A 69,900-nucleotide genomic window follows, 5' to 3' on the forward strand; every position below is an offset into this window, starting at 1 on the left:
CCGTGTGGCCTTAAGGGGTTGTTTCTTCTTGTGTTCTCCTGTACTGTATCCTGGACTCTAAGATGGGTGGGCTGATCACCCCTGCACTTGTTTTGTGCTACAAGAAAGCATGCAAAACTCAACAGGACTCACAGTTACTCTCAATAATCAACTCTGTATCTTTAGCAATGATCATACCTGTGAATTATGACTTGTGATAACTGGCAAAACGTTTCCTTCAGTTACTTCTGGAGAGAATATGTTATTTCCTGGTGGTTTCCCATCAAATCCCAGAGGAGGGAATTAGAAGAGGTAGAGGCCAAGGAGAGAGCTGTGGAAAGACCATCTGTTATCAGATGCCTTTCAACCTTCATCTACTATCAGGTTCTAAGCGATAAATCAATTCTCCCAATAAAGGAGTTAGCACTCTAAAATGCAGAAGTCAAGGTGGACTATAGGGTAGTGGTGAACTCCAAGGGATTTAGCCACAGCCCTCTTGCCTAACCTTTAGTGTCTCTGAGGAAGGCAATTAACCTCTATGAGGCAATTAACCTCTTCAAAGTTCCTTTACAAACCCACAAATATCGGCCAATAAAAGCAGCTGCTTTATTGGGTTGCTGTGTAAACCTCTTATCAGAATTGATAAAAAGACCTTAGCAATCAGTAAATATAAGCTAATATGAATACACTGCATATATTATATACTTTGAGAATGTTACCTGGCTTACCGTAAGTTTCAAATTATCACAATTTCTGTGAAGTCACACAAAGCTGTCCAAACTCTACAGTAAATGAAAATTAAGCATTCTCTCTATACATAAGAAGCTGTTGAGTTCAACAGCATTTAAATGTTTTATCCAATAGTTAATGACTCATTTTGTTAAACTAACGATGGGGAATCATATTTTCTACTTTTAAACACCTCAAGGACTTTATGGCATTAATAATATTATTGTTAAGGAGTGATTACATGAAATAAGCAGTTCTCCAAGTTAAGAGTAAAAGAGGATATGTACAAGTTCAGAGGAGTGAGGCATCAAGTCTCACCTGAGGATGAGTGAGACCTGGATAAGCTGAGAAGTGATGAATGTTGATGGCAGGAAGAAGAAAAAGAGAATAATGTGCAGATGTCTCTGACCAGAAGACTATGATGTTAGGAGTGTCGATGGAAAGTGAGTTGTGATTCAGACTAGGCTGAGGAATATCTTCATGCTTGGGCTTAGGAACCAATGAAGCCTAGTGAAATTTTAATTATGAAGTCAACACAAGGCTTCTGATACCTGCCCTGGTTTACACACATTTGCTTGCTCTCTATAGGGAGTCCAGAGTGACAGTCAGAAGCCATAGCATGGGCCTGCCACAGAGTTCCCTGGTATGAGCCAGGAAATGTGTGTGGTCCATTGGAAATTTCAATGATCAGTGGGACATTTTTTTAAGATCTTGTCCATGTAGAGAGTGGTTTTTCTTTTTTCTTTTTATCCACTATGCAACCATCAGTTTCTCCTTGAAATTTCTTCAGAGGTTCATTGTCTTGATGAGTGATGGCATCTGGCTCTGTTGGTGGGACATGTTGACCAAGCCATGTTGCTGGAGAAGATGTGATTTCAATAGGAACATGTCTTCTGAGCATCACAAACCACAATGACTCTCAGTTAGTCCACCAACTGGCAGTTCCTCAACCTTTGTCCAAGGCCAAATGAAATTAAGTGTTTGAGATACTTTGGGTCAGGCTAAACTAGGAGAGCTTTCTGTGAGACATGAAGCATGCTGTCTGTAACTAAGCCCGGGGAGCCTGTCTCATGAAAGTTATAATCTTCTCCAAATTTGTTTTACATACACATACTTACTGCATTTGTAGGGAGATCTCACATGCCTCTGAATTCATGTGGAGGTCAGAGGACTGCCAGCATCAGTCTGTTTGCTCCTTCCACTATGTGGATCCTGAAAATTGAAACTCAAGCTTTCAGGCATGGTGCTAGCATCTCTCCCATCAACCCATCTTCTTGCTCCTCATCAGTTTCATTTCAGTTATCAAGTGGCTTTCATTGTGCACAATTTTTTTCTTCACATTTTATCCTTTGAATTGTCTTTCTCTTTGTTTTCACTCTAGTTCTCACTACAGGAATTCACTGATAGTCCTTCTTGAATTGTCTTGTCATTCTCTCTGAATGAGGTTGTTGCAGAACACTAGAGAAGCCTGTATGTTCCATGAAAGATTCCTTTGTGGCTGTGTGCAATGTACATTAAAGCAAAAGTAAGAAAATAAAGGTATGTAGTGGGGATAGCACCATCATTTGAGCTATTTCCCCCCCCCCCCACCTTTTTTCTGTGCTCATTTCACTTAGAATCTGTGCTCATTTTTACCATTGCTACTTTCTGGAGTCAGGGATTTATTTAAAATAGATTCATTGCAGAGTCTGACACTTGCATTCCAAAGATTCTTGACTAAGCCTCACAGCATCATGTGTAAATGTCATGTAATTTCAAAGTGAGCAGTAATTTAATTTCTCTTTCTTCTTGGTACACAGAATGAACAGCTTGTATCACCTCTTATATATCCAAAAGACTCAGATTCTGTCAAGTAGGACTGTCAACTATAGGACTGCTCCCACAAAGGCTGGACAAGTCTCGGTTAGGCCTATAGATGCAGAAAGAGCATAACACACTGATCAACAAAATCACTAATGAGTGGCATACAGCCTTGGAAAAGCAGCTGAGCTATTGAGTTTGCTTGTCATAATTGCTTCCTGAAGGCCAGCATCATGATCAATCATAAGTGTGCTATGCAGGGAAATAGTGGAGCATGGATGATTTTGCATGTAGGGTACTGCAGTAACACACTCAGCATTTCTGCTTCCAGAAATGTATTCAAAATTACCATTGCTTTTCAGCTATATAGTACAGTTGTATGTAATTTATGCATGTATCCTTCTAATGATATACATTGGTGTCTTCCTACTTATTAGAAAAGTTCAAAATAACTAAATTCTCCCAAGTGGAAGAGGATCTCAACTTCTAGAAATAAACTCAGAGATAGCATATATAAGGAATAATTTAAGGTAAGAGAAAACCTGATATGGTTGTTTATTGTTCCTTAACTCATATCGCCTCAAAAGAAAAAGTACAAGATCATGTACATGAGTTATGGCACATCACTTCATGTTTCCCAAGTATGAAGAGGAAGCTAGGATGAGGCAGCATTCCTGACATGTGTTCAGTCACTCTGGATTTTTCAACACAACCTGCTCCAGCCTCACTCTGACCAACTCTGTCCCTCATCTCCTCTTAGCTCAATTCCCTAGAGGCATGATGAGGACATCTTACTCTCTTCATAATGGCCGCAGAGGAAGGGATTCACAAAGTCTTCCTTCATGAGGGTGATCATACCCCGAACCAAAGAAAGAACTGACTGTCCAATCCACTGGCATTCAGTCTAGTCCAGGTTGTACATTATCTGAGGACAGAGGGCTCCAACTTCAGAACACAAAACCCCTTGTCTCATGAGCTTATTAAATTAGGAAATACCCGCCTCATTTCTTTCCCGACCACTGAAAGGTAAATATTGAAGCAGATGGGAAACAGGAGAAGAGAGCAAGGCCCCTTCATCATTATCAGTGGGAAGGGAGGGCTGTCTCTGAACACACAGACCAACATCATGAGGGAAGCTTTGAGGACAGAGGAACATCAAAGGGATCCTGAGGACAACAGTCTGTCCCAGTTCCCATCAATGAGAGACTTCTCTAACTGTGGGGATTGTCCCCACACCTTCTCGTGACAGTCCTATATATGCAGGCTGCCTCCTCATCTCTACACACTGAGCTACTGCTCACCAATACTCCAAGTGACCCTCAGCCATGAAGACACTTGTCCTTCTCTCTGCTGTTGTCCTGCTGGCCTTCCTGGCCCAGGCTGATCCTCTCCCAGAACCAACTGAGGAGACTAAAACTGAGGAGCAGCCAGGGGTAGAGGACCAGGATGTGACCATCTCCTTTGGAGGCCCAGCAGGGCTTTCTCTTCAGGATGCAGGTGAGTGGTGGTGCCCAGTATGATGCAGGCTTGGAGTCTCCTGAGAGAGGGTTGCAGGTGTGCCCTGGAATCCCACCAAGATTAGGCTGGCTCCCTTAATAACTCTATTTTTACTTTTTATTTATTGCAGTAAACAGTAAGAGTAAAGTAAGTTTAATTGAATTTCTTTTTCATAAGGTTTTTGCTACAAAATTTCACTTGTGAATTTTACTAAAATAAGGAGTAAAATACTGAGTAGATCCTTGTAGAAAAAATAAGTAGTCTTAAGTACAAGGAGAAAGTTTTCTTTGCCTGCAGGAACTTGAAATCAGTGTAAGGGTGTACTCACATGTATGGTGGGAGAAAAGGAGACCAACATTAAAGTCACACGAGCGTGGGTCTCAAGTGCTTTAGCAGCACTCCTTAAGTATGTTATTTGTTGAGTTGACCGAGCTGATGGCTGTAATGCGGCCAAGGCATCACACTCATGCTGTCTCACACATCTTCATAGGATCATAGGCAGTCCCATACACCCTCAAAACTTAATGCCTGCTTCTCTTTGTGTGTCTCCAGCCTCAAGAGCTCTCTGGACGACATGCCACTGTAGACCAAGAGCCTGCAAATTCCTGGAACGCATCAGTGGGATCTGCACCCGGGGTGGCAAAAGCTATGTGTTCTGCTGCCGCTGAGCTTAAGGCAGAGACACCAAGATGACTGTGTACTCTGAGGCCCAAGGGAGACCTCTGATGACCACTGCGCTTGTGTTTCTTCTTGGTCTCCAATAAATTGCTTGCCTAGGCTCCCTGTGTGTTCATATTCTTTCCATGTTGGCTACAAGGCTCAGTTCATAATCTGGATATCAAATATCAAAACCTTCAGGAAAACTTTTTGCAAATGAATAAATAATTCCATTTTTACTTACAAAATACTGGCTCCAAATACTAGCAATTTAAGGATGATCCCAGGGTTTGAGCACAAAGTGTAAGGAAAGTTCAGAGCACTGATGATCTTGTTACATACCTCTCTTGACTTTCGGCTCTGCCTTCATGTAGATTCAACTCGCTCTCAAAGACTTTGCTTTGTATTAAGAACTTTGACTTTGGGCTTCGAGTTGATAGAGGTCTCATATATATAATTTCTCAGAGAGCTACTATATACTTAAATAGCATTGAATTTCAATAAACAGGTCTGGATAATGTCTCTGCCTTCTAAGCATTGGGTTGCTGTTGGCTGCAAGGAGACAACTTTTACCAATATTAGAAAAAGTTAGTACAGGACAGAATGGGTAGGAAGAAGAGCAGGGCATCTCACTCTGTGGTGATCTTGTTGTATAAACCAGCTAAGGAGGCAACATTAGGCCTCCAAGCTATTTTGGAATAGGATGAAAATCACATGATGATTTTTTGTCCAGAGTGTTAGTTCACAAGCCAATGCACTAGCCTGCTCCTAGGTTGCCTAGCAACCTGACATCATCATCTGCCATCGCCAAGTGTGTGCTACGTGCTTCTCAGCGGCACACCAGATATAGAAGACTGACCAGTCACTGTGTGCTCTCTCTCCACCTCGGTTTCTCTCCTCTTTCCTGTGTCAGGGAGCCCCCCACCTCCATCTATCTTTGTTTCTTCCCACCTCCATACAATCAAACTTTTATACCAGATGTGGTGTGTGGAATATGTCAACATACGATAACATCGATGCCGGTGACTTGGATGAGAACCAAGGCTGGAGGAGGCAGAGACCCCACTGCAGCACCTGCTCCAGTGGGCTAGAAAGGACAAATACCCGCCTGCTCCCTCTGCGAGCCTGACCGCTCCTAGACCTTTGTGAAACATTTGTCTGTAAATGACATCCTAAATTCTCCTTAGAGAGTCTCCCTGCCTTTCTGCCTCTCCCTGTAGATCCACTCTTTTCCTTGCCCCCTGCTTTCCCCACCCTCCCCCATCCTACAGCAGCCCTGCCGGGTTCCAAAAGCTTGTGTGCTTCCCCTCTCCTCATTAAGTAGCTCCCTTTCCCAAAAGTCTAAACACATGGTATAAAAACAATTTTAAAACTTCTTAGTTACAACTAACTCTCTATTTATTATTTCATCTTCTTTTTAGACTAAGAAATCTCATCTTAAATTTTGGTATGGGTTTTTACAATATACTGTATGTTGTGTCCTGGTCCAAAATGTTCTTAGTATGATGGTAAACTTTCAAGGTTACAAAGGTCTATTCAGATTAACAAGCTAATTTAAAATATATGTCTAACCGACTATGCGTTTACTAGCTCTTGGACGTGTGAATGAATATTGTTTTTCCTGCCACCAGCTGCCTGTGCTCTGGGTTCAGCATTAGACTTTCCAGCCAACGGATTTGGTATAATAAATTAAAATGTTATTTTTAAATTGTTTTATATTATTCTGCTGTTTCGCTGACTCTAGAAATAGGTTACTGTTCACCCAGTAATTTTTTTTCACCCAGTAATATTTTTACAATACAGAGTCAACAATTAAACCACATAACATAATTCCAAAGATACTTCTAATTTGGGGTTTATTAATTTTAGAGATACTCGTTTGTTTACGATGTTAAAATTTGGTCATTATGCTCTATCTTCACTCTCAAAAAGGTTAAAAATCACTGCCTTGGAAATGTGTTGTTTTCTGAATATGGTAATGTTATTAATGTATAATATAGCCTTAGGCTTTCATCAGCTATGGACTTTTTATAAACTAACACACAAAAAGCTGTTATGCTCTTTCTCTATGGACTATGTTCATGTTTTCTGAGGCTCTAACTTAAGGATGAAACCTAAAATCTTAGTCTCTAATGATTAAGATAAGCTGTAGACCTTATATTGATTGCAGTGTAAGCTATATTTAATATTTAGATGTACTTGAGATAGACATGGTCCTCAAACACTCACCTACAGAATAAGACATAACTCCAGATCATAGCATTCTGTTTAATGTTTGCAAGGTGTAGTTTACAGCAGATGACTAAATACAGACATAGCCGGCATAACTCAAATACGCTAGACTTCAAACCTATTAGAGACTTGCTGAATATGGCATTTTGACATGTCTAAGTGCATGGGGACAGACAGAGAGTCCCAAATTCTAGCAGTAGCTCCCCAAGGTCTCCAAGAAGATTTGGACATGACAGACTACTTCAGCTCTGGATTGTGGTATGCTAACTAGGGCAACAAGACTGCCCCCCAATGCCTTGCCCTTTGCTAGGCCTTAGCCTGAACTTGTCAACAAACTGGACACCTGGATAGCTACTGTCTCATCTTGCAGAAAAAGAGGTGAGGCCACTCTCTCGCATGTTCTCCTTCTACAGAAAAAGCCCAGGTCTTAGTGCTTGATGAACAGACTGTCTGCTCATGTTGCCATGGGGACCTGGGACAACTGTCCAGGTAAAGGACTATGACTGACTAGTCATCTCTGTCATTTTGATGAATACAAAGAATCATTTAGATTTAACCTTCTCTGGTCTCCGATGTTGTTGACATCTAAGCTAATGGTAGTTTAATAGTTAGAGAACAGGCGATTAGGTCCTTACTCCAAGGTAATCTACCACGTTATTCTATTAATCAATTCATTAACTAGTTAAAACTACTAGATACTAGATCTCTTATTTCAAAAGGCAAACAGGTTTGCCTTACTCACAGACCTCATGTTAAAGATAAACAGGCTTCAGATGCCTTTTCAGTCCCCTTCATAAGCAGGGGACCAGGCCTTAAGCCTCACTCCTAGAGCTGTTACTGTCAGGTCTAGATACAGTCTGCTTTGTTACCAGACTCAAAAACAGGTCTCATATTTACTATTCCTTACGCCAAATTTACATTCACTGCTCCCCGAAATTTCACCCATGTCTCGTAGAAAATAATTGAATACAATGATACAGAAGTTTAAGTTATGAGGATCCAAGAAAATATTTGAGGGTCTTAAAAAGATGTTTCAAGGTTGGCAAATGAGAGTTATGAGAGAAAGCTCCTAAGAAGTATTTGAGGGTCTAAGGAGATGTTTTCAGGTGGGTAAATGAAAGTTATGAATGTTTGAGGGTCTAAGAAGAGGTTTCAATGTTAGTAAACGAAAGTTATGAAGAAAAGCTTTTAAGAAAGTGTTTTGAGGGTCTAAAATGGTGTTTTAAGATTGGCAAATGCCAGGTATGATGGTTGGGGGGGGGTCTAAAAAGGTAAGTTAAGGTATTCAAAATAGGAAAATAAAAAAAAAATGCTTCAGATTTCTTCCTGCTGCTATGCTGGCTTTGGATTAAGACTGTCCAACGCTTTGACACTAATCGCTGAAACTCTGATGTATGACTCAAATCCTGATAGAAACATTCCACTACATGAGCCACTACCACAGTTCCAAGCTCAATCCTTTAAATTTTCTTTGCTTTGTCTTTTAAGTACTTAACATGTTTGCCATTGTGTTGGATGTATATACATCCAGATAGAGGGATGTTTATAGAGGGAGGGAGGGAAGAAGCCTTTCGTCCATGGTGTGTAATCATACTAAAAGTCAAGATCAAGTGAGCTTCTGCCCCTTCTATTTCACAGAAGGCTGCTGCCTTCCCAGAGCCACCTTAAAGGGTGTTTAAGCTGTTAACACAAAGGTGTATATCTTCTGTCCTTTTCTACATGTATATTTTACTACAGATTACAATGATGATGCTAACATGTCTAAAGTTTATCTCTTCTGTAAATTTAAAAGATATTCTTGTACGGTTCTGGAAATCTACCTGAATCCATGTTTCAGGTCAAATGGATTCCAGATAAGTACTGCCAATCAGCAACCTAACTTTCTCACCCATTGCCTATTTTAGAGTGTGGGATTCCTCCCCCTTTCCCTGGCTTTGGGACTCCCTTCTCCCAACTTTCTGGCTACCTGATTTCTACATTCCTGCACCCGACTCTGCCTTTTTGGTGAGTCTTCCCTTCTGGTTGACTTAAAGGATTCCTACCATTCTCACCTACCTACATCCAAACCCTACATCTAGGACCTTCTCCCTTGGGTGAGCTTTTCTCTATACCAGCATGACTTCATCTATCCCTCCTCCTCTAACACACTGCTGAAAATCCTAGCACTAGGTAATCCAAGGACTGGCTATGTCCTTGTTCTGTCTCTGACCTGTGCTCATGCTGTGACAGCTTGCCCCAATTTCTCCTAGTCAGACCTTGCTCTGGGGACTCCTCTGAAAAGTCACTGACTTCTATTCTCCTCATGGGAAGTCCATTTGCCCATCCCTCCAGGTTCCCCTCTGGGATGCCTTCTGGAGAAGTTCAGATCCCTGTGCCTTCCACCTGCTTTAAGAGCTTCTAAGCTTACACGTCTCTGCAACCAAAATTGGCCTCAATATCCCTTAGATGACAGACCCAAACAGGACCTTCTTCAATTACTGCCACCGACTGGGTTCCCTGTGTTGAAGCGTTTTCTCTCCTTTGCTCCAAACCAACTTAGAAGAATTTTCTCTCTAACCTATTCAACTTTGTCTTCTGGAATATATATTCTGACCTATTTAACTTTGTCTTCTGGAATATGTATTCTAGTATCCTGCGGGAATTTCTATACCCAAGACAGTGCCAGTCTAACCTTGCAGATGTGTCAAGCTGGACCTGTACTTTCCCTCTTTGCCATAGATGTTCTCACAGATCCTGACATCAACAAGATAGCCTCCTCTTCCATAAACTGGTCAATATTTCAGCCTTTTGCTCCCCCCTTCAATGTCCTCATGTCAGCCAGAAGTAGCCAGTGACAATTTGATTCCTTTGCCCCTTATCCATTTACTATCAAGAAAAGGATGGAATGGTGTGCTTCAGACCTGGGATAAAGAGCTCCAGGTTCTCCCAGGATTCCTCAGTCCCTACATGCTGCTGGGCATCAGCTGGCATGCCCTGAGTCCTATCCTGAACTTTTCCGGACAGGGACTTTTCCTTCACTATATAATCCAGATATTTTGGTGCTCTTACTTTTTTTCTCTGTTTCTTACTCCTGTGCATGGTGTCCAAGCGCTGCTTCCAATGAACCCACATTTATATCCTTTAATTTGCCCTGCCTGAGTAGCAGTCCAACTTCCTCATTCCCACCTTACCATCCCTCTCTAGCTCTGCACTTTTTTAATTATAGGAAAAGGGAGGAATGTTGGCTCACAAGCTGATGCACTAGCCCACTCCTAGGTTGCCTAGCAACATGACATCATCACGTGCTGCTACCATGTGTGTTTCAGACTTGCTCTAGCTGCACACCAGATCTAAAGAAACAACCCTTCACTACATGCTCTCTCTCTCTGCTTTAGTTTCTCTCCTCTTCCCTTTGTCTGTGAGCCCCTCCCTCATCTCTCTCTTTCTCTCTGTCTCTCTTCACCTCTGTTCAATAAAACTCTTCATACCAGATCTGTTATGTGGCATATTTTAATATATTAAAACACTGAGAGTAAATTTTTATATTTTAAAAAAACAACAAACATCTAATAAATAGAATATGACTAATGAAGACTTATTAATTCTTAAGGTTATAAAGTTCTACTTAGATTAACAGTAATTAACTTAGAGAAATATGTCTACCCACTTATGACTTAGCTAACTTTATTCATCACCAGGCTTCTAGAAATTTTTAAACAAGTAATGATATATATTGACTAATAAGATTAGTTGGAATACAGGCTCAGTGGCACACACCTGTAATCCCAGCACCCAGGAAGGCAAGAGACAGGTGGATCTCTGTGAGTTTTAGGGCCAGCCTGGTCTACAAAGTGAGTCCGAGACAGCTAAAGCTACACAGAGAAACCCTGCCTCAAAAACACTAAACACCAAATAAACAAAAAACCAAAACCAAAAAAGATTTTCTAAAAGCTATTCAGGTTGGCAGAAACTGACTAAAAAATGGATGTCTATTTTCTTTCTCTTTTCTAACTTTTTGTTTAAGGATTGGCTATTTGGATAAACTAAGTCATATATAATATGTGATATTCTGTAATCGTGTTCTATGAAAGAATCAAGAAAATAAAGTTTCTAATCTCTCTGGGAACTGTATTTATGGTTTCATAAAACTCCCAATCTCTCTATCGGCTGCATTTAAATTTTGAAGTTTGGATATTTAAAGATCTTTGATTCAAAAATTGTAGTTCTTAAGGCTTGCAATGGAGGTATTGCACTTATTAACTGTTGAAAGCAGGATCAATTCTTTCTTTGTGTGTCCCTTGGTAAACTGACCAAGTCCAGGGAAAACCTAAGGATGGCCATAAAAACATATGGGCAGCACGAATTGGTCTAAATAGATTTTAAAAAAGATTTATTTTATTTATTATGTAAACAGTGTTCTGCTTGCATGCCAGAAGAGGACTCCAGATCTCATTCTAGATGGTTATGAGACACAATGTGGTTGCTGGGAATTGAACTCAGGAACCTTGGAAGAACAGCCAGTGCTCTTATCCTCTGAGCCATCTCTCAAGCTCCTAGATAGATTTTTAAAGATTTTTATGTTAAATTTATTCCTTTATTCATTATTCATTTAACATCCTGATCACAGGCACCTCCATCCTCCCTTCCTAGTCCCACCTTCCCACAATTTTCTTTCTTTCCCCCTCCCCTTCTCCTCAGAAAAGGGGAAAGCCCCTCTCCCTCCCTTTACAAGCCCACCCCAGGTCTTCAAGTTGTATCAGGACTTAGTACATCCTCTTCTATTGAGGCCAGGAAAGGCAGCCCAGCTAGGGGAAAGTGATCCAAAAGCAGGCTACTGAGTCCATGTCAGATATGACTCCCCCTTCTCTTGTTGCGAGGGGAACCACGTGATGACCAAGCTGTCCATCAGTAACATATGTGTTTTGGATCTAGGTCCAATCCATGAATGCTCTTTGTCTGGGTCTCTGGGAACAGGTTATTTGATTCTGTTGGTCTTCTTTCGGAGTTTTCTTTCCCTCCTGGACCTTCTATCTTTCCCCTCATTTCTCCACAAAACACCCCAAGCACCACCTAATGTTTGGATCTGGGTTACACCCAAGTTCTCAATAGACAGATTGTTTTTTAAAGGAAAAAAATAATAACCTTGGGTAGGAAAGTTGGGCATAGATCTGAGAAGAGTCTGATAATTATATTCCAAATGGGTTTACAGGTTTTAGCAAACTTCAGAGAACTATTAGAAATACCTAAGAAGTAAATTTTAAAGTGTTCAACATTCTTTTTTTAAAATTAAATTAAAAAATTTTATATGTTAATTACAGTTAATTCACTTCGTATCCCAGCTGTAGCCCCCTTCCTCATTCCCTCCCAATCCCACCCTCCCTCCCTTATCTCCTCCCAAGCTCCTCTCCAAGTCCACTGATAGAGGAGGTCCTCTTCCTCCCCTTCCATCTGACCCTAGCTTTTCAGGTCTCATCAGGACTGGCTGCATTGTCCTCCTCTGTGGCTTGGCAAGGCTGCTCCCCCCCTCAGGGGGAAGTGGTCAAAGAGTCAGCCACTGAGTTCATGGCAGAGACAGTCCCTGTTCCCCTTACTATGGAACCCGGTTGGATACTGAGCTGCCATGGGCCACATCTGAGCAGGGGTTCTAGGTTATATCCATGAATGGTCCTTGGTTGGAGTTTCAGTCTCAGAAAAGACTCCTGTGCCAAGATATTTTGGTATTGTTCCTCTTCTGGAGATCCTGTCCTCTCCAGGTCTTGCTATCTCCCACTTCTTTCATAACATTCCCTGCATTCTGCGCAAAGTTTGGTTCTAAGTCTCAGCATCTGCTTTGATACACTACTGGGTGGAGTCTTTCAGACGTACGCTGTGGTAGAATCCTGTCCTGTTTTCTCCTTCTTCCAATGTCCATTCCATTTGTCTTTCTGAGAGAGGATTGATTGCTTAGCTTTTTTTAGGTGTACCTCTTTTTGTAGGTTTATCCTATATTACATGTCTAGTAACCACTTATAAGTGGATATATACACAGTGAGTATATACTGTGTGTGTCTTTCTGCTTCTGAGATACCTCCCTCAGGATGATCTTTTCTAGATCCCATCATTTGTCTACAAATTTCATGATTTCCTTTTTTTTTTAATTGCTGAGTAGTAGTCCATTATGTAAATGTACCACAATTCCTGTATCCATTCCTCTGTTGAGGGGCACCTGGGTTGTTTCCAGGTTCTGGCTATTACAAATAAAGCTGCTACAAACATGGTTGAACAAATGTCCTTATGTGTACTTGAGCATATTTTGATATATGTCTAGGAGTGGTATAGCTGTTCTTGAGGAAGCTCCATTCCTAATTGTCTGAAAAAGCACCAGACTGATTTCCAAAGTGGTTGTACCAGTTTACATTCCCACCAGCAATGGAGGAGTTTGCCTTTCTCCACATCCTCTCCAGAATATGTTGTCACTTGTGTTTTTAATCTTAGCCATTCTGATGGGTGTAAGGTGAAATCTCAGGGTCATTTTGATTTGCATCTTCTTGATTACTAAGGGCACTGAGCATTTCTTTTAGTGTTTCTCTGCCATTCTCTATTCATCTACAGAGAATTCTCTCTTTAGCTCTGTACCCCATTTTTTAATTGGATCACCTGATTTGTTGCTTTTTTAATTTCTTTAATTCTTTATATATTCTAGATATTATCCCTCTATCAGGTATAGGTTTGGCGAAGAAAGGAAGATTACCAAACTCATTCTATGAAGCCACAGTCACCTTGATACCTAAACCACACAAAGCCCAAACCAAAAATAAAACAAACAAAACTTCAGAACTATCTCTCTTATGAATATTGATAGAAAAATACTCAATAAAATATTTGCAAACTGAATCCAAGAACACATAAAAGATATCATCCACCAGGACCAAGTAGGCTTCATCCCAGGCATATAGGGTGGTTCAATATATGGAAATCCATCAATGTAATCCACCATATAAACAAACTGAAAGAGAAAAAACCACACAATCATTTCCTTAGATGCCGAAAAAGCATTTGACAAAATAAAACACCTGTTTAAGCTTAAGTCTTGGCGTGATCAGGAATACAAGGCAAATACCTAAACATAGGAAAGACAATGTACAGCAAGCATATAGCCACCATAAAACTAAACCGAGAAACTTAAATCAATCCCACTGAAATCAGGGACAAGACAAGGCTGACCACTTTCTCCTTATCTCTTTAACATAGTACTTGAAGTCCTAGCTAGAGCAATAAAACAAATAAGGTAGATCAAGGAGATACAAATTGGAAAGGAAGAAGTCAAAGTATCACTATTTGCAGATGATATGATAGTATACATGAGCAACCCCAAAAACTCAACCAGAGAACTCCTTCAGCTGATAAACACCTTCAGCAAAGTGTCTGGATACAAAATTAACTCAAAAAAATCAAAACAAAACAAAACAACAACAACAAAAAAAAACCCAACAAAACCAGAAGCCCTCCTGTATACATAAGACAAAAGGGCTGAGAAAGAAATTAGGGAAACAACATTCTTCACAATAGCCACTGATAACATAAAGTACCTTGACGTGACTCTAACCAAGTAAGTGAAAGACTTATTTGAAGAAAACTTCAAGTCTCTGAAAAAAGAAATTGAGGAAGGAATCAGAAGCTGGAAAGATCTCCCATGCTCATGGATGGCTAGGATTAACATAGTGAAAATGGCCATCCTGCCAAAATTAATCTACAGGTGAAATGCAATTCCCATCACTGAAAGCCAGAACAAGAAAACAGGAAACAAACTAGGAACCTACCTCAGAGGGCCTCTGAAAGCCTCTGCCCTACAGACTATCAAAGCAGATGCTGAGCCTCATGGGCAACTGTTGGGCAGAGTGAATGGAATTTTATGTAAGAAGTGGGAAATAATAAGAGCTGGAGAGGACAGGGTCTCCACAAGGAAAGTAACAGAACAAGAAAATTTGAACACAGGGAAATTCCCAGAGACTCATACTCCAACAAAGGACTATTCATGGAGATAACCTAGAACCACTGCACAGATGTAGCCCATGGCAGTTCAGTGTCCAACTGGGTTACATAGTAATGGGAAGAGGGACTGCCTCTGACATAATCTGATTGGCCTGCTCTTTGATCACTGCCCCCTGAGGGGTGAGCAGCCTTACCAGGCCACAGTAGAGGACAATACAGCCACTTTTGATGTGAACTGATAGACTAAGATAAGAAAGGAGAGGAGAACCTCCCCTATCAGTGGACTTGGGTAGTGGCATGCATGCAGAAAGGGGAGGGAGGGTGGGATCGGGAGGGGAGAAAAGAGAGGTTTATGGGGGGATACAAAATGAACAAAGTGTAACTAATAAAAAACTAAAAAAAAAAATCCCTACAAAAAAAATGCCAACACAATTCTTTATGGAACTTGAAAGAATAATTCTCAACTTCATATGGAAAAACCAAAAACCCAGAATTGCCAAAACAGTCCTGTACAACAACAGATTGTCAGGAGGTATCTCCATACCTGATCTCCAGCAGTTCTACAGAGCAATTGCAATAAAAACTCCACGGTAGTGGCATAGAAACAGAATGGTGGATCAATGGAATCAAAGAGAAGACCCAGAAATAAACCCACCCACCTCTGGATACTTGACGTTTGACAAAGAAGCCAAAACCATACAATGGAAAATAGAGCATCTTCAACAAATGATGCTGGTCTAACTGGATATCTACATGTAGAAAACGCCAATAGATCCATATTTCTCACAAAACTAGAGTCCAAGTGGATCTACAACCTTAATATAAAACCAGACACACTAAATCGCTTAGAAGAAAAAGTGGGGAAGAGTCTTGAACTCATTGGCACAGGAGACAACTTCCTTGAACAGAATACCAACAGCAGATGCTCTAAGGTCATCAATCAATAAATGGGACCTCATGTAACTGAAAAGCTTTTCTAATGCAAAGGACACTCTCTTCAGAAAAAACTATCAGCCTATGGACTGGGAAACGATCTTCAACATTCTTAAGTTAAGAAATGCTAATTAAATGTGGGTCAAATGCCTCATTTAACCCAAGTCAGAATAGTTAAGATCAAGAAAACAACTGATAACAAATGTAGGCGAGGGTATGGGGAAAGCAGAACCCTCCTTCACTGTTGGTGGGATTACAATCTGGTGCAGAAACCATGGAAACCAGTATGGAGAATTCTCAGGAGATTGTAAGTAAGGGTCGATGGCACAGCTGTACCTTGGCAAATGCCCAAAGGAGTCAGTATCCTACTCCACAGACACTTTCTCAATCATGTTCATTGCTGCTGTGTCCATAATAGGTAGAAAATGGCAACAACCTGAATGTCCTTCAGCTATAAAATGGATCCAAATAATGTGGGACACGTTTTTGATGGCAGTCTAATCTAAAGAACAATAGAGTTCACAGACAAGAGAAGCAGCTGGAGCTAATCGCTCTGGTGTCTTGTCATTTTGTAGCTGACCTTCTGTTTGTCCTTGATTTGACTGTTAAAATGTAACCAAGACTTGTTTTGTAATTCACTGAAGATACTGCTATGTGAATGGGAGGAGTCCTGACCAGACTAAGCCACATAGAAAACATCAAAGAGATATAAAAACATATTTTTTTTTCTGCAAGAAATTTATTGGAGAAAGAAAAACAATTGAGGCTAAGTACAAGGGTAATGAGAGGTCACAAGGTTTCAGAATACATGGTCGTCTTGTCTCTGGTCTGCAAGCTCAGCGGCAGCAGAAAATGTAACGTATTAGACCTTTGCGGCAGATTCCATTGACACGTTCAAAAATTTTGCAGGATTTTCTGCAGTAGCATTCCAAGATATTTCTTGAGCCTGAGGAAGCAGGGAGAGCATCAGGCATTAAGTAAGGAGGCCAGCCCTGTGCGATAGTGTGCCCACTGTGCAGGGCACAGAGTAGGTCTGTTGTTTTGGTGACATCACAGCCAGCCCCATGATCACTTCAAACACTTGAAAGTAAGACATTTAACAAGAGTTGATCCCATGCAGGACTTAACACCCATTTTACAGTCCTTCACATTTTTGTGTGTTTTCCTAACCAACACATTCATGCATTGGTAAATGGTTCCTAAATCTATTCTTTTAACCAAAGAAGATTTTATTTCTACAACAAAATTATCAGATATAAAAAAAGTACTAATCAATATGTTCTATATTTTAAATCTATTCCACAGATGATTTTTAGATCAAAAAACTTAAAAAGAAAATCAGGCAAATTTTTTTACTCTCACTGTTATTTCTAAGATATGACAGTGAAGATCCTAGAGATGAGCAGAAACAATAACCTGAACCAGACTACTCTAGGTGGGATTCCAGGGCACACCTTCAACCCTCTCTCAGGAGACTCGAAGCCTGCATCCTATGGGCACCACCACTCACCTGCATCCTGAAGAGAAAGCCCTGCTGGGCCTCCAAAGGAGATGGTCACATCCTGGTCCTCTACCCCTGGATGCTCCTCAGTTTTAGTCTCCTCATTTGGTGCTGGCAGAGGATCAGCCTGGGCCAGGAAGGCCAGCAGGACAACAGCAGAGAGGAGGACAAGTGTTTTCATGGCTGAGGGTCACCTGGAGGATTGGTGAGCAGGAGCTCAGTGTGTAGAGATGAGGAGGCAGCCTGCATTTATAGGACTGTCATGAGAAGGTGTGGGGACAATACCCACAATTAGAGAAGTCTCTCATTGATGGGAACTGGGACAGACTGTTGTCCTCAGGATCCCTTTGATGTTCCTCTGTCCTCAGAGCTTCCATCATGATGTTGGTCTGTGTGTTCAGAGACAGCCCTCCTTCCCACTGATAATGATGAAGGGGCCTTACTCTCTTCTCCTGTTTTCCATCTGCTTCAATATTTACCTTTCAGTGGTCGGGAAAGAAAAGAGGCGGGTATTTCCTAATTTAATAAGCTCATGAGACAAGGGGTTTTGTGTTCTGAAGTTGGAGTCCTCTGTCCTCAGATAGTGTACAACCTGGACTAGACCTGAATGCAGTGGATTGGACAGTCAGTTGTTTGTGTGGTTGGGGCATGATCACCTTCATGAAGGAAGACTTTTTGAGTCATTTCCTTTGGGGCCATTATGAAGAAAGTAAGATGTCCTCATCATGCCTCTAGAGAATTGAGCTTGAGAGGAGATGAGGGACAGAGTTGGTCAGAGTGAAGCTGGAGCAGGTTGTGTTGAAGAAGCCAGAGTGACTGAACACAGGTCATGAGTGCTGTTTCATCCTAGCTGCCTCTTTATACTTGGGAAAAATCAAGTGATGTGCCATGAGTCATGTATAAGATCTTGTACTTTTTCTTTTGAGGTGATGTGAGTTAAGGAACAATAAACAACCATATCAGGTTTTCTCTTACCTTAAATTATTCCTTATATATGCTATCTCTGAGTTTATTTCTAGAAGTTGAGATCCTCTTCCAACTATTAGAAAGTAGGGTTGTTTTTTTTTTGAACTTTTCTAATAAGTAGGAAGACACCAATGTATATCATTATAAGGATACATGCATAAATGAATTCCTGTAGTGAGAACGAGAGTGAAAACAAAGAGAAAGAAAATTCAAAGGATAAAATGTCAAGAAAAAATTGTGCACAATGAAAGCCAGTTGATAACTGAAATGAAACTGATGAGTAGCAAGAAGACAGGTTGATGGGAGAGATGCTAGCACCATGCCTGACAGCCTGAGTTTCAAGTTTCAGGATCCACACAGTGGAAGGAGCAAATAAACTGCCCTTGGCAGTCCTCTGACCTCCACATGTGTTCCAAGGCACGTGAGTTCTCCCTACACATGTAGTAAGTAAGTGAATGTAACACAAATTTGGAGAAGATGATAACTTTTTTGAGACAGGCTCCCCAGGCTTAGTTACAGACAGCATGCTTCATGTCTCACAGAAAGCTCTCTTAGTTTAGTCTGATCCCAATGAATCTCAAATACTTAATTTCATTTGGACTTGGACAAAGGGTGAGGAACTGCCAGTTCCTGGACTAACTGAGAGTCACTGTGGTTTGTGATGCTCAGAAGACATGCTCCGATTGATATCACAGCTTTTCCAGCAACATGGCTTGGTCAACATGTCCCACCAACAGAGCCAGATGCCATCACTCATCATAACAATGAACCTCTGAAGAAATTTCAAGGAGAAACTGATAGTTGCATCATGGAAGAAAAAAGAAAAAAGAAAAACCACTCTCTACATGGACAAGATCGTAAAAAAATATCCCACTGATCATAGAAATTTCCAATGGAAATTTCCTGGCTCATACCAGGGAACTCTGTGGCAGGCCCATGCTATGGCTTCTGACTGTCACTCTGGTCTCCTTGTAGAGAGCAAGCAAATATGTGTAAACCAGGGCAGGAATCAGAAGCCTTGTGTTGACTTCATAATTAAAATTTCACTAGGCTTCATTGGTTCCTAAGGACAAGAAGGTTTGTCTCTACAGCCTGAAGAAATTCCTCAGCCTAGTCTGAATCACAACTCACTTTCCATCAACACTCCTAACATCATAGACTTCTGGTCAGAGACATCTGCACATTACTCCATTGCACTTCTGTGTTTCTTCTTCCTGCCATTAACATTCACAATACCTGTCATCACTTCTCAGCTCATCCAGGTCTCACTCATCCTCAGGGGAGACTTGATGCCTCACTTCTGAACTTGTACATATCCTCTTTACTCTTAACTTGGAGAACTGCTTATCTCGTGTGATCACTCCTTAACAATAAATTATTAATGCCATAAAGCCCTTGAGGTATTTAAAACTAGAAAATATGTTTCCCCTTAGTTTAACAAAATAAGCCATTAACTATTGGATAAAACATTTAAATGCTGTTGAACTCAACAGCTTCTTATGTATAGAGAGAATGCTTAATTTTCATTTACTGTAGAGTTTGGATAGCTTTGTGTGACTTCACAGAAATTGTGATAATTTGAAACTTACGGTAAGCCAGGTAACATTCTCAAAGTATATAATATCTACAGTGTATTCATATTAGCTTATATTTACTGATTGCTAAGATCTTTTTATCTATTCTGATAAGAGGTTTACAAAGCAACCCAATAAAGCAGCTGCTTTTATTGACCGATATTTGTGGGTTTGTAAAGGAACTTTGAAGAGGTTAATTGCCTTCCTCAGAGACACTAAAGGTTAGGCAAGAGGGCTGTGGCAAAATCCCTTGGAGTTCACCACTACCCTATAGTCCACCTTGACTTCTGCATTTTAGAGTGCTAGCTCCTTTATTGGGAGAATTGATTTATCACTTAGAACCTGATAGAAGATGAAAGTTGAAAGACATCTGATAACAGATAGTCTTTCCACAGCTCTCTCCTTGGCCTCTACCTCTTCTAATTCCCTCCTCTGGGATTTGATGGGAAACCACCGGGAAATAACATATTCTCTCCAGAAGTAACTGAAGGAAACATTTTGCCAGTTATCACAAGTCATAATTCACAGGTATGGTCATTGCTAAAGATACAGAGTTGATTATTAAGGGTAACTGTGAGTCCTGTTGAGTTTTTGTACACTTGCTTAAGGCACAAAATAAGTGCAGGGGTGATCAGCCCACCCATCTTAGAGTCCAGGATGCAGTACAGGAGAACACAAGAAGAAACAAGCCTTCAAGGTCACGGCCCATCTCACCGGTCAGAGTCAGGTGCCTGTGAAGAGAGACGAGTGCACAAGTGGGTCAGGAGGGGGTTCTGAGGTTTCAGAGGCCATGTGTGCTTAACTTCCATTTTTTAGAGGCAATGTACGAATTTGGGATGGTTCTTGGACCCGACTAAGTACAAGGAGAAACAGAAGTGAACTTCATTTCCCCAACAACCGTCAATAATCTGCCAGCGCCATCCACAGCCCTATTTCCTGACTGCTTGTTGGAGAGTCTTGCTTGATATTGTATGTTGGAACATTAAAGATCCTAATCACCCTCCACAAGAAGGTGGAACTTCCTCAGTTGTGGCAGTGCATAAGGAGGACAGCTCTGTCTCAAACACAGGATGTGGCAGGAATTTTGTTAAGCCACCAAGTCACTAAAACACACAAATTCGAGTTTTTACAAATTTCAGTTGAAGAAAATACACTCAGATATATTATTTGAAAAAAAATAAATACAAGGCTGTTTGATGCAGAAAAAAAAAAAAAAGGAGAGAGAAAGCAATAATCTTTAAGGAGATTTGTAACAAATGGTACTAAGAGAATACTTCCAGAATTTATGAACAACAGCTAAAGTTTAATTAGAGAAAACGTGAGGCTGGATGGATGGTTCAGTGGTTAGGAACACCTGGCACTCTCGCAGAGGACCCAAGTTTGGTTCCAGCACCGAAGCAGCTCATAACATCCTGTAGTTCCAGCCCTAAGGGATTTGGCTCCTATTCTGGTCTCCACAGGCAACAGGCTCACACACATAGTATACGCCCAGGCAAATCACTTATACTAATACAATAAAACAAGTCCATCTGTTTCTTCAAAGGAAAAAAATGTGCTAACCACTCCCTCAAGTGAGCATTTGACCAAATACAAGTGCACACCCTGTTTAGGCATGTGCACTTCTGCCATCATTTCAGGAGGAAAATGTAAATTAGTATGATACTGAAATGTCAATCTTTACCGATCAGATTGGAGCTAGAATCTATGGGGAAAGCAGCACAGACAGTACCAGACTGCACAGAGATGGTGAAACTCCAGCAGACTGAAAACTCCCAAACTAAAGGTCTGCTTTCCCCTACAGGCTCAACAATCCCAGAAGTATGTACGAGACCATACATGACTTCACAGACAAAGGACTCTGGTCTCTACCTTCTGTGGTGTCCACATGAGCAGAAGTCATTCCTCGAGTGAGATAACGGATGCTACCAGAGTTTGGAAAGAAACAAAGGAGAGAACATAAAACAATAGAAAATGAATGCATTGGTACCAATCAAAACTTGATTGCCGTACTTTAAAAGGGCAAAGGCATTCTTCTTCTCTTTGTTTCTTTGTTTGTTTGAGACAGAGCTTCCCTGTGTAGCCTTGGCTGTCTAGACTCTTGCTTTGTACACCAGGCTGGCCTTGAACTCAGAGATATCCTCCTACCTGTGCCTACCTGAGTGCTGAGATTACAGGCATGTGCCACCTCCCAAAAGGCATTCTCCTTAAAGGATACATTTTGCTGGTTCAGGATACTATGGGACTTCAATGACCAGTTGATCAGTTCTGCGCTGAACACTGGCAGGAAGGATGGAAAGTGAAAACACAATAATAGAAATCATTCAAATGAGTGTGGTGGTCTTTTGAGAAAACAAATTTTAGTAAGTGCTACTGAGGCTAAGTCTGTGAGGGTCAGGGAGACAGTTATGTTTCTGGAAAGCTGTGCTTTTTGTAAACTCAGAAATCTAAGCCTAAAAGTATTCAAAAGGTTAAGAAGTCATGTTCCATTAGGCAATATCATATTTCCATGTGTGTGTGTATATATATATATATATATATATATATATATGTTTAAATATGTGTATGTAAAATAGCATTCTTACTGCTTTGCTAGCTATTCACACAGCTGTAAATAAAACATTTTAAGAACTGAACAGTATTTGTCAACATATAAATATGGGCTAGAACTTGAAACACTGTGATTCCATGTGCTGATTGAAAATGGTGTATTCTGTGTCTTTTGGTTTATACATAGTGAGGTAGAAAGGATCAAAAAAGTACAGAATTGTGTTCATACATGAACACATGGCACTTCCTGGGATTGGAAAAAAGGACAACAGCCTCTCTACACTCTAGATGTTTCTTGTAGGTAAGTACACATTTTCTGAGAGTAAAACAATCACAGAATCTCAGACATGCAGGACAGTGCATCACTTGACATTTCCCAGGTGTCCTGAAGACAGCTAGGATGCACTCATGACGTATTCAGTCACTCTGGCTTCTTCAACACAACCCGCTCCAGCGTCACTCTGACCAACTCTGTCCCTCAACTCCTCTCAAGCTCAATTCTCTAGAGGCATGATGAGGACATCTTACTGTCTTCATAATGGCCCCAGAGGAAGTGATTCACAAAGTTTTCTTTCATGAGGGTAATAATACCCCCAACCACAGAACGAATTGATGTCCAATCCACTGGCATTCAGTCTAGTCAAGGTTGTACACTATCTGAGGACAGAGGGCTCCAACTTCAGAACACAAAACCCCTTGTCTCATGAGCTTATTAAATTAGGAAATACCTGCCTCTTTTCTTTCCCGACCACTGAAAGGTAAATATTGAAGCAGATGGAAAACAGGAGAAGAGAGTAAGGCCCCTTCATCATTATCAGTGAGAAGGGAGGGCTGTCTCTGAACACAAAGACCAACATCATGATGGAAGCTCTGAGGACAGAAGAACATCAAAGGGATCCTGAGGACAACAGTCTGTCCCAGTTCCCATCAATGAGAGACTTCTCTAATTGTGGGGATTGTCCTCACACCTTCTCATGACAGTCCTATAAATGCAGGCTGCCTCCTCATCTCTACACACTGAGCTCCTGCTCACCAATCCTCCAGGTGACCCTCAGCCATGAAAACACTTGTCCTCCTCTCTGCTGTTGTCCTGCTGGCCTTCCTGGCCCAGGCTGATCCTCTGCCAGCACCAAATGAGGAGACTAAAACTGAGGAGCATCCAGGGGTAGAGGACCAGGATGTGACCATCTCCTTTGGAGGGCCAGCAGGGCTTTCTCTTCAGGATGCAGGTGAGTGGTGGTGCCCAGTATGATGCAGGCTTGGAGTCTCCTGAGATAGGGTTGAAAGTTTGCCTTGGAATTCCATCAAGAGTAGTCTGGCTTCCTTAGTAACTCTATTTTTACTTTTTATTCATAGTAGTAACAGTAAGAATAAAGTAAGTTTAATTGAATTTGTTTCTCATGAGGTGTTTGCTGCAAAATTTTACCTGGGAATTTTACCAAATAAGGAAAATACTGAGCAGATCCTTGTAGAATAAAATAAGTAGTCTTAAGTAGACGGAGAAAGTTTTCTTTGCCTGCAGGAACTTGAAATCAGTGTAAGGGTGTACTCACATGTATGTATGTATGTGAGAAAAGGAGACCAACATTAAAGTCACACCAGCGTGGGTCTCAAGTGCTTTACCAACACTCCTTAAGTATGTTATTTGTTGAGTTGACTGAGCTGCTGGCTGTAATGCGGCCAAGGCAGCACACTCATGCTGTCTCACACATCTTCATAGGATCATAGGCAGTCCCATTCACCCTCAAAACTTAATGTCTGCTTCTCTTTGTGTGTCTCCAGCCTCAAGAGATCGCTGGAGGACGTGCCACTGTAGACCAAGAGCCTGCAAATTCCTGGAACGCATCAGTGGGATCTGCACCTGGGTTGGCAAAAACTATGTGTTCTGCTGCCGCTGAGCTTAAGGCAGAGACACCAAGATGACTGTGTACTCTGAGGCCCAAGGGAGACCTCTGATGACCACTGCGCTTTGTTTCTGCTTTGTCTCCAATAAATTGCTTGCCTAGGCTCCCTGTGTGTTCATATTCTTTCCATGTTGGCTATAAGGCTCAGTCCAGAATCTGGATATAAAGTATCAGAACCTTCAGGAAAACTTTTTGCAAATGAGTCAATAATTCCGTATTTACTTACAAAATTCTGGCTCCAAATACTAGCAATTTAAGGATGATCCCAGGGTTCGAGCACAAAGTGTAAGGAAAGTTCAGAGCACTGATGATCTTGTTATATACGTCTCTTGACTTTTGGCTCTGCCTTCATGTAGATTCAACTCACTCTCAAAGACTTTGCTTATGTATTAAGAAGTATGACTTTGGGCTTCGGGTTGATAGAGGTCTCATATTTAAATTTTTTAGAGAGCTACTGAATCCTTAAATAGCATTGAAATTTCAATAAACAGGTCTTGATAATGCCTCTGCCTTCTAAGCATTGGGTTGCTGTTGGCTGCAAGGAGACAACTTTTACCAATATTAGAAAAAGTTAGTACAGGACAGAATGGGTAGGAAGAAGAGCAGGGCATCTCACTCTGTGGTGATCTTGTTGTATAAACCAGCTAAGGAGGCAACATTAGGCCTCCAAGCTATTTTGGATTAGGATGAAAATCACATGATGATTTTTTGTCCAGAGTGTTAGTTCACAAGCCAATGCACTAGCCTGCTCCTAGGTTGCCTAGCAACCTGACATCATCATCTGCCATCGCCAAGTGTGTGCTACGTGCTTCTCAGCGGCACACCAGATATAGAAGAATGACCAGTCACTGTGTGCTCTCTCTCCACCTCGGTTTCTCTCCTCTTTCCTGTGTCAGGGAGCCCCCACCTCCATCTATCTTTGTTTCTTCCCACCTCCATACAATCAAACTTTTATACCAGATGTGGTGTGTGGAATATGTCAACATACGATAACATCGATGCCGGTGACTTGGATGAGAACCAAGGCTGGAGGAGGCAGAGACCCCGCTGCAGCACCTGCTCCAGTGGGCTAGAAAGGACAAATACCCGCCTGCTCCCTCTGCGAGCCTGACCGCTCCTAGACCTTTGTGAAACATTTGTCTGTAAATGACATCCTAAATTCTCCTTAGAGAGTCTCCCTGCCTTTCTGCCTCTCCCTGTACATCCACTCTTTTCCTTGCCCCCTGCTTTCCCCACCCTCCCCCATCCTACAGCAGCCCTGCCGGGTTCCAAAAGCTTGTGTGCTTCCCCTCTCCTCATTAAGTAGCTCCCTTTCCCAAAAGTCTAAACACATGGTATAAAAACAATTTTAAAACTTCTTAGTTACAACTAACTCTCTATTTATTATTTCATCTTCTTTTTAGACTAAGAAATCTCATCTTAAATTTTGGTATGGGTTTTGACGGGTCTGATGCTCTTTGGGTGGATGACACCTAAATGAACATCGGTACAAAGTCCCAATTTATTTCTAATATCAGAGATCAGACCTCTACTCTTGCCTGATGCATCTAAAACAAAAAGGGGAAACTGTAGAGAGCTGCAGAATGCTATGCCTTAAAGATGGAGCTGGTTTCCTCCTTCCACCTTCCCGGTGGTGAGTGCTCTCTGTCATGAACAACTCCACATTTGGCTAAGGCTGAGGATCTGGCTTGCTTCCATGTATGTGGACCTATCTGCATTACCCACGTGGCACGCCTGGGTTGGCTACCCAGAGGCTATTTAAGCTGTGGGCTGGCTTTCCCCAGGGTCCGAGGATTGTTCAAGGTTCCTGAATAAACTGTATTGAAAAAAAAATGCTACAAATAAACCTAATTATTTGTAAGCTAAAAAAACAACAACAACAACAACAACAAAAACCAATATACTGTATGTTGTGTCCTGGTCCAAAATGTTCTTAGTATGATGGTAAACTTTCAAGGTTACAAAGGTCTATTCAGATTAACAAGCTAATTTAAAATGTATGTCTAACCACCAATGCGTTTACTAGCTCTTGGACGTGTGAATGAATATTGTTTTTCCTGCCACCAGCTGCCTGTGCTCTGGGTTCAGCATTAGACTTTCCAGCCAACGGATTTGGTATAATAAATTAAAATGTTATTTTTAAATTGTTTTATATTATTCTGCTGTTTTGCTGACTCTAGAAATAGGTTACTGTTCACCCAGTAATTTTTTTTCACCCAGTAATTTTTTTACAATACAGAGTCAACAATTAAACCACATAACATAATTCCAAAGATACTTCTAATTTGGGGTTTATTAATTTTAGAGATACTCATTTGTTTACAATGTTAAAATTTGGTCATTATGCTCTATCTTCACTCTCAAAAAGGTTAAAAATCACTGCCTTGGAAATGTGTTGTTTTCTGAATATGGTAATGTTATTAATGTATAATATAGCCTTAGGCTTTCATCAGCTATGGACTTTTTATAAACTAACTCACACAAAAAGCTGTTATGCTCTTTCTCTATGGACTATGTTCATGTTTTCTGAGGCTCTAACTTAAGGATGAAACCTAAACTCTTAGTCTCTAATGATTAAGATAAGCTGTAGACCTTATATTGATTGCAGTGTAAGCTATATTTAATATTTAGATGTACTTGAGATAGACATGGTCCTCAAACACTCACCTACAGAATAGGACATAACTCCAGATCATAGCATTCTGTTTAATGTTTGCAAGGTGTAGTTTACAGCAGATGACTAAATACAGACATAGCCTGCGTAACTCAAATACGCTAGACTTCAAACCTATTAGAGACTTGCTGAATATGGCATTTTGACATGTCTAAGTGCATGGGGACAGACAGAGAGTCCCAAATTCTAGCAGTAGCTCCCCAAGGTCTCCAAGAAGATTTGGACATGACAGACTACTTCAGCTCTGGATTGTGGTATGCTAACTAGGGCAACAAGACTGCCCCCCAATGCCTTGCCCTTTGCTAGGCCTTAGCCTGAACTTGTCAACAAACTGGACACCTGGATAGCTACTGTCTCATCTTGCAGAAAAAGAGGTGAGGCCACTCTCTCGCATGTTCTCCTTCTACAGAAAAAGCCCAGGTCTTAGTGCTTGATGAACAGACTGTCTGCTCATGTTGCCATGGGGACCTGGGACAACTGTCCAGGTAAAGGACTATGACTGACTAGTCATCTCTGTCATTTTGATGAATACAAAGAATCATTTAGATTTAACCTTCTCTGGTCTCTGATGTTGTTGACATCTAAGCTAATGGTAGTTTAATAGTTAGAGAACAGGCGATTAGGTCCTTACTCCAAGGTAATCTACCACGTTATTCTATTAATCAATTCATTAACTAGTTAAAACTACTAGATACTAGATCTCTTATTTCAAAAGGCAAACAGGTTTGCCTTACTCACAGACCTCATGTTAAAGATAAACAGGCTTCAGATGCCTTCTCAGTCCCCTTCATAAGCAGGGGACCAGGCCTTAAGCCTCACTCCTAGAGCTGTTACTGTCAGGTCTAGATACAGTCTGCTTTGTTACCAGACTCAAAAACAGGTCTCATATTTACTATTCCTTACGCCAAATTTACATTCACTGCTCCCCGAAATTTCACCCATGTCTCGTAGAAAATAATTGAATACAATGATACAGAAGTTTAAGTTATGAGGATCCAAGAAAATATTTGAGGGTCTTAAAAAGATGTTTCAAGGTTGGCAAATGAGAGTTATGAGAGAAAGCTCCTAAGAAGTATTTGAGGGTCTAAGGAGATGTTTTCAGGTGGGTAAATGAAAGTTATGAATGTTTGAGGGTCTAAGAAGAGGTTTCAATGTTAGTAAACGAAAGTTATGAATAAAAGCTTTTAAGAAAGTGTTTTGAGGGTCTAAAATGGTGTTTTAAGATTGGCAAATGCCAGGTATGATGGTTGGGGGGGGGGGTCTAAAAAGGTAAGTTAAGGTATTCAAAATAGGAAAATAAAAAAAAAAATGCTTCAGATTTCTTCCTGCTGCTATGCTGGCTTTGGATTAAGACTGTCCAACGCTTTGACACTAATCGCTGAAACTCTGATGTATGACTCAAATCCTGATAGAAACATTCCACTACATGAGCCACTACCACAGTTCCAAGCTCAATCCTTTAAATTTTCTTTGCTTTGTCTTTTAAGTACTTAACATGTTTGCCATTGTGTTGGATGTATATACATCCAGATAGAGGGATGTTTATAGAGGGAGGGAGGGAAGAAGCCTTTCGTCCATGGTGTGTAATCATACTAAAAGTCAAGATCAAGTGAGCTTCTGCCCCTTCTATTTCACAGAAGGCTGCTGCCTTCCCAGAGCCACCTTAAAGGGTGTTTAAGCTGTTAACACAAAGGTGTATATCTTCTGTCCTTTTCTACATGTATATTTTACTACAGATTACAATGATGATGCTAACATGGCTAAAGTTTATCTCTTCTGTAAATTTAAAAGATATTCTTGTACGGTTCTGGAAATCTACCTGAATCCATGTTTCAGGTCAAATGGATTCCAGATAAGTACTGCCAATCAGCAACCTAACTTTCTCACCCATTGCCTATTTTAGAGTGTGGGATTCCTCCCCCTTTCCCTGGCTTTGGGACTCCCTTCTCCCAACTTTCTGGCTACCTGATTTCTACATTCCTGCACCAGACTCTGCCTTTTTGGTGAGTCTTCCCTTCTGGTTGACTTAAAGGATTCCTACCATTCTCACCTACCTACATCCAAACCCTACATCTAGGACCTTCTCCCTTGGGTGAGCTTTTCTCTATACCAGCATGACTTCATCTATCCCTCCTCCTCTAACACACTGCTGAAAATCCTAGCACTAGGTAATCCAAGGACTGGCTATGTCCTTGTTCTGTCTCTGACCTGTGCTCATGCTGTGACAGCTTGCCCCAATTTCCCCTAGTCAGACCTTGCTCTGGGGACTCCTCTGAAAAGTCACTGACTTCTATTCTCCCCATGGGAAGTCCATTTGCCCATCCCTCCAGGTTCCTCTCTGGGATGCCTTCTGGAGAAGTTCAGATCCCTGTGCCTTCCACCTGCTTTAAGAGCTTCTAAGCTTACACGTCTCTGCAACCAAAATTGGCCTCAATATCCCTTAGATGACAGACCCAAACAGGACCTTCTTCAATTACTGCCACCAACTGGGTTCCCTGTGTTTAAGACTTTTCTCTCCTTTGCTCCAAACCAACTTAGAAGAATTTTCTCTCTAACCTATTCAACTTTGTCTTCTGGAATATGTATTCTGACCTACTTAACTTTGTCTTCTGGAATATGTATTCTAGTATCCTGCGGGAATTTCTATACCCAAGACAGTGCCAGTCTAACCTGCAGACTGTGTCAAGCTGGACCTGTACTTTCCCTCTTTGCCATAGATGTTCTCACAGATCCTGACATCAACAAGAGAGCCTGCTCATCCCTAATCTGGTCAATATTTCAGCCTTTTGCTCCCCCTTCAATGTCCTCATGTCAGCCAGAAGTAGCCAGTGACAATTTGATTCCTTTGCCCCTTATCCATTTACTATCAAGAAAAGGCTGGAATGGTGTGCTTCAGACCTGGGATAAAGAGCTCCAGGTTCTCCCAGGATTCCTCAGTCCCTACGTGCTGCTGGGCATCAGCTGGCATGCCCTGAGCCATATCCTGAACTTTCCAGGGCAGGGACTTTTCCTTCACTATATAATCCAGATATTTTGGTGCTCTTACTTTTTTTCTCTGTTTCTTACTCCTGTGCATGGTGTCCAAGCGCTGCTTCCAATGAACCCACATTTATATCCTTTAATTTGCCCTGCCTGAGTAGCAGTCCAACTTCCTCATTCCCACCTTACCATCCCTCTCTAGCTCTGCACTTTTTTAATTATAGGAAAAGGGAGGAATGTTGGCTCACAAGCTGATGCACTAGCCCACTCCTAGGTTGCCTAGCAACATGACATCATCACGTGCTGCTACCATGTGTGTTTCAGACTTGCTCTAGCTGCACACCAGATCTAAAGAAACAACCCTTCACTACATGCTCTCTCTCTCTGCTTTAGTTTCTCTCCTCTTCCCTTTGTCTGTGAGCCCCTCCCTCATCTCTCTCTTTCTCTCTGTCTCTCTTCACCTCGGTTCAATAAAACTCTTCATACCAGATCTGTTATGTGGCATATTTTAATATATTAAAACACTGAGAGTAAATTTTTATATTTTAAAAAAACAACAAACATCTAATAAATAGAATATGACTAATGAAGACTTATTAATTCTTAAGGTTATAAAGTTCTACTTAGATTAACAGTAATTAACTTAGAGAAATATGTCTACCCACTTATGACTTAGCTAACTTTATTCATCACCAGGCTTCTAGAAATTTTTAAACAAGTAATGATATATATTGACTAATAAGATTAGTTGGAAAGTTGGAATACAGGCTCAGTGGCACACACCTGTAATCCCAGCACCCAGGAAGGCAAGAGACAGGTGGATCTCTGTGAGTTTTAGGGCCAGCCTGGTCTACAAAGTGAGTCCAAGACAGCTAAAGCTACACAGAGAAACCCTGCCTCAAAAACACTAAACACCAAATAAACAAAAAACCAAAACCAAAAAAGATTTTCTAAAAGCTATTCAGGTTGGCAGAAACTGACTAAAAAGATGGATGTCTATTTTCTTTCTCTTTTCTAACTTTTTTTTTAAGGATTGGCTATTTGGATAAACTAAGTCATATATAATATGTGATATTCTGTAATCGTGTTCTATGAAAGAATCAAGAAAATAAAGTTTCTAATCTCTCTGGGAACTGTATTTATGGTTTCATAAAACTCCCAATCTCTCTATCGGATGCATTTAAATTTTGAAGTTTGGATATTTAAAGATCTTTGATTCAAAAATTGTAGTTCTTAAGGCTTGCAATGGAGGTATTGCACTTATTAACTGTTGAAAGCAGGATCAATTCTTTCTTTGTGTGTCCCTTGGTAAACTGACCAAGTCCAGGGAAAACCTAAGGATGGCCATAAAAACATATGGGCAGCGCGAATTGGTCTAAATAGATTTTAAAAAAGATTTATTTTATTTATTATGTAAACAGTGTTCTGCTTGCATGCCAGAAGAGGACTCCAGATCTCATTCTAGATGGTTATGAGACACAATGTGGTTGCTGGGAATTGAACTCAGGAACCTTGGAAGAACAGCCAGTGCTCTTATCCTCTGAGCCATCTCTCAAGCTCCTAGATAGATTTTTAAAGATTTTTATGTTAAATTTATTCCTTTATTCATTATTCATTTAACATCCTGATCACAGGCACCTCCATCCTCCCTTCCTAGTCCCACCTTCCCACAATTTTCTTTCTTTCCCCCTCCCCTTCTCCTCAGAAAAGGGGAAAGCCCCTCTCCCTCCCTTTACAAGCCCACCGCAGGTCTTCAAGTTGTATCAGGACTTAGTACATCCTCTTCTATTGAGGCCAGGAAAGGCAGCCCAGCTAGGGGAAAGTGATCCAAAAGCAGGCTACTGAGTCCATGTCAGATATGACTCCCCCTTCCCTTGTTGCTAGGGGAACCACGTGATGACCAAGCTGTCCATCAGTAACATATGTGTTTTGGATCTAGGTCCAATCCATGAATGCTCTTTGTCTGGGTCTCTGGGAACAGGTTATTTGATTCTGTTGGTCTTCTTTCGGAGTTTTCTTTCCCTCCTGGACCTTCTATCTTTCCCCTCATTTCTCCACAAAACACCCCAAGCACCACCTAATGTTTGGATCTGGGTTACACCCAAGTTCTCAATAGACAGATTGTTTTTTAAAGGAAAAAAATAATAACCTTGGGTAGGAAAGTTGGGCATAGATCTGAGAAGAGTCTGATAATTATATTCCAAATGGGTTTACAGGTTTTAGCAAACTTCAGAGAACTAGTAGAAATACCTAAGAAGTAAATTTTAAAGTGTTCAACATTCTTTTTTTAAAATTAAATTAAAAAATTTTATATGTTAATTACAGTTAATTCACTTCGTATCCCAGCTGTAGCCCCGTTCCTCATTCCCTCCCAATCCCACCCTCCCTCCCTTATCTCCTCCCAAGCTCCTCTCCAAGTCCACTGATAGAGGAGGTCCTCTTCCTCCCCTTCCATCTGACCCTAGCTTATCAGGTCTCATCAGGACTGGCTGCATTGTCCTCCTCTGTGGCTTGGCAAGGCTGCTCCCCCCTCAGGGGGAAGTGGTCAAAGAGTCAGCCACTGAGTTCATGGCAGAGACAGTCCCTGTTCCCCTTACTATGGAACCCGGTTGGATACTGAGCTGCCATGGGCCACATCTGAGCAGGGGTTCTAGGTTATATCCATGAATGGTCCTTGTTGGAGTTTCAGTCTCAGAAAAGACTCCTGTGCCAAGATATTTTGGTATTGTTCCTCTTCTGGAGATCCTGTCCTCTCCAGGTCTTGCTATCTCCCACTTCTTTCATAACATTCCCTGCATTCTGCGCAAAGTTTGGTTATAAGTCTCAGCATCTGCTTTGATACACTACTGGGTGGAGTCTTTCAGACGTACGCTGTGGTAGAATCCTGTCCTGTTTTCTCCTTCTTCCAATGTCCATTCCATTTGTCTTTCTGAGAGAGGATTGATTGCTTAGCTTTTTTTAGGTGTACCTCTTTTTGTAGGTTTATCCTATATTACATGTCTAGTAACCACTTATAAGTGGATATATACACAGTGAGTATATACTGTGTGTGTCTTTCTGCTTCTGAGATACCTCCCTCAGGATGATCTTTTCTAGATCCCATCATTTGTCTACAAATTTCATGATTTCCTTTTTTTTTTAATTGCTGAGTAGTAGTCCATTATGTAAATGTACCACAATTCCTGTATCCATTCCTCTGTTGAGGGGCACCTGGGTTGTTTCCAGGTTCTGGCTATTACAAATAAAGCTGCTACAAACATGGTTGAACAAATGTCATTATTGTGTACTTGAGCATATTTTGATATATGTCTAGGAGTGGTATAGCTGTTCTTGAGGAAGCTCCATTCCTAATTGTCTGAAAAAGCACCAGACTGATTTCCAAAGTGGTTGTACCAGTTTACATTCCCACCAGCAATGGAGGAGTTTGCCTTTCTCCACATCCTCTCCAGAATATGTTGTCACTTGTGTTTTTAATCTTAGCCATTCTGATGGGTGTAAGGTGAAATCTCAGGGTCATTTTGATTTGCATCTTCTTGATGACTAAGGGCACTGAGCATTTCTTTAAGTGTTTCTCTGCCATTCTCTATTCATCTACAGAGAATTCTCTCTTTAGCTCTGTACCCCATTTTTTAATTGGATCACCTGATTTGTTGCTTTTTTAATTTCTTTAATTCTTTATATATTCTAGATATTATCCCTCTATCAGGTATAGGTTTGGAGAAGAAAGGAAGATTACCAAACTCATTCTATGAAGCCACAGTCACCTTGATACCTAAACCACACAAAGCCCAAACCAAAAATAAAACAAACAAAACTTCAGAACTATCTCTCTTATGAATATTGATAGAAAAATACTCAATAAAATATTTGCAAACTGAATCCAAGAACACATAAAAGATATCATCCACCAGGACCAAGTAGGCTTCATCCCAGGCATATAGGGTGGTTCAATATATGGAAATCCATCAATGTAATCCACCATATAAACAAACTGAAAGAGAAAAAAACCACACAATCATTTCCTTAGATGCCGAAAAAGCATTTGACAAAATAAAACACCTGTTTAAGCTTAAGTCTTGGCGTGATCAGGAATACAAGGCAAATACCTAAACATAGGAAAGACAATGTACAGCAAGCATATAGCCACCATCAAACTAAACTGAGAAACTTAAATCAATCCCACTGAAATCAGGGACAAGACAAGGCTGACCACTTTCTCCTTATCTCTTTAACATAGTACTTGAAGTCCTAGCTAGAGCAATAAAACAAATAAGGTAGATCAAGGAGATACAAATTGGAAAGGAAGAAGTCAAAGTATCACTATTTGCAGATGATATGATAGTATACATGAGCAACCCCAAAAACTCAACCAGAGAACTCCTTCAGCTGATAAACACCTTCAGCAAAGTGTCTGGATACAAAATTAACTCAAAAAAATCAAAACAAAACAACAACAACAACAACAAAAAAAAACCCAACAAAACCAGAAGCCCTCCTGTATACATAAGACAAAAGGGCTGAGAAAGAAATTAGGGAAACAACATTCTTCACAATAGCCACTGATAACATAAAGTACCTTGACGTGACTCTAACCAAGTAAGTGAAAGACTTATTTGAAGAAAACTTCAAGTCTCTGAAAAAAGAAATTGAGGAAGGAATCAGAAGCTGGAAAGATCTCCCATGCTCATGGATGGCTAGGATTAACATAGTGAAAATGGCCATCCTGCCAAAATTAATCTACAGGTGAAATGCAATTCCCATCACTGAAAGCCAGAACAAGAAAACAGGAAACAAACTAGGAACCTACCTCAGAGGGCCTCTGAAAGCCTCTGCCCTACAGACTATCAAAGCAGATGCTGAGCCTCATGGGCAACTGTTGGGCAGAGTGAATGGAATTTTATGTAAGAAGTGGGAAATAATAAGAGCTGGAGAGGACAGGGTCTCCACAAGGAAAGTAAGAGAACAAGAAAATTTGAACACAGGGAAATTCCCAGAGACTCATACTCCAACAAAGGACTATTCATGAAGATAACCTAGAACCACTGCACAGATGTAGCCCATGGCAGTTCAGTGTCCAAGTGGATTACATAGTAATGGGAAGAGGGATTGCCTCTGACATAATCTGATTGGCCTGCTCTTTGATCACCGCCCCCTGAGGGGTGAGCAGCCTTACCAGGCCACAGTAGAGGACAATACAGCCACTTTTGATGTGAACTGATAGACTAAGATAAGAAAGGAGAGGAGAACCTCCCCTATCAGTGGACTTGGGTAGTGGCATGCATGCAGAAAGGGGAGGGAGGGTGGGATCGGGAGGGGAGAAAAGAGAGGTTTATGGGGGGATACAAAATGAACAAAGTGTAACTAATAAAAAACTAAAAAAAAAAAATCCCTACAAAAAAAATGCCAACACAATTCTTTATGGAACTTGAAAGAATAATTCTCAACTTCATATGGAAAAAGCAAAAACCCAGAATTGCCAAAACAGTCCTGTACAACAACAGATTGTCAGGAGGTATCTCCATACCTGATCTCCAGCAGTTCTACAGAGCAATTGCAATAAAAACTCCACGGTAGTGGCATAGAAACAGAATGGTGGATCAATGGAATCAAAGAGAAGACCCAGAAATAAACCCACCCACCTCTGGATACTTGACGTTTGACAAAGAAGCCAAAACCATACAATGGAAAATAGAGCATCTTCAACAAATGATGCTGGTCTAACTGGATATCTACATGTAGAAAACGCCAATAGATCCATATTTCTCACAAAACTAGAGTCCAAGTGGATCTACAACCTTAATATAAAACCAGACACACTAAATCGCTTAGAAGAAAAAGTGGGGAAGAGTCTTGAACTCATTGGCACAGGAGACAACTTCCTTGAACAGAATACCAACAGCAGATGCTCTAAGGTCATCAATCAATAAATGGGACCTCATGTAACTGAAAAGCTTTTCTAATGCAAAGGACACTCTCTTCAGAAAAAACTATCAGCCTATGGACTGGGAAAGGATCTTCAACATTCTTAAGTTAAGAAATGCTAATTAAATGTGGGTCAAATGCCTCATTTAACCCAAGTCAGAATAGTTAAGATCAAGAAAACAACTGATAACAAATGTAGGCGAGGGTATGGGGAAAGCAGAACCCTCCTTCACTGTTGGTGGGATTACAATCTGGTGCAGAAATCATGGAAACCAGTATGGAGAATTCTCAGGAGATTGTAAGTAAGGGTCGATGGCACAGCTGTACCTTGGCAAATGCCCAAAGGAGTCAGTATCCTATTCCACAGACACTTTCTCAATCATGTTCATTGCTGCTGTGTCCATAATAGGTAGAAAATGGCAACAACCTGAATGTCCTTCAGCTATAAAATGGATCCAAATAATGTGGGACACGTTTTTGATGGCAGTCTAATCTAAAGAACAATAGAGTTCACAGACAAGAGAAGCAGCTGGAGCTAATCGCTCTGGTGTCTTGTCATTTTGTAGCTGACCTTCTGTTTGTCCTTGATTTGACTGTTAAAATGTAACCAAGACTTGTTTTGTAATTCACTGAAGATTCTGCTATGTGAATGGGAGGAGTCCTGACCAGACTAAGCCACATAGAAAACATCAAAGAGATATAAAAACATATTTTTTTCCTGCAAGAAATTTATTGGAGAAAGAAAAACAATTGAGGCTAAGTACAAGGGTAATGAGAGGTCACAAGGTTTCAGAATACATGGTCGTCTTGTCTCTGGTCTGCAAGCTCAGCGGCAGCAGAAAATGTAACGTATTAGACCTTTGCGGCAGATTCCATTGACACGTTCAAAAATTTTGCAGGATTTTCTGCAGTAGCATTCCAAGATATTTCTTGAGCCTGAGGAAGCAGGGAGAGCATCAGGCATTAAGTAAGGAGGCCAGCCCTGTGCGATAGTGTGCCCACTGTGCAGGGCACAGAGTAGGTCTGTTGTTTTGGTGACATCACAGCCAGCCCCATGATCACTTCAAACACTTGAAAGTAAGACATTTAACAAGAGTTGATCCCATGCAGGACTTAACACCCATTTCACAGTCCTTCACATTTTTGTGTGTTTTCCTAACCAACACATTCATGCATTGGTAAATGGTTCCTAAATCTATTCTTTTAACCAAAGAAGATTTTATTTCTACAACAAAATTATCAGATATAAAAAAAGTACTAATCAATATGTTCTATATTTTAAATCTATTCCACAGATGATTTTTAGATCAAAAAACTTAAAAAGAAAATCAGGCAAATTTTTTTACTCTCACTGTTATTTCTAAGATATGACAGTGAAGATCCTAGAGATAAGCAGAAACAATAACCTGAACCAGACTACTCTTGGTGGGATTCCAGGGCACACCTTCAACCCTCTCTCAGGAGACTCGAAGCCTGCATCCTATGGGCACCACCACTCACCTGCATCCTGAAGAGAAAGCCCTGCTGGGCCTCCAAAGGAGATGGTCACATCCTGGTCCTCTACCCCTGGATGCTCCTCCGTTTTAGTCTCCTCATTTGGTGCTGGCAGAGGATCAGCCTGGGCCAGGAAGGCCAGCAGGACAACAGCAGAGAGGAGGACAAGTGTTTTCATGGCTGAGGGTCACCTGGAGGATTGGTGAGCAGGAGCTCAGTGTGTAGAGATGAGGAGGCAGCCTGCATATATAGGACTGTCATGAGAAGGTGTGGGGACAATACCCACAATTAGAGAAGTCTCTCATTGATGGGAACTGGGACAGACTGTTGTCCTCAGGATCCCTTTGATGTTCCTCTGTCCTCAGAGCTTCCATCATGATGTTGGTCTGTGTGTTCAGAGACAGCCCTCCTTCCCACTGATAATGATGAAGGGGCCTTACTCTCTTCTCCTGTTTTCCATCTGCTTCAATATTTACCTTTCAGTGGTCAGGAAAGAAAAGTGGCGGGTATTTCCTAATTTAATAAGCTCATGAGACAAGGGGTTTTGTGTTCTGAAGTTGGAGTCCTCTGTCCTCAGATAGTGTACAACCTGGACTAGACCTGAATGCAGTGGATTGGACAGTCAGTTGTTTGTGTGGTTGGGGCATGATCACCTTCATGAAGGAAGACTTTTTGAGTCATTTCCTTTGGGGCCATTATGAAGAAAGTAAGATGTCCTCATCATGCCTCTAGAGAATTGAGCTTGAGAGGAGATGAGGGACAGAGTTGGTCAGAGTGAAGCTGGAGCAGGTTGTGTTGAAGAAGCCAGAGTGACTGAACACAGGTCATGAGTGCTGTTTCATCCTAGCTGCCTCTTTATACTTGGGAAAAATCAAGTGATGTGCCATGAGTCATGTATAAGATCTTGTACTTTTTCTTTTGAGGTGATGTGAGTTAAGGAACAATAAACAACCATATCAGGTTTTCTCTTACCTTAAATTATTCCTTATATATGCTATCTCTGAGTTTATTTCTAGAAGTTGAGATCCTCTTCCAACTATTAGAAAGTAGGGTTGTTGTTTTTTTGAACTTTTCTAATAAGTAGGAAGACACCAATGTATATCATTATAAGGATACATGCATAAATGAATTCCTTTAGTGAGAACGAGAGTGAAAACAAAGAGAAAGACAATTCAAAGGATAAAATGTCAAGAAAAAATTGTGCACAATGAAAGCCAGTTGATAACTGAAATGAAACTGATGAGTAGCAAGAAGACAGGTTGATGGGAGAGATGCTAGCACCATGCCTGACAGCCTGAGTTTCAAGTTTCAGGATCCACACAGTGGAAGGAGCAAATAAACTGCCCTTGGCAGTCCTCTGACCTCCACATGTGTTCCAAGGCACGTGAGTTCTCCCTACACATGTAGTAAGTAAGTGAATGTAACACAAATTTGGAGAAGATGATAACTTTTTTGAGACAGGCTCCCCAGGCTTAGTTACAGACAGCATGCTTCATGTCTCACAGAAAGCTCTCTTAGTTTAGTCTGATCCCAATGAATCTCAAATACTTAATTTCATTTGGACTTGGACAAAGGGTGAGGAACTGCCAGTTCCTGGACTAACTGAGAGTCACTGTGGTTTGTGATGCTCAGAAGACATGCTCCGATTGATATCACAGCTTTTCCAGCAACATGGCTTGGTCAACATGTCCCACCAACAGAGCCAGATGCCATCACTCATCAGAACAATGAACCTCTGAAGAAATTTCAAGGAGAAACTGATAGTTGCATCATGGAAGAAAAAAGAAAAAAGAAAAACCACTCTCTACATGGACAAGATCGTAAAAAAATATCCCACTGATCATAGAAATTTCCAATGGAAATTTCCTGGCTCATACCAGGGAACTCTGTGGCAGGCCCATGCTATGGCTTCTGACTGTCACTCTGGTCTCCTTGTAGAGAGCAAGCAAATATGTGTAAACCAGGGCAGGAATCAGAAGCCTTGTGTTGACTTCATAATTAAAATTTCACTAGGCTTCATTGGTTCCTAAGAACAAGAAGGTTTGTCTCTACAGCCTGAAGAAATTCCTCAGCCTAGTCTGAATCACAACTCACTTTCCATCAACACTCCTAACATCATAGTCTTCTGGTCAGAGACATCTGCACATTACTCCATTGCACTTCTGTGTTTCTTCTTCCTGCCATTAACATTCACAATACCTGTCATCACTTCTCAGCTCATCCAGGTCTCACTCATCCTCAGGGGAGACTTGATGCCTCACTTCTGAACTTGTACATATCCTCTTTACTCTTAACTTGGAGAACTGCTTATCTCGTGTGATCACTCCTTAACAATAAATTATTAATGCCATAAAGCCCTTGAGGTATTTAAAACTAGAAAATATGTTTCCCCTTAGTTTAACAAAATAAGCCATTAACTATTGGATAAAACATTTAAATGCTGTTGAACTCAACAGCTTCTTATGTATAGAGAGAATGCTTAATTTTCATTTACGTAGAGTTTGGATAGCTTTGTGTGACTTCACAGAAATTGTGATAATTTGAAACTTACGGTAAGCCAGGTAACATTCTCAAAGTATATAATATCTACAGTGTATTCATATTAGCTTATATTTACTGATTGCTAAGATCTTTTTATCTATTCTGATAAGAGGTTTACACAGCAACCCAATAAAGCAGCTGCTTTTATTGACCGATATTTGTGGGTTTGTAAAGGAACTTTGAAGAGGTTAATTGCCTTCCTCAGAGACACTAAAGGTTAGGCAAGAGGGCTGTGGCAAAATCCCTTGGAGTTCACCACTACCCTATAGTCCACCTTGACTTCTGCATTTTAGAGTGCTAGGTCCTTTATTGGGAGAATTGATTTATCACTTAGAACCTGATAGAAGATGAAAGTTGAAAGACATCTGATAACAGATAGTCTTTCCACAGCTCTCTCCTTGGCCTCTACCTCTTCTAATTCCCTCCTCTGGGATTTGATGGGAAACCACCGGGAAATAACATATTCTCTCCAGAAGTAACTGAAGGAAACATTTTGCCAGTTATCACAAGTCATAATTCACAGGTATGGTCATTGCTAAAGATACAGAGTTGATTATTAAGGGTAACTGTGAGTCCTGTTGAGTTTTTGTACACTTGCTTAAGGCACAAAATAAGTGCAGGGGTGATCAGCCCACCCATCTTAGAGTCCAGGATGCAGTACAGGAGAACACAAGAAGAAACAAGCCTTCAAGGCCACGGCCCATCTCACCGGTCAGAGTCAGGTGCCTGTGAAGAGAGACGAGTGCACAAGTGGGTCAGGAGGGGGTTCTGAGGTTTCAGAGGCCATGTGTGCTTAACTTCCATTTTTTAGAGGCAATGTACGAATTTGGGATGGTTCTTGGACCCGACTAAGTACAAGGAGAAACAGAAGTGAACTTCATTTCCCCAACAACCGTCAATAATCTGCCAGCGCCATCCACAGCCCTATTTCCTGACTGCTTGTTGGAGAGTCTTGCTTGATATTGTATGTTGGAACATTAAAGATCCTAATCACCCTCCACAAGAAGGTGGAACTTCCTCAGTTGTGGCAGTGCATAAGGAGGACAGCTCTGTCTCAAACACAGGATGTGGCAGGAATTTTGTTAAGCCACCAAGTCACTAAAACACACAAATTCGAGTTTTTACAAATTTCAGTTGAAGAAAATACACTCAGATATATTATTTGAAAAAAATAAATACCAGGCTGTTTGATGCAGAAAAAAAAAAAAAAAGGAGAGAGAAAGCAATAATCTTTAAGGAGATTTGTAACAAATGGTACTAAGAGAATACTTCCAGAATTTATGAACAACAGCTAAAGTTTAATTAGAGAAAACGTGAGGCTGGATGGATGGTTCAGTGGTTAGGAACACCTGGCACTCTCGCAGAGGACCCAAGTTTGGTTCCAGCACCGAAGCAGCTCATAACATCCTGTAGTTCCAGTCCTAAGGGATTTGGCTCCTATTCTGGTCTCCACAGGCAACAGGCTCACACACATAGTATACGCCCAGGCAAATCACTTATACTAATACAATAAAACAAGTCCATCTGTTTCTTCAAAGGAAAAAAATGTGCTAACCACTCCCTCAAGTGAGCATTTGACCAAATACAAGTGCACACCCTGTTTAGGCATGTGCACTTCTGCCATCATTTCAGGAGGAAAATGTAAATTAGTATGATACTGAAATGTCAATCTTTACCGATCAGATTGGAGCTAGAATCTATGGGGAAAGCAGCACAGACAGTACCAGACTGCACAGAGATGGTGAAACTCCAGCAGACTGAAAACTCCCAAAATAAAGGTCTGCTTTCCCCTACAGGCTCAACAATCCCAGAAGTATGTACGAGACCATACATGACTTCACAGACAAAGGACTCTGGTCTCTACCTTCTGTGGTGTCCACATGAGCAGAAGTCATTCCTCGAGTGAGATAACGGATGCTACCAGAGTTTGGAAAGAAACAAAGGAGAGAACATAAAACAATAGAAAATGAATGCATTGGTACCGATCAAAACTTGATTGCCGTACTTTAAAAGGGCAAAGGCATTCTTCTTCTCTTTGTTTCTTTGTTTGTTTGAGACAGAGCTTCTCTGTGTAGCCTTGGCTGTCTAGACTCTTGCTTTGTAGACCAGGCTGGCCTTGAACTCAGAGATATCCTCCTACCTGTGCCTACCTGAGTGCTGAGATTACAGGCATGTGCCACCTCCCAAAAGGCATTCTCCTTAAAGGATACATTTTGCTGGTTCAGGATACTATGGGACTTCAATGACCAGTTGATCAGTTCTGCGCTGAACACTGGCAGGAAGGATGGAAAGTGAAAACACAATAATAGAAATCATTCAAATGAGTGTGGTGGTCTTTTGAGAATACAAATTTTAGTAAGTGCTACTGAGGCTAAGTCTGTGAGGGTCAGGGAGACAGTTATGTTTCTGGAAAGCTGTGCTTTTTGTAAACTCAGAAATCTAAGCCTAAAAGTATTCAAAAGGTTAAGAGGTCATGTTCCATTAGGCAATATCATATTTCCATGTGTGTGTGTATATATATATATATGTTTAAATATGTGTATGTAAAATAGCATTCTTACTGCTTTGCTAGCTATTCACACAGCTGTAAATAAAACATTTTAAGAACTGAACAGTATTTGTCAACATATAAATATGGGCTAGAACTTGAAACACTGTGATTCCATGTGCTGATTGAAAATAGTGTATTCTGTGTCTTTTGGTTTATACATAGTGAGGTAGAAAGGATCAAAAAAGTACAGAATTGTGTTCATACATGAACACATGGCACTTCCTGGGATTGGAAAAAAGGACAACAGCCTCTCTACACTCTAGATGTTTCTTGTAGGTAAGTACACATTTTCTGAGAGTAAAACAATCACAGAATCTCAGGCATGCAGGACAGTGCGTCACTTGACATTTCCCAGGTGTCCTGAAGACAGCTAGGATGCACTCATGACGTATTCAGTCACTCTGGCTTCTTCAACTCAACCCGCTCCAGCGTCACTCTGACCAACTCTGTCCCTCATCTCCTCTCAAGCTCAATTCTCTAGAGGCATGATGAGGACATCTTACTGTCTTCATAATGGCCCCAGAGGAAGTGATTCACAAAGTTTTCTTTCATGAGGGTAATAATACCCCCAACCACACAAAGAACTGACTGTCCAATCCACTGGCATTCAGTCTAGTCCAGGTTGTACACTATCTGAGGACAGAGGGCTCCAACTTCAGAACACAAAACCCCTTGTCTCATGAGCTTATTAAATTAGGAAATACCTGCCTCTTTTCTTTCCCGACCACTGAAAGGTAAATATTGAAGCAGATGGAAAACAGGAGAAGAGAGTAAGGCCCCTTCATCATTATCAGTGAGAAGGGAGGGCTGTCTCTGAACACAGAGACCAACATCATGATGGAAGCTCTGAGGACAGAAGAACATCAAAGGGATCCTGAGGACAACAGTCTGTCCCAGTTCCCATCAATGAGAGACTTCTCTAATTGTGGGGATTGTCCTCACACCTTCTCATGACAGTCCTATAAATGCAGGCTGCCTCCTCATCTCTACACACTGAGCTCCTGCTCACCAATCCTCCAGGTGACCCTCAGCCATGAAAACACTTGTCCTCCTCTCTGCTGTTGTCCTGCTGGCCTTCCTGGCCCAGGCTGATCCTCTGCCAGCACCAAATGAGGAGACTAAAACTGAGGAGCATCCAGGGGTAGAGGACCAGGATGTGACCATCTCCTTTGGAGGGCCAGCAGGGCTTTCTCTTCAGGATGCAGGTGAGTGGTGGTGCCCAGTATGATGCAGGCTTGGAGTCTCCTGAGATAGGGGTGAAAGTTTGCCTTGGAATCCCATCAAGAGTAGTCTGGCTTCCTTAGTAACTCTATTTTTACTTTTTATTCATAGTAGTAACAGTAAGAATAAAGTAAGTTTAATTGAATTTGTTTCTCATGAGGTGTTTGCTGCAAAATTTTACCTGGGAATTTTACCAAATAAGGAAAATACTGAGCAGAATCTTGTAGAATAAAATAAGTAGTCTTAAGTAGACGGAGAAAGTTTTCTTTGCCTGCAGGAACTTGAAATCAGTGTAAGGGTGTACTCACATGTATGTATGCATGTGAGAAAAGGAGACCAACATTAAAGTCACACCAGCGTGGGTCTCAAGTGCTTTACCAACACTCCTTAAGTATGTTATTTGTTGAGTTGACTGAGCTGCTGGCTGTAATGCGGCCAAGGCAGCACACTCATGCTGTCTCACACATCTTCATAGGATCATAGGCAGTCCCATTCACCCTCAAAACTTAATGTCTGCTTCTCTTTGTGTGTCTCCAGCCTCAAGAGATCGCTGGAGGACGTGCCACTGTAGACCAAGAGCCTGCAAATTCCTGGAACGCATCAGTGGGATCTGCACCTGGGTTGGCAAAAACTATGTGTTCTGCTGCCGCTGAGCTTAAGGCAGAGACACCAAGATGACTGTGTACTCTGAGGCCCAAGGGAGACCTCTGATGACCACTGTGCTTTGTTTCTGCTTTGTCTCCAATAAATTGCTTGCCTAGGCTCCCTGTGTGTTCATATTCTTTCCATGTTGGCTATAAGGCTCAGTCCAGAATCTGGATATAAAGTATCAGAACCTTCAGGAAAACTTTTTGCAAATGAGTCAATAATTCCGTATTTACTTACAAAATTCTGGCTCCAAATACTAGCAATTTAAGGATGATCCCAGGGTTCGAGCACAAAGTGTAAGGAAAGTTCAGAGCACTGATGATCTTGTTACATACGTCTCTTGACTTTTGGCTCTGCCTTCATGTAGATTCAACTCACTCTCAAAGACTTTGCTTATGTATTAAGAAGTATGACTTTGGGCTTCGGGTTGATAGAGGTCTCATATTTAAATTTTTTAGAGAGCTACTGAATCCTTAAATAGCATTGAAATTTCAATAAACAGGTCTGGATAATGTCTCTGCCTTCTAAGCATTGGGTTGCTGTTGGCTGCAAGGAGACAACTTTTACCAATATTAGAAAAAGTTAGTACAGGACAGAATGGGTAGGAAGAAGAGCAGGGCATCTCACTCTGTGGTGATCTTGTTGTATAAACCAGCTAAGGAGGCAACATTAGGCCTCCAAGCTATTTTGGATTAGGATGAAAATCACATGATGATTTTTTGTCCAGAGTGTTAGTTCACAAGCCAATGCACTAGCCTGCTCCTAGGTTGCCTAGCAACCTGACATCATCATCTGCCATCGCCAAGTGTGTGCTACGTGCTTCTCAGCGGCACACCAGATATAGAAGACTGACCAGTCACTGTGTGCTCTCTCTCCACCTCGGTTTCTCTCCTCTTTCCTGTGTCAGGGAGCCCCCCACCTCCATCTATCTTTGTTTCTTCCCACCTCCATACAATCAAACTTTTATACCAGATGTGGTGTGTGGAATATGTCAACATACGATAACATCGATGCCGGTGACTTGGATGAGAACCAAGGCTGGAGGAGGCAGAGACCCCGCTGCAGCACCTGCTCCAGTGGGCTAGAAAGGACAAATACCCGCCTGCTCCCTCTGCGAGCCTGACCGCTCCTAGACCTTTGTGAAACATTTGTCTGTAAATGACATCCTAAATTCTCCTTAGAGAGTCTCCCTGCCTTTCTGCCTCTCCCTGTACATCCACTCTTTTCCTTGCCCCCTGCTTTCCCCACCCTCCCCCATCCTACAGCAGCCCTGCCGGGTTCCAAAAGCTTGTGTGCTTCCCCTCTCCTCATTAAGTAGCTCCCTTTCCCAAAAGTCTAAACACATGGTATAAAAACAATTTTAAAACTTCTTAGTTACAACTAACTCTCTATTTATTATTTCATCTTCTTTTTAGACTAAGAAATCTCATCTTAAATTTTGGTATGGGTTTTGACGGGTCTGATGCTCTTTGGGTGGATGACACCTAAATGAACATCGGTACAAAGTCCCAATTTATTTCTAATATCAGAGATCAGACCTCTACTCTTGCCTGATGCATCTAAAACAAAAAGGGGAAACTGTAGAGAGCTGCAGAATGCTATGCCTTAAAGATGGAGCTGGTTTCCTCCTTCCACCTTCCCGGTGGTGAGTGCTCTCTGTCATGAACAACTCCACATTTGGCTAAGGCTGAGGATCTGGCTTGCTTCCATGTATGTGGACCTATCTGCATTACCCACGTGGCACGCCTGGGTTGGCTACCCAGAGGCTATTTAAGCTGTGGGCTGGCTTTCCCCAGGGTCCGAGGATTGTTCAAGGTTCCTGAATAAACTGCATAGAAAAAAAAAATTCTACAAATAAACCTAATTATTTGTAAGCTAAAAAAACAACAACAACAACAACAAAAAACCAATATACTGTATGTTGTGTCCTGGTCCAAAATGTTCTTAGTATGATGGTAAACTTTCAAGGTTACAAAGGTCTATTCAGATTAACAAGCTAATTTAAAATGTATGTCTAACCACCTATGCGTTTACTAGCTCTTGGACGTGTGAATGAATATTGTTTTTCCTGCCACCAGCTGCCTGTGCTCTGGGTTCAGCATTAGACTTTCCAGCCAACGGATTTGGTATAATAAATTAAAATGTTATTTTTAAATTGTTTTATATTATTCTACTGTTTTGCTGACTCTAGAAATAGGTTACTGTTCACCCAGTAATTTTTTTTCACCCAGTAATTTTTTTACAATACAGAGTCAACAATTAAACCACATAACATAATTCCAAAGATACTTCTAATTTGGGGTTTATTAATTTTAGAGATACTCATTTGTTTACAATGTTAAAATTTGGTCATTATGCTCTATCTTCATTCTCAAAAAGGTTAAAAATCACTGCCTTGGAAATGTGTTGTTTTCTGAATATGGTAATGTTATTAATGTATAATATAGCCTTAGGCTTTCATAAGCTATGGACTTTTTATAAACTAACTCACACAAAAAGCTGTTATGCTCTTTCTCTATGGACTATGTTCATGTTTCTGAGGCTCTAACTTAAGGATGAAACCTAAACTCTTAGTCTCTAATGATTAAGATAAGCTGTAGACCTTATATTGATTGCAGTGTAAGCTATATTTAATATTTAGATGTACTTGAGATAGACATGGTCCTCAAACACTCACCTACAGAATAGGACATAACTCCAGATCATAGCATTCTGTTTAATGTTTGCAAGGTGTAGTTTACAGCAGATGACTAAATACAGACATAGCCTGCGTAACTCAAATACGCTAGACTTCAAACCTATTAGAGACTTGCTGAATATGGCATTTTGACATGTCTAAGTGCATTGGGACATACAGAGAGTCCCAAATTCTAGCAGTAGCTCCCCAAGGTCTCCAAGAAGATTTGGACATGACAGACTACTTCAGCTCTGGATTGTGGTATGCTAACTAGGGCAACAAGACTGCCCTCCAATGCCTTGCCCTTTGCTAGGGCTTAGCCTGAACTTGTCAACAAACTGGACACCTGGATAGCTACTGTCTCATCTTGCAGAAAAAGAGGTGAGGCCACTCTCTCGCATGTTCTCCTTCTACAGAAAAAGCCCAGGTCTTAGTGCTTGATGTACAGACTGTCTGCCCATGTTGCCATGGGGACCTGGGACAACTGTCCAGGTAAAGGACTATGACTGACTAGTCATCTCTGTCATTTTGATGAATACAAAAAATCATTTAGATTTAACCTTCTCTGGTCTCCGATGGTGTTGACATCTAAGCTAATGGTAGTTTAATAGTTAGAGAACAGGCGATTAGGTCCTTACTCCAAGGTAATCTACCACGTTATTCTATTAATCAATTCATTAACTAGTTAAAACTACTAGATACTAGATCTCTTATTTCAAAAGGCAAACAGGTTTGCCTTACTCACAGACCTCATGTTAAAGATAAACAGGCTTCAGATGCCTTCTCAGTCCCCTTCATAAGCAGGGGACCAGGCCTTAAGCCTCACTCCTAGAGCTGTTACTGTCAGGTCTAGATACAGTCTGCTTTGTTACCAGACTCAAAACAGGTCTCATATTTACTATTCCTTACGCCAAATGTACATTCACTGCTCCCTGAAATTTCACCCATGTCTCGTAGAAAATAATTGAATACAATGATACAGAAGTTTAAGTTATGAGGATCCAAGAAAATATTTGAGGGTCTTAAAAAGATGTTTCAAGGTTGGCAAATGAGAGTTATGAGAGAAAGCTCCTAAGAAGTATTTGAGGGTCTAAGGAGATGTTTTCAGGTGGGTAACTGAAAGTTATGAATGTTTGAGGGTCTAAGAAGAGGTTTCAATGTTAGTAAACGAAAGTTATGAAGAAAAGCTTTTAAGAAAGTGTTTTGAGGGTCTAAAATGGTGTTTTAAGATTGGCAAATGCCAGGTATGATGGTTGGGGGGGGGTCTAAAAAGGTAAGTTAAGGTATTCAAAATAGGAAAATAAAAAAAAAATGCTTCAGATTTCTTCCTGCTGCTATGCTGGCTTTGGATTAAGACTGTCCAAAGCTTTGACACTAATCCCTGAAACTCTGATGTATGACTCAAATCCTGATAGAAACATTCCACTACATGAACCACTACCACAGTTCCAAGCTCAATCCTTTAAATTTTCTTTGCTTTGTCTTTTAAGTACTTAACATGTTTGCCATTGTGTTGGATGTATATACATCCAGATAGAGGGATGTTTATAGAGGGAGGGAGGGAAGAAGCCTTTCGTCCATGGTGTGTAATCATACTAAAAGTCAAGATCAAGTGAGCTTCTGCCCCTTCTATTTCACAGAAGGCTGCTGCCTTCCCAGAGCCACCTTAAAGGGTGTTTAAGCTGTTAACACAAAGGTGTATATCTTCTGTCCTTTTCTACATGTATATTTTACTACAGATTACAATGATGATGCTAACATGTCTAAAGTTTATCTCTTCTGTAAATTTAAAAGATATTCTTGTACGGTTCTGGAAATCTACCTGAATCCATGTTTCAGGTCAAATGGATTCCAGATAAGTACTGCCAATCAGCAACCTAACTTTCTCACCCATTGCCTATTTTAGAGTGTGGGATTCCTCCCCCTTTCCCTGGCTTTGGGACTCCCTTCTCCCAACTTTCTGGCTACCTGATTTCTACATTCCTGCACCAGACTCTGCCTTTTTGGTGAGTCTTCCCTTCTGGTTGACTTAAAGGATTCCTACCATTCTCACCTACCTACATCCAAACCCTACATCTAGGACCTTCTCCCTTGGGTGAGCTTTTCTCTATACCAGCATGACTTCATCTATCCCTCCTCCTCTAACACACTGCTGAAAATCCTAGCACTAGGTAATCCAAGGACTGGCTATGTCCTTGTTCTGTCTCTGACCTGTGCTCATGCTGTGACAGCTTGCCCCAATTTCCCCTAGTCAGACCTTGCTCTGGGGACTCCTCTGAAAAGTCACTGACTTCTATTCTCCCCATGGGAAGTCCATTTGCCCATCCCTCCAGGTTCCCCTCTGGGATGCCTTCTGGAGAAGTTCAGATCCCTGTGCCTTCCACCTGCTTTAAGGGCTTCTAAGCTTACACGTCTCTGCAACCAAAATCAGCCTCAATATCTCTTAGATGACAGATCCAAAACAGGACCTTCTTCAATTACTGCCACCAACTGGGTTCCCCATGTTGAAGCGTTTTCTCTCCTTTGCTCCAAACCAACTTAGAAGAATTTTCTCTAAACCTATTTAACTTTGTCTTCTGGAATATACATTCCAGTATCCTTCCAGATTTTCTATACCCAAGACAGTGCCAGTCTAACCTTGCAGACTGTGTCAAGCTGGACCTGCACTTTCCCTCTTTGCCATAGATGTTCTCACAGATCCTGACATCAACAAGAGAGCCTGCTCATCCCTAATCTGGTCAATATTTCAGCCTTTTGCTTCCCCCTTCAATGTCCTCATGTCAGCCAGAAGTAGCCAGTGACAATTTGATTCCTTTGCCCCTTATCCATTTACTATCAAGAAAAGGCTGGAATGGTGTGCTTCAGACCTGGGATAAAGAGCTCCAGGTTCTCCCAGGATTCCTCAGTCCCTACGTGCTGCTGGGCATCAGCTGGCATGCCCTGGGCCCTACCCTGAACTTTCCAGGGCAGGGACTTTCCCTTCCCTGTATAATCCAGACATTTTGGTCCTCTTACTTTTTTTCTCTGTTTCTTACTCCTGTGCATGGTGTCCAAGCGCTGCTTCCAATGAACCCACATTTATATCCTTTAATTTGCCCTGCCTGAGTAGCAGTCCAACTTCCTCATTCCCACCTTACCATCCCTCTCTAGCTCTGCACTTTTTTAATTATAGGAAAAGGGAGGAATGTTGGCTCACAAGCTGATGCACTAGCCCACTCCTAGGTTGCCTAGCATCATCACGTGCTGCTACCATGTGTGTTTCAGACTTGCTCTAGCTGCACACCAGATCTAAAGAAACAACCCTTCACTACATGCTCTCTCTCTCTGCTTTAGTTTCTCTCCTCTTCCCTTTGTCTGTGAGCCCCTCCCTCATCTCTCTCTTTCTCTCTGTCTCTCTTCACCTCGGTTCAATAAAACTCTTCATACCAGATCTGTTATGTGGCATATTTTAATATATTAAAACACTGAGAGTAAATTTTTATATTTAAAAAAAACAACAAACATCTAATAAATAGAATATGACTAATGAAGACTTATTAATTCTTAAGGTTATAAAGTTCTACTTAGATTAACAGTAATTAACTTAGAGAAATATGTCTACCCACTTATGACTTAGCTAACTTTATTCATCACCAGGCTTCTAGAAATTTTTAAACAAGTAATGATATATATTGACTAATAAGATTAGTTGGAATGTTGGAATACAGGCTCAGTGGCACACACCTGTAATCCCAGCACCCAGGAAGGCAAGAGACAGGTGGATCTCTGTGAGTTTTAGGGCCAGCCTGGTCTACAAAGTGAGTCCAAGACAGCTAAAGCTACACAGAGAAACCCTGCCTCAAAAACACTAAACACCAAATAAACAAAAAACCAAAACCAAAAAAGATTTTCTAAAAGCTATTCAGGTTGGCAGAAACTGACTAAAAAGATGGATGTCTATTTTCTTTCTCTTTTCTAACTTTTTTTTTAAGGATTGGCTATTTGGATAAACTAAGTCATATATAATATGTGATATTCTGTAATCGTGTTCTATGAAAGAATCAAGAAAATAAAGTTTCTAATCTCTCTGGGAACTGTATTTATGGTTTCATAAAACTCCCAATCTCTCTATCGGATGCATTTAAATTTTGAAGTTTGGATATTTAAAGATCTTTGATTCAAAAATTGTAGATCTTAAGGCTTGCAATGGAGGTATTGCACTTATTAGCTGTTGAAAGCGGGATCAATTCTTTCTTTGTGTATCCCCTGATAAACTGACCAAGTCCAGGGAAAACCTAAGGATGGCCATAAAAACATATGGGCAGCACGAATTGGTCTAAATAGATTTTAAAAAAGATTTATTTTATTTATTATGTAAACAGTGTTCTGCTTGCATGCCAGAAGAGGACTCCAGATCTCATTCTAGATGGTTATGAGACACAATGTGGTTGCTGGGAATTGAACTCAGGAACCTTGGAAGAACAGCCAGTGCTCTTATCCTCTGAGCCATCTCTCAAGCTCCTAGATAGATTTTTAAAGATTTTTATGTTAAATTTATTCCTTTATTCATTATTCATTTAACATCCTGATCACAGGCACCTCCATCCTCCCTTCCTAGTCCCACCTTCCCACAATTTTCTTTCTTTCCCCCTCCCCTTCTCCTCAGAAAAGGGGAAAGCCCCTCTCCCTCCCTTTACAAGCCCACCGCAGGTCTTCAAGTTGTATCAGGACTTAGTACATCCTCTTCTATTGAGGCCAGGAAAGGCAGCCCAGCTAGGGGAAAGTGATCCAAAAGCAGGCTACTGAGTCCATGTCAGATATGACTCCCCCTTCCCTTGTTGCTAGGGGAACCACGTGATGACCAAGCTGTCCATCAGTAACATATGTGTTTTGGATCTAGGTCCAATCCATGAATGCTCTTTGTCTGGGTCTCTGGGAACAGGTTATTTGATTCTGTTGGTCTTCTTTCGGAGTTTTCTTTCCCTCCTGGACCTTCTATCTTTCCCCTCATTTCTCCACAAAACACCCCAAGCACCACCTAATGTTTGGATCTGGGTTACACCCAAGTTCTCAATAGACAGATTGTTTTTTAAAGGAAAAAAATAATAACCTTGGGTAGGAAAGTTGGGCATAGATCTGAGAAGAGTCTGATAATTATATTCCAAATGGGTTTACAGGTTTTAGCAAACTTCAGAGAACTAGTAGAAATACCTAAGAAGTAAATTTTAAAGTGTTCAACATTCTTTTTTTAAAATTAAATTAAAAAATTTTATATGTTAATTACAGTTAATTCACTTCGTATCCCAGCTGTAGCCCCCTTCCTCATTCCCTCCCAATCCCACCCTCCCTCCCTTATCTCCTCCCAAGCTCCTCTCCAAGTCCACTGATAGAGGAGGTCCTCTTCCTCCCCTTCCATCTGACCCTAGCTTATCAGGTCTCATCAGGACTGGCTGCATTGTCCTCCTCTGTGGCTTGGCAAGGCTGCTCCCCCCTCAGGGGGAAGTGGTCAAAGAGTCAGCCACTGAGTTCATGGCAGAGACAGTCCCTGTTCCCCTTACTATGGAACCCGGTTGGATACTGAGCTGCCATGGGCCACATCTGAGCAGGGGTTCTAGGTTATATCCATGAATGGTCCTTGTTGGAGTTTCAGTCTCAGAAAAGACTCCTGTGCCAAGATATTTTGGTATTGTTCCTCTTCTGGAGATCCTGTCCTCTCCAGGTCTTGCTATCTCCCACTTCTTTCATAACATTCCCTGCATTCTGCGCAAAGTTTGGTTATAAGTCTCAGCATCTGCTTTGATACACTGCTGGGTGGAGTCTTTCAGACGCACGCTGTGGTAGAATCCTGTCCTGTTTTCTCCTTCTTCCAATGTCCATCCCATTTGTCTTTCTGAGAGAGAATTGATTGCTTAGATTTTTTTAGGTGTACCTCTTTTTGTAGGTTTATCCTATATTACATGTCTAGTAACCACTTATAAGTGGATATATACACAGTGAGTATATACTGTGTGTGTCTTTCTGCTTCTGAGATACCTCCCTCAGGATGATCTTTTCTAGATCCCACCATTTGTCTACAAATTTCATGATTTCCTTTTTTTTTTTTAATTGCTGAGTAGTAGTCCATTATGTAAATGTACCACAATTTCTGTATCCATTCCTCAGTTGAGGGACATGTGGGTGGTTTCCAGGTTCTGGCTATTACAAATAAAGCTGCTACAAACATGGTTGAACAAATGTCCTTATTGTGTACTTGAGTATATTTTGATATATGTCTGGGAGTGGTATAGCTGGATCTTGAGGATGCTCCATTCCCAATTGTCTGAGAAAGCACCAGACTGATTTCCAAAGTGGTTGTACCAGTTTACATTCCCACCAGCAATGGAGGAGTTTGCCTTTCTCCACATCCTCTCCAGAATGTGTTGTCACTTGAGTTTTTAATCTTAGCCATTCTTAAGGGTGTAATGGGAAATCTCAGGGTCATTTTGATTTGCATCTTCCTGATGACCTTGGACATTGAGCACTTCTTTAAGTGTTTCTCTGCCATTTTCTTTTTTTTTTTTGTTTTTCTTTTTTTTTATTATTTTATTTTTTTTTTATCAGTTACATTTTATTAACTCTGTATCCCAGCCGTGTCCCGATCCCTCATTCCCTCCCAGTCCCTCCCTCCCTCCCTCCCTCATCTCCACCGTGCCCCTTTCCAAGTCCATTGATGGGGGGACCTCCTCCCCATTCATCTGATCCTGTTTTATCAGGTATCTTCAGGACTGGCTGCAAAGCCCTCCTCTGTGGCCTAACAGGACTGCTCCTCCCTTCGGGGGTGGGGAGACCAAAGAGTCAGTCATCGAGTTCCTGTTAGAAATAGTCCCTGTTCCCCTCACTTTGGGAAACCAATTGGTTACTGAGCTACCACAGGCTACATCTGAGTGGAGGTTCTAGGTTATATCCATACATGGTCCTTGGTTGAATGTCAGTCTCAGAAAAGACCCTGTGCCCAGATATATTTGGTCCTTGTGGAGCTCCTATCCTTTCCCCATCAGACTAACTCCCCTTCTTTCTTATGATTCCCTGTACTCTGCCAAAGGTTTGGTCATGAGTCTTTGCTTTGAAAACACTGCTAGTTAGAGTCTTTCAGATGCGCTCAGTAGACTCCTGTCATACGTTCAATGCACATCCCATCTGTCTTTCTAAACGAGGATTGATCATCTTACCCCATGTCCGCTCAATTGATTATCTTTTTTTAGGTGTATAGATTTCATTATGTTTATCATATCTTATAGGTCTATATAAGTGAGTATATCCCATGTTTGTCTTTCTCCTTCTGGGATATTTCACTCAGAATGATCTTTTCTAGATCCCACCATTTGCCTGCAAATTTCATGATTTCCTCCTTTTTGATTGCTGAGTAGTATTCCATTGTATAAAAATACCACAATTTCTGTACCCATTCCACCATTGATGGACACCATTTTCTATTCGTCTACAGAGAATTCTCTCTTTAGCTCTGTACCCCATTTTTTAATTGGATTACCTGATTTGTTGCTTTTTTAATTTCTTTAATTCTTTATATATTCTGGATATTATCCCTCTATCAGATATAGGTTTGTTGAAGAAAGGAAGATTACCAAACTCATTCTAAGAGGCCACAGTCACCTTGATACCTAAACCCCACAAAGACCCAAACAAAAAAAAAAAAAGAGAACTTCAGACTTATCTCTCTTATGAATATTGATACAAAAATACTCAATAAAATATTTGCAAACTGAATCCAAGAACACATAAAAGATATCATCCACCATGACCAAGTAGGCTTCATCCCAGCCATATAGGGGTGGTTCAATATATGGAAATCCATCAATGTAATCCACCATATAAACAAACTAAAGGAGAAAAAACACATGATCATTTCCTTACATGCTAAAAAAGCATTTGACAAAATCAAACATCCATTTATGTTTAAGTCTTGGCGTGATCAGGAATACAAAGCAAATACCTAAACATAGGAAAGACAATGTACAACAAGCATATAGCCACCATCAAACTAAACAGAGAAACTTAAATCAATCCCACTGAAATCAGGGACAAGACAAGGCTGCCCACTTTCTCCTTATCTCTTCAACATAGTACTTGAAGTCCTAGCTAGAGCAATAAAACAATTAAAGTAGATGAAGGGGATACAAACTGGAAAGGAAGAAGTCAAAGTATCACTATTTGCAAATGATATGATAGTATGCATGAACAACCCCAAAAACTCAACTAGAGAAATCCTTCAGCTGATAAACACCTTCAGCAAAGTGTCTGGATAAAAAATTAACTCAAAAAAACAAAAAACAACAACAAAAACAAAAAACCCAGAAGCCCTCCTGTATACAAAAGACAAAAGGGCTGAGAAAGAAATTAGGGAAACAACATTCTTCACAATAGCCACTGAAACATAAAGTACCTTGGTGTGACTCTAACCAAGCAAGTGAAAGCCTTCTTTGAAGTAAACTTCAAGTCTCTGAAGAAAGAAATTGAAGAAGGTATCAGAAGCTGGAAAGATCTCCCATGCTCATGGATGGGTAGGATGAACATAGTGAAAATGGCCATCCTGCCAAAATTAATCTACAGGTGAAATGCAATTCCAATCAAAAAAACCAACACAATTTTTTATGGAACTTGAAAGAATAATTCTCAACTTCATATGGAAAAACCAAAAACCCAGAATTACCAAAACAATCCTGTACAATAACAGATTGTCAGGAGGTATCTCCATCCCTGATCTCAAGCTGTTCTACAGAGCAATAGCAATAAAAACTCCATGGTAGTGGCATAGAAACAGAATGGTGGATCAATGGAATCAAAGAGAAGACCCAGAAATAAACCCACCCCCTACGGATACTTGACGTTTGACCAAGTAGCCAAAACCATACGATGAAAAAAGAGCATCTTCAACAAATGATGCTGGTCTAACTGGATATCTACATGTAGAAAACGCCAATAGATCCATATTTCTCACAAAACTAGAGTCCAAGTGGATCTATGACCTCAATATATAACCAGACACACTAAATCGCTTAGAAGAAAAAGTGGGGAAGAGTCCTGAACTCATTGGCATAGGAGAAAACTTCCTGAACAGAACACCAACAATACATGCTCTAAGGTGATCAATCAATAAATGAGACCTCATGCAACTGAAAAGCTTTTCTAATGCAAAGGACACTGTCTTAAGAAAAAACCAACAGCCTATGGACTGGGAAAGGATCTTCAACATTCTTAAGTTAAGAAATGCCAATTAAATGTGGGTCAAATGCTTCATTTAAACCAAGTCAGAATGGTTAAGATCAAGAAAAAAACTGATAACAAATGTAGGCAAGGGTATGGGGAAAGCAGAACCCTCCTTCACTGTTGGTAGGATTACAATCTGGTGCAGAAACCATGGAAACCATTGTGGCTAATTCTCCGGGGATTTTAAGTAATTCTCCATGGCACAGCTGTACCTTGGAAAATGACCAAAGGAGTAGGTATCCTACTCCACAGATACTTTCTCAATCATGTTCAGTGCTGCTGTGTCCATAATAGGTAGAAAATGGCAACAACCTTAATATCCTTCAGCTAAAAATGGATCCTAAAAATGTGAGACACCTTTTTGATTGCAGTCTAATCTAAAGAACAATAGAGTTCACAGACAAGAGAAGCAGCTGGAGCTAATCTCTCTGGTGTCTTGTCATTTTGTAGCTGACCTTCTGTTTGTCCTTGATTCGACTGTCAAAATGTAACCAAGACTTGTTTTGTAATTCACTGAAGATTCTGCTATGTTAATGGGAGGAGTCCTGACCTGACTAAGCCACATAGAAAACATCAAAGAGATATAAAAACATATTTTTTTTCTGCAAGAAATTTATTGGAGAAAGAAAAACAATTGAGGCTAAGTACAAGGGGAATGAGAGGTCACAAGGTTTCAGAATACATGGTCATCTTATCTCTGGTCTCCATGCTCAGTCGCAGCAGAAAATTCGGCGTGTTAGAAATCCGAAGCAGACTCCAGTGGGACGTTCTGAATTTCTGCAGGATCTTCTGCAGTAGCATGTTGAGACCTTTCTTGAGCCTGTGGACACAAGGAGAGCATCAGGCATTAAGTAAGGAGGCCAGCCCTGTGCGATAGTGTGCCCACTGTGCAGGGCACAGAGTAGGTCTGTTGTTTTGGTGACATCACAGCCAGCCCCATGATCACTTCAAACACTTGAAAATAAGACATTTAATAAGTGTTGATCCCATGCAGGACTTAACACCCATTTCACAGTCCTTCACATTTTTGTGTGATTTCCAAACCAACACATTCATGCATTGGTAAATGGTTCCTAAATTTATTCTTTTAAGAAAAGAAGAATTTTATTTGTACAACAAAATTATCAGATATAAAAAAGTACTGATCAATATATTCTATATTTTAAATCAATTCCACAGATAAATTTTTAGACCGAAAATCTTAAAAAGAAAATCAGGTAAAATTTTTTACTCTCACTGTTACTTCTATGAATATGACAGTGAAGTTCCTAGAGATGAGAAGAAACAATGACCTGAACTAGACTACTCTTGCTGGGATTCCAGGGCACACCTTCAACCCTCTCTCAGGAGACTCCAAGCCTGCATCATACTGGGCACCACCACTCACCTGCATCCTGAAGAGAAAGCCCTGCTGGGCCTCCAAAGGAGATGGTCACATCCTGGTCCTCTACCCCTGACTGCTCCTCAGTTTTAGTCTCCTCATTTGGTGCTGGCAGAGGATCAGCCTGGGCCAGGAAGGCCAGCAGGACAACAGCAGAGAGGAGGACAAGTGTCTTCATGGCTGAGGGTCACCTGGAGGATTGGTGAGCAGGAGCTCAGTGTGTAGAGATGAGGAGGCAGCCTGCATTTATAGGACTGTGATGAGAAGGTGTGGGGACAATCCCCACAGTTAGAGAAGTCTCTCATTGATGGGAAGTGGGAGAGACTGTTGTCCTCAGGATCCCTTTGATGTTCCTCTGTCCTCAGAGCTTCCATCATGATGTTGGTCTGTGTGTTCAGAGACAGCCCTCCCTTCCCACTGATAATGATGAAGGGGCCTTGCTCTATTCTCCTGTTTCCCATCTGCTTCAATATTTACCTTTCAGTGGTTGGGAAAGAAAAGAGGCAGGTATTTCCTAATTTAATAAGCTCATGAGACAAAGGGTTTTGTGTTCTGAAGTTGGAGCCCTCTGTCCTCAGATAGTGTACAACCTGGACTAGACTGAATGCCAGTGGATTGGACAGTCAGTTCTTTGTGTGGTTGGGGGTATTATCACCATCATGATGGAAGACTTTGTGAATCACTTCCTCTGGGGCCATTATGAAGACAGTAAGATGTCCTCATCATGCCTCTAGGGAAATGAGCATGAGAGGAAATGAGGGACAGAGTTGGTCAGAGTGAGGCTGGAGCAGGTTGTGTTGAAGAAGCCAGAGTGACTGAACACGTCATGAGTGCATCCTAGCTGCCTCTTCACACCTGGGAACCCTCAAGTGATGCACTGTTCTGCATGTCTGAGATTGTGTGATTGTTTTACTCTCAGAAAATGTGAACTTACCTACAAGAAACTTCGAGAGTGTAGAGAGGCTGTTATGCTTCTTTCCAATCCCAGGAAGTGCCATGTTTTCATGTATGAACACTGTTCTATACTTATTTAATGCCTTTTGCCTCACTATGTAAAAACCAAAAGATACAGAACACTCCATTTTCAATCAGCACATGGAATCCCAGTGTTTTAAGTGCTAGCTCATATTTATATGTTGACAAATACTGTTCAGTTGTTAAAATGTTTTATTAACAGTTGTGTGCATTAGCAAGCAAAGCAGTAAGAATACTATTTTACATACACATATTTAAACATATATATACATATATATACACGTAAGTATGTATTACCTAATGGAACATGACCTCTTGACCTTTTGAATACTTTTAGGTTTAGATTTCTGAGTTTGCAAAAAGCACAGCTTTCCAGAAACGTAACTGTCTCCCTGACCCTCACAGACTTAGCCTCAGTAGCACTTACTAAAATTTGTATACTCAAAAGACCACCACACTCATTTGAATGATTTCTATTATTGTGTTTTCACTTTCCATCCTTCCTGCAAGTGTTCAGCGCAGAACTGATCAACTGGTCATTGAAGTCCCATAGTTTCCTGAACCAGCAAAATGTATCCTTTAAGAAGAATGCCTTTTGGGAGGTGGCACATGCCTGTAATCTCAGCACTCAGGTGCAGAGGTAGGAGGATATCTTGAGTGCAAGGCCAGCTTGGTCTACAAAGCAAGAGTCTGGACAGCCAAGGCTACACAGGGAAACTCTGTCTCAAACAAACAAAGAAACAAAGAGAAGAAGAATGCCTTTGCCCTTTTAGAGTACGGCAATCAAGTTTTGATTGGTACCAATGCATTCATTTTCTATTGTTTTATGTTCTCTCCTTTGTTTCTTTCCAAACTCTGGTAGCATCCGTTATCTCACTCGAGGAATGACTTCTGCTCATGTGGACACCACAGAAGGTAGAGACCAGAGTCCTTTGTCTGTGAAGTCATGTATGGTCTCGTACATACTTCTGGGATTGTTGAGCCTGTAGGGGAAAGCAGACCTTTTGTTTGGGAGTTTTCAGTCTACTGGAGTTTCACCATCTCTGTGCAGGCTGGTACTGTCTGTGCTGCTTTCCCCATAGATTCTAGCTCCAATCTGATCAGTAAAGATTGATGTTTCAGTATCATACTAGCTTACATTTTCCTCCTGAAATGATGGCAGAAGTGCACATGCCTAAACAGGGTGTGCACTTGTATTTGGTCAAATGCTCACTTGAGGGAGTGGTTAGCACATTTTTTTCCTTTGAAGAAACAGATGGACTTGTTTTATTGTATTAGTATAAGTGATTTGCCTGGGCGTATACTATGTGTGTGAGCCTGTTGCCTGTGGAGACCAGAATAGGAATCAAATCCCTTAGGACTGTAACTACAGGATGGTATGAGCTGCTTCGGTGCTAGAACCAAACTTGGGTCCTGTGCGGGAGTGCCAGGTGTTCCTAAACACTGAACCATCCATCCAGCCTCACGTTTTCTCTAATTAAACTTTAGCTGTTGTTCATAAATTCTGGAAGTATTCTCTTAGTACCATTTGTTACAAATCTCCTTAAAGATTATTGCTTTCTCTCTCCTTTTTTTTTTTTTCTGCATCAAACAGCCTTCTATTTATTTTTTTTTCAAATAATATATCTGAGTGTATTTTCTTCAACTGAAATTTTTAAAAACTCGAATTTATGTGTTTTAGTGACTTGGTGGCTTAACAAAATTCCTGCCACATCCTGTGTTTGAGACAGAGCTGTCCTCCTTATGCACTGCCACAACTGAGGAAGTTCCACCTTCTTGTGGAGGGTGATTAGGATCTTTAATGTTCCAACATACAATATCAAGTGAGACTCTCCAACAAGCAGTCAGGAAATAGGGCTGTGGATGGTGCTGGCAGATTATAGACAGTTGTTGGGGAAATGAAGTTCCTGTCTGTTTCTCCTTGTACTTAATCGGGTCCAAGAACCATCCCATATTCGTACATTGCCTCTAAAGAATGGAAGTTAAGCACACATGGCCTCTGAAACCTCAGAACCCCCTCCTGACCCACTTGTGCACTCTTCTCTCCTCACAGGCACCTGACTCTGACCGGTGAGATGGGCCGTGGCCTTAGAAGGCTTGTTTCTTCTTGTGTTCTCCTGTACTGCATCCTGGACTCTAAGATGGGTGGGCTGATCACCCCTGCACTTATTTTGTGCCTTAAGCAAGTGTACAAAAACTCAACAGGACTCACAGTTACCCTCAATAATCAACTCTGTATCTTTAGCAATGATCATACCTGTGAATTATGACTTGTGCTAACTGGCAAAACATTTCCTTCAGTTACTTCTGGAGAGAATATGTTATTTCCTGGTGGTTTCCCATCAAATCCCAGAGGAGGGAATTAGCAGAGGTAGAGGCCAAGGAGAGAGCTGTGGAAAGACCATCTGTTAACAGGTGTCTTTCAACTGTTATCTACTATCTGGTTCTACGCAATAAAACAGTACTCCCAATAAAGGAGCTAGCACTCTAAAATGCAGAAGTCAAGGTGGACTATAGGGTAGTGGTGAACTACAAGGGATTTTGCCACAGCCCTCTTGCCTAACCTTTAGTGTCTCCGAGGAAGGCAATTAACCTCTTCAAAGTTCCTTTACAAACCCACAAATATCGGTCAATGAAAGCAGCAGCTTTATTGGGTTGCTGTGAAAACCTCTTATCAGAATAGATAAAAAGACCTTAGCAGTCAATAAATATAAGCTAATATAAATACACTGCATATATTATAAACTTTGAGAATGTTACCTGGCTTACCGTAAGTTTCAAATTATCACAATTTCTGTGAAGTCACACAAAGCTGTCCAAACTCTACAGTAAATGAAAATTAAGTATTCTCTCTATACATAAGAAGCTGTTGAGTTCAACAGCATTTAAATGTTTATCCAATAGTTAATGGCTTATTTTGTTAAACTAAGGGGAAACATATTTTCTAGTTTTAAATACCTCAAGGACTTTATGGCATTAATAATCTTATTGTTAAGGAGTGATTACACAAGATAAGCAGTTCTGCAAGATAAGAATAAAAGAGGATATGTACAAGTTCAGAAGTGAGGCATCAAGTCTCCCCTGAGGATGAGTGAGACCTGGATGAGCTGAGAAGTGATGACAGGTATTGTGAATGTTAATGGCAGGAAGAAGAAACACAGAAGTGCAATGGAGTAATGTGCAGATGTCTCTGACCAGAAGACTATGATGTTAGGAGTGTTGATGGAAAGTGAGTTGTGATTCAGACTAGGCTGAGGAATATCTTCATGCTTGGGCTAGGAACCAATGAAGCCTAGTGAAATTTTAATTATGAAGTCAACACAAGGCTTCTGATTCCTGCCCTGGTTTACACACATTTGCTTGCTCTCTACAGGGAGACCAGAGTGACAGTCAGAAGCCATAGCATGGGCCTGCCACAGAGTTCCCTGGTATGAGCCAGGAAATGTGTGTGGTCCATTGGAAATTTCTATGATCAGTGGGACATTTTTTTAAGATCTTGGCCACGTAGAGAGTGGTTTTTCTTTTTTTCCATGATGCAACCATCTGTTGCTCCTTGAAATTTCTTCAGAGGTTCATTTTCATGATGAGTGATGGCATCTGGCTCTGTTGGTGGGACATGTTGACCAAGCCATGTTGCTGGATAAGTTGTGATTTCAATCAGAGCATGTCTTCTCAGCATCACAAACCACAGTGACTCTCAGTTAGTCCAGGAACTGGCAGTTCCTCAACTTTTGTCCAAGGCCAAATGACATTAAATGTTTGAGATTCTTTGGGATCAGACTAAACTAGGAGAGCTTTCTGTGAGACATGAAGCATGCTGTCTGTAACTAAGCCTGGGGTGCCTGTCTCAAGAAAGTTATCATCTTCTCCAAATTTGTGTTACATTCACTTACTTACTACGTGTGTAGGGAGAACTCACGTGCCTTGGAACACATGTGGAGGTCTGAGGACTGCCAAGGGCAGTCTGTTTGCTCCTTCCACCTTGTGGATCCTGAAACTTGAAACTCAGGCTGTCAGGTATGGTGCTAGCATCTCTCCCATCAACCCATCTTCTTGCTCCTCATCAGTTTCATTTCAGTTATCAACTGGCTTTCATTGTACACATTTTTTTCTTGACATTTTATCCTTTGAATTTTCTTTCTCTTTTTGTTTCTCTAGTTCTCACTACAGGAATTCATTTATGCATGTATCCTTATAATGATATACATTGGTGTCCTCCTACTTATTAGAAAAATCCACAAAAACGTAAATTCTACCAATTGGAAGGGGATCTCAACTTCTAAAAATAAACTCAGAGATAGCATATATAAGGAATAATTTAAGGTAAGAGAAAACCTGATATGGTTGTTTATTGTTCCTTAACTCATATCGCCTCAAAAGAAAAAGTACAAGATCTAGTACATCACTTGATGTTTCCCAAGTATGAAGAGGCAGCTAGGATGAGGCAGCACTCATGACGTGTTCAGTCACTATGGCTTCTTCAACACAACCCGCTCCAGCCTCACTCTGACCAACTCTGTCCCTCATTTCCTCTCACGCTCATTTCCCTAGAGGCATGATGAGGACATCTTACTCTCTTCATAATGGCCCTAAAGGAGGGGATCCACAAAGCCTTCCTTCATGAGGGTGATCATACCCTCAACCACATATAAAACTGACTGTCCAATCCACTGGCATTCAGTCTAGTCCAGGTTGTACACTATCTGAGGACAGAGGGCTCCAACTTCAAAACACAAAACCCCTTGTCTCATGAGCTTGTTAAATTAGGAAATACCTGCCTCTTTTCTTTCCCGACCACTGAAAGGTAAATATTGAAGCAGATGGGAAACAGGAGAAGAGAGCAAGGCCCCTTCATCATATCAGTGGGAAAGGAGTCCTGTCTCTGAACACACAGACCAACATCATGATGGAAGCTCTGAGGACAGAGGAACATCAAAGGGATCCTGAAGACAACAGTCTGTCCCACTTCCCATCAATGAGAGACTTCTCTAACTGTGGGGATTGTCCCCACACCTTCTCATGACAGTCCTATAAATGCAGGCTGCCTCCTCATCTCTACACACTGAGCTCCTGCTCACCAATCCTCCAGGTGACCCTCAGCCATGAAGACACTTGTCCTCCTCTCTGCTGTTGTCCTGCTGGCCTTCCTGGCCCAGGCTGATCCTCTGCCAGCACCAAATGAGGAGACTAAAACTGAGGAGCAGCCAGGGGTAGAGGACCAGGATGTGACCATCTCCTTTGGAGGCCCAGCAGGGCTTTCTCTTCAGGATGCAGGTGAGTGGTGGTGCCCAGTATGATGCAGGCTTGGAGTCTCCTGAGAGAGGGTTGAAGGTGTGCCCTGGAATCCCAGCAAGAGTAGTCTGGTTCAGGTCATTGTTTCTTCTCATCTCTAGGAACTTAACTGTCATATTCATAGAAGTAACAGTGAGAATCAAAAAGTTTATCTGATTTTCTTTTTAAGATTTTTGGTCTAAAAATTTATCTGTGGAATAGATTTAAAATATAGAACACGTTGATTAGTACTTTTTTATATCTGATGATTTTGTTGTAGAAAAAAAAATCTTCTTTGCTTAAAAGAATAGATTTAGAAACCATTTACCAATGCATGAATGTGTTGGGTTAGGAAAACACACAAAAATGTGAAGGACTGTGAAATGGGTGTTAAGTCCTGCATGGGATCAACTCTTGTTAAATGTCTTATTTTCAAGTGTTTGAAGTGATCATAGGGCTGGCTGTGATGTCACCAAAACAACAGACCTACTCTGTGCCCTGCACAGTGGGCACACTATCGCACAGGGCTGGCCTCCTTACTTAATGCCTGATGCTCTCCTTGTGTCCACAGGCTCAAGAAAGGTCTCAACATGCTACTGCAGAAGATCCTGCAGAAATTCAGAACGTCCCACTGGAGTCTGCTTCGGATTTATAACACGCCGCATTTTCTGCTGCAGCTGAGCATGGAGACCAGAGACAAGATGACCATGTATTCTGAAACTTCATGACCTACATTCCCCTTGTACTTAGCCTCAATTGTTTTTCCTTCTCCAATAAATTTCTTGCAGAAAAAAAAATATGTTTTCATATCTCTTTGATGTTTTCTATGTGGCTAAGTCAGGTCAGGACTCCTCCCATTCACATAGCAGAATCTTCAGTGAATTACAAAACAAGTCTTGGTTACATTTTAACAGTCGAATCAAGGACAAACAGAAGGTCAGCTACAAAGTTACAAGACACCAGAGCGATTAGCTCTAGCTGCTTCTCTTGTCTGTGAACTCTATTGTTCTTTAGATTAGACTGCAATCAAAAATATGTCTCACATTTTTAGGATCCATTTTTAGCTAAAGGACATTAAGGTTGTTGCCATTTTCTACCTATTGTGGACACAGCAGCAATGAACATGATTGAGAAAGTGTCTGTGGAGTAGGATACTGAGTCCTTTGGGCATTTGCCAAGGTACAGCTGTGCCATGGAGACATATTTACAATCCCCTGAGAATTCTCCACACTGGTTTCCATGGTTTCTTCATCAGATTGTAATCCCACCAACAGTGAAGGAGGGTTCTGCTTTCCCCATACCCTCGCCTACATTTGTTATCAGTTGTTTTCTTGATCTTAACTATTTTGACTTGGGTTAAATGAGACATTTGACCCACATTTAAGTAGCATTTCTTAACTTAAGAATGTTGAAGATCCTTTCCCAGTCCATAGGCTGTTGGTTTTTTCTGAAGACAGTGTCCTTTGCATTACAGAAGCTTTTCAGTTGCATGAGGTCCCATTTATTGATTGATGAACTTAGAGCATGTACTGTTGGTGTTCTGTTCAGGAAGTTGTCTCCAGTGCCAATGAGTTCAGGACTCTTCCCCACTTTTTCTTCTAAGTGATTTAGTGTGTCTGGTTTTATATTAAGGTCGGTGATCCACTTGGACTCTAGTTTTGTGAGAAATATGGATCTATTGGCATTTTTCTACATGTAGATATCCAGTTAGACCAGCATCTTTTTTCCACTGTATGGTTTTGGCTTCTTTGTCCAAAGTCACATATCCGTAGGTGTGTGGGTTTATTTCTGGGTCTTCTCTTTGATTCCATTGATCCACCATTCTGTTTCTATGCCACTACCATGGGGTTTTTATTACTATTGCTCTATAGCACAACTTGAGATCAGGGATGGAGATACCTCCTGACAATCTGCTGTTGTACAAGATTGTTTTGGCAATTCTGGGTTTTGGTTTTTCCATATCAAGTTGAGAATTATTCTTTCAAGTTCCATAAAGAATTGTGTTGGTATTTTGATGGGAATAGCATTTCACCTGTAGATTAATTTTGGCAGGATGGCCATTTTCACTATGTTCATCCTACCCATCCATGAGCACGGGAGATCTTTCCAGCTTCTGATACCTTCTCCAATTTCTTTCTTCAGAGACTTGAAGTTTTCTTCAAACAAGTCTTTCACTTACTTGGTTGGAGTCACTCCAAGGTACTTTATGTTATCAGTGGCTATTGTGAAGGGTGTTGTTTCCCTAATTTCTTTCTCAGCCCTTTTGTCTTTTGTATACAGAAGGGCTTCTGATTTTTTTTTGGGGGGGAGATAATTTTTATCCAGATACTTTGCTGAAGGTGTTTATCAGCTGAAGGAGTTCTCTAGTTGAGTATTTAGGGTCACTCACGTATACTATCATATCATCTGTAAATAGTGATACTTTGAATTCTTTCTTTCCAATTTGGATCCCCTTGATTTCCTTTAGTTGTTTTATTGCTCTAGCTAGGGCTTCAAGTACTATGTTGAAAAGATATGGATTGAGTGAGCAGCCTTGTGTTGTCCCTGATTTCAGAGGGATTGATTTAAGTTTCTCTGTTTAGTTTGATGGTGGCTATATGCTTGCTGTACATTGTCTTTCCTATGTTTAGGTATTTGCCTTGTATTCCCGATCACGCCAAGACTTAAACATAAATGGGTGTGTTTTTGTCAAATGCTTTTTTGGCATCTAAGGAAATGATCACGTGGGTGGTTTTTCTCTTTTAGTTTGTTTATATGGTGGATTACATTGATGGATTTCCATATATTGAACCACCCCTATATGGCTGGGATGAAGCCTACTTGGTCATGGTGGATGATATCTTTTATGTGTTCTTGGATTCAGTTTGCAAATATTTTATTGAGTATTTTTGTATCAATATTCATAAGAGAGATAGTTCTGAAGTTCTTTTTTTTGTTTGTTTGGGTCTTTGTGTGGCTTAGGTATCAAGGTGACTGTGGCTTCATAGAATGAGTTTGGTAATCTTCCTTTCTTCACCAACCCTATATCTGATAGAGGGCTAATATCCAGAATATATAAAGAATTAAAGAAATTAAAAAAGCAACATGGGGACTTTGATGGGGGAGCCAATTAAAGGGGGGAGGGGAAGCACACAAGCTTTTGGAACCCGGCAGGGCTGCTGTAGGATGGGGGAGGGTGGGGAAAGCAGGGGGCAAGGAAAAGAGTGGATGTACAGGGAGAGGCAGAAAGGCAGGGAGACTCTCTAAGGAGAATTTAGGATGTCATTTACAGACAAATGTTTCACAAAGGTCTAGGAGCGGTCAGGCTCGCAGAGGGAGCAGGCGGGTATTTGTCCTTTCTAGCCCACTGGAGCAGGTGCTGCAGCGGGGTCTCTGCCTCCTCCAGCCTTGGTTCTCATCCAAGTCACCGGCATCGATGTTATCGTATGTTGACATATTCCACACACCACATCTGGTATAAAAGTTTGATTGTATGGAGGTGGGAAGAAACAAAGATAGATGGAGGTGGGGGCTCCCTGACACAGGAAAGAGGAGAGAAACCGAGGTGGAGAGAGAGCACACAGTGACTGGTCATTCTTCTATATCTGGTGTGCCGCTGAGAAGCACTTAGCACACACTTGGCGATGGCAAATGATGATGTCAGGTTGCTTGGCAACCTAGGAGCAGGCTAGTGCATTGGCTTGTGAACTAACACTCTGGACAAAAATCATCATGTGAAGATTCATCCTAATCCAAAATAGCTTGGAGGCCTAATGTTGCCTCCTTAGCTGGTTTATACAACAAGATCACCTTAATTAAGAAGGTGGTGATGTCACATGGCATGCACTCTCCTTAATCTTGGTAAAGATGGCCGACAGCCACATAGTTTCATTCTAGTTTCATCAGTGAAGATGGATGCCAACCATAAGGTTGTTACTCCAAGGTGAGTCCATTAGATCCAAATCTCTTTACAGTTACCTATGTATAGATTTTAACTATCAACCGTTTTGTTAAAATTTTTGAGTTATTTTTGTTACAGATTTTTAACCATACCCAATAAACTTATACATTTTGAAGTAGAGAAAGTTTACATAACTTCCCGATGGTGAGTGCTCTCTGTCACAAACAACTCCACATTTGGCTAAGGCTGAGGATCTGGCTTGCTTCCATGTATGTGGACCTATCTGCATTGCCCACGTGGCATGCTGGGGTTGGCTACCCAGAGGTTATTTAAGCAGTGGGCTGGCTTCCCCCAGGGTCAGATGATTGTTCAAGGTTCCTGAATAAACTGCATTGAAAAATAAAAAAATAAAAATAAAATAAACTGAAATAAAATAAAAAAAGAAACTTTACATAATAATCTTACAAATCTTGAGATAGAATTTATACTTTAGCCAAAGTTTTAGAGCACTAAATAAAAAAACCAAAAAGAGTATAAGCCGAGTAGCAATAATCCTTATTGGTAATAGTCGACATTTTAAAAGATAACTGATTGATTTTAGCTGTTTTTAAGTTTTGAGGGCATAGTGTCTTTTCCGAGTCTTTTTTCTGAGGAGCTTTTGGGGCACCTGTGATTATCCAGCTCACCTGAATTTGATAATTTGATGTTGAACCCACCTGTGACTCTTTCACGTGTGATTTCTTTGCTAACTCGTGCACGGATTTTCTTGTAACTGTTTCGTCTAAAAAAAAAAATGTTTGGGTGTGTCTTGTTTGTTCATGTGCACAAGTGTGTGTGTGTGTGTGTGTGTGTGTGTGTACATGTCCGTGTTTGTTGATGTGGGCACACAAATGCAACAGTGCACAGTGGAGATCAGAGAACAAGCTTGTGTATCAGTCTTGGCCTTCTACCCTGTCTGAAACAGAATTTCTTGGTGTTGAGAGACCATAAATTTTAAAGCCCCAGCCACCTGGAAAAAGAAACTAGCTTAATGCAATCTTTCCCCACCCACTAGTTATACAGTTGCTAGGAAACCAGCCCATATGACCTGGCCAGGACTGTTTGTAGTCTTGGCGCCAAAAGTGGACCAATCATTTCAAAAGTCAATTTCCCTTATCCAATCATGTAATACCCAAGCATGTAAGTCCCTGCTTGTGGTTTTGCCCTATAAAACTTTGTTCCCCTGGACCTCAGACACATTCCTCTCCTGTTTCCACAGGGAGTTTGCGTTCCGTGTGTTCTAACGCATATACAATTAAAAAAAAAAAAAAAAAAAAAAAAAAAAAACCTCATGTATTTACAGCGGAGTCTGTTCCTGGTCTTTTGGCGGTCGCACAGCAGAGATTCTGGGAAGTGTCCTGTCTCCAACACCCATCTTGCTGGTAGAGTGCTGAGACTACGACTATGCATTACTACGTCAGCTTCACCTGAGTCCTGGGGTTCCAACCTCAGGTTCTCAAGTTTACAAGGCACATACTCTGCCCCAGCCATGCCCTTGATTTCTGATGGTCTCATTATAGAGTGTCTAGGAGAAGTCTTCTCTGAACTGAGTGTGAATACACACATCAGGGCTTCCTAGAGCTCAATTCTAGTTGCTTGGTGAAAGTTTTGCAACCAGGCTGTGAGGTCCTACCACCTGCCACTTCTTCAGAAAAAAACTGGGGGACAGAGATTGTCCAACAGTTTGATTCAAGTCTGGGTATAAAGTAGAATAGAAACTGTCAATTTTTTATTAAAAAAAAAAAAACATTTCACAGTTTTTAAAAAGGGGAAAACCTCCTGGTTTTTTGTGGGTTGGGGGATATCTTTGTCCTCCACATTCCTTGAGGGATTTGTGAAATAAAACTCTGTTTTTCTTGGACCATCAGCTTCCTCTGTTATCACAGTAAACTTTCAAATTTAAAAAAAAATAGTTAACAGGAAAAAGAATGAGAGAGTGCCATTAAATCTCTCTCCCTAGAACTTAAAGTGCTTTATAAATAACAAAGGCTGTTAAATACCGGGCAAAGGGAGTTGAATTTGGCAAGGTTTTGTTTACATTGCTTATCAAAGGCCAGCAAAGGGAAAGCTGTTCCTTCCCAGTATGGCAACGCTCTTTCTGTTTATAAATTCATTTTTATTTTATCTTTGTAATT

The 69,900-nt window shown here is 41.0% G+C and overlaps 7 protein-coding genes across 7 annotated transcripts; 4 read left to right on the plus strand and 3 right to left on the minus strand.

Annotated features, from left to right (window-relative positions):
- The first annotated feature begins 3,776 nt into the window (after positions 1–3,776).
- Positions 3,777–4,784, plus strand: LOC110544853 (alpha-defensin 24-like). Its single transcript, XM_060381265.1, has 2 exons — positions 3,777–4,005; positions 4,558–4,784. Exons 1-2 carry the CDS (start codon positions 3,834–3,836, stop codon positions 4,671–4,673), a joined length of 288 nt encoding a protein of 95 aa, XP_060237248.1. The 5' UTR covers positions 3,777–3,833; the 3' UTR covers positions 4,674–4,784.
- Positions 4,785–16,504: 11,720 nt separating this feature from the next.
- LOC132653471 (alpha-defensin 6/12-like) lies at positions 16,505–17,522 on the minus strand. The gene is made up of 2 exons (XM_060381266.1): positions 17,288–17,522; positions 16,505–16,723 (listed from the first exon to the last, which is right to left on the minus strand). Exons 1-2 carry the CDS (start codon positions 17,457–17,459, stop codon positions 16,614–16,616), a joined length of 282 nt encoding a protein of 93 aa, XP_060237249.1. The 5' UTR covers positions 17,460–17,522; the 3' UTR covers positions 16,505–16,613.
- Positions 17,523–23,372: 5,850 nt separating this feature from the next.
- LOC110544542 (alpha-defensin 24-like) lies at positions 23,373–24,325 on the plus strand. Its single transcript, XM_060381267.1, has 2 exons — positions 23,373–23,594; positions 24,148–24,325. The coding sequence occupies exons 1-2, from the start codon at positions 23,423–23,425 to the stop codon at positions 24,261–24,263; spliced, it is 288 nt and encodes a 95-aa protein (XP_060237250.1). The 5' UTR covers positions 23,373–23,422; the 3' UTR covers positions 24,264–24,325.
- A 12,244-nt stretch (positions 24,326–36,569) lies between these two features.
- On the minus strand, positions 36,570–37,559 carry LOC132653472 (alpha-defensin 6/12-like). The gene is made up of 2 exons (XM_060381268.1): positions 37,345–37,559; positions 36,570–36,780 (listed from the first exon to the last, which is right to left on the minus strand). The coding sequence occupies exons 1-2, from the start codon at positions 37,514–37,516 to the stop codon at positions 36,671–36,673; spliced, it is 282 nt and encodes a 93-aa protein (XP_060237251.1). The 5' UTR covers positions 37,517–37,559; the 3' UTR covers positions 36,570–36,670.
- A 5,854-nt stretch (positions 37,560–43,413) lies between these two features.
- On the plus strand, positions 43,414–44,369 carry LOC132653473 (alpha-defensin 24-like). Its single transcript, XM_060381269.1, has 2 exons — positions 43,414–43,635; positions 44,189–44,369. Exons 1-2 carry the CDS (start codon positions 43,464–43,466, stop codon positions 44,302–44,304), a joined length of 288 nt encoding a protein of 95 aa, XP_060237252.1. The 5' UTR covers positions 43,414–43,463; the 3' UTR covers positions 44,305–44,369.
- A 12,442-nt stretch (positions 44,370–56,811) lies between these two features.
- Positions 56,812–57,845, minus strand: LOC132653474 (defensin alpha-like protein 1). Its single transcript, XM_060381270.1, has 2 exons — positions 57,607–57,845; positions 56,812–57,039 (listed from the first exon to the last, which is right to left on the minus strand). Exons 1-2 carry the CDS (start codon positions 57,776–57,778, stop codon positions 56,930–56,932), a joined length of 282 nt encoding a protein of 93 aa, XP_060237253.1. The 5' UTR covers positions 57,779–57,845; the 3' UTR covers positions 56,812–56,929.
- Positions 57,846–63,612: 5,767 nt separating this feature from the next.
- LOC110566878 (defensin alpha-like protein 1) lies at positions 63,613–64,542 on the plus strand. Its single transcript, XM_021664783.2, has 2 exons — positions 63,613–63,849; positions 64,418–64,542. Exons 1-2 carry the CDS (start codon positions 63,678–63,680, stop codon positions 64,525–64,527), a joined length of 282 nt encoding a protein of 93 aa, XP_021520458.1. The 5' UTR covers positions 63,613–63,677; the 3' UTR covers positions 64,528–64,542.
- The last annotated feature ends 5,358 nt before the right edge of the window (positions 64,543–69,900 follow it).

The sequence above is a fragment of the Meriones unguiculatus genome, chromosome 4 (assembly GCF_030254825.1).
Source record: "Meriones unguiculatus strain TT.TT164.6M chromosome 4, Bangor_MerUng_6.1, whole genome shotgun sequence".
Taxonomy (NCBI): Eukaryota; Metazoa; Chordata; class Mammalia; order Rodentia; family Muridae; genus Meriones; species Meriones unguiculatus.

What these genes read in the sequence shown, in the direction of transcription:
- LOC132653473 (XM_060381269.1), top strand. Translation starts at nt 43,464, where the DNA reads ATGAAAACACTTGTCCTCCTCTCTGCTGTTGTCCTGCTGGCCTTCCTG. An exon ending in GCTTTCTCTTCAGGATGCAG is followed by an intron (nt 43,636 to 44,188) that starts GTGAGTGGTGGT and finishes GTGTGTCTCCAG; the next exon opens with CCTCAAGAGATCGCTGGAGG.
- LOC110566878 (XM_021664783.2), top strand. Translation starts at nt 63,678, where the DNA reads ATGAAGACACTTGTCCTCCTCTCTGCTGTTGTCCTGCTGGCCTTCCTG. An exon ending in GCTTTCTCTTCAGGATGCAG is followed by an intron (nt 63,850 to 64,417) that starts GTGAGTGGTGGT and finishes TTGTGTCCACAG; the next exon opens with GCTCAAGAAAGGTCTCAACA.
- LOC132653471 (XM_060381266.1), bottom strand. Translation starts at nt 17,459, where the DNA reads ATGAAAACACTTGTCCTCCTCTCTGCTGTTGTCCTGCTGGCCTTCCTG. An exon ending in GCTTTCTCTTCAGGATGCAG is followed by an intron (nt 16,724 to 17,287) that starts GTGAGTGGTGGT and finishes CTGCTTCCTCAG; the next exon opens with GCTCAAGAAATATCTTGGAA.
- LOC110544853 (XM_060381265.1), top strand. Translation starts at nt 3,834, where the DNA reads ATGAAGACACTTGTCCTTCTCTCTGCTGTTGTCCTGCTGGCCTTCCTG. An exon ending in GCTTTCTCTTCAGGATGCAG is followed by an intron (nt 4,006 to 4,557) that starts GTGAGTGGTGGT and finishes GTGTGTCTCCAG; the next exon opens with CCTCAAGAGCTCTCTGGACG.
- LOC110544542 (XM_060381267.1), top strand. Translation starts at nt 23,423, where the DNA reads ATGAAAACACTTGTCCTCCTCTCTGCTGTTGTCCTGCTGGCCTTCCTG. An exon ending in GCTTTCTCTTCAGGATGCAG is followed by an intron (nt 23,595 to 24,147) that starts GTGAGTGGTGGT and finishes GTGTGTCTCCAG; the next exon opens with CCTCAAGAGATCGCTGGAGG.
- LOC132653472 (XM_060381268.1), bottom strand. Translation starts at nt 37,516, where the DNA reads ATGAAAACACTTGTCCTCCTCTCTGCTGTTGTCCTGCTGGCCTTCCTG. An exon ending in GCTTTCTCTTCAGGATGCAG is followed by an intron (nt 36,781 to 37,344) that starts GTGAGTGGTGGT and finishes CTGCTTCCTCAG; the next exon opens with GCTCAAGAAATATCTTGGAA.
- LOC132653474 (XM_060381270.1), bottom strand. Translation starts at nt 57,778, where the DNA reads ATGAAGACACTTGTCCTCCTCTCTGCTGTTGTCCTGCTGGCCTTCCTG. An exon ending in GCTTTCTCTTCAGGATGCAG is followed by an intron (nt 57,040 to 57,606) that starts GTGAGTGGTGGT and finishes TTGTGTCCACAG; the next exon opens with GCTCAAGAAAGGTCTCAACA.